A 72,089-nucleotide genomic window follows, 5' to 3' on the forward strand; every position below is an offset into this window, starting at 1 on the left:
ATCCGCGCCGCGCTTTGACACAAACATTTCTAACATATTTGTTTCATGGCGGGACCTTTAACGAGGAGGAGGAAGCGGGGTGTCATTTTTTTGCCAGACGCGCCCTTTAATAAGGTTTGGTGTGTGTGTGTGTGTGAGTGGGGAGGGAGGGGGGAGAACTTGTCAAATTAATTTAAATGGCGCTGAGCTGTGATTAAGATAAAATGCCTCCGTCGGGTTGTTGCCCCCTCCCTCCTTCCTATCTCAGTCCAGCGACAGCTATAATTACTGGGTCCTCCGGGATCCGGCGCGTTATAAATCCCGCCTGCCGGCCACCCATGCCTTCAGATCAGCTCCAGCTGACAACCCGGGCTCCTCCTGAAACATTTATTCCTAGAATCCCCCCCGTTTAAGAGTTTGCGCTTTCCTTCGTTTTGATGCTTATTAGCTTTGCTTTAAATCAAGACTCCTATCAAACCTCCACGATGGATTTTTTTTTTTGTCTCACTCAGCACTTTTTCTGAGTTGTCGTGGGTAATTTAGCAATAAGATAGTTGCTGACACTGAGGTCAATTGTAGGATTCGCTTGTGTGGTGCTGTTAAATATGCACACACTTAAAACGATCTTGTCCTTATTGTCGGTATGAATTTTAGACTGTTTTGACCTGGCCGCGTTTGAGCACAACTGTAAAGCAACTTATGCTGCTTGTCCATGCTCAGAGTCAGCTGTGTCGTGAGTTATATTCTCATAGTCTCATTGCTACAACACAATGGCTTGCACAGTGCTCATATCCATCCAAGTCATTACCAGCTGCGTATCCAGACACTGTAATATTTGCTCATTCTTCTTTGCAAAATAGGTTAAGCTCAGTCTGAGTGGAGGAAAAGCATTTGAAAAAGGTCAAATAAGAAGGATGCATTCTCAACGCCTTCAGATTGAAATAAGAACATGAATGAGCAGCCTCCAATTATTATGGCAGTCTCATTTTAAAGCTAGGAGGCAAAATAAAATATTGGACTGCGAAAAAGTTTGCAGCTTAATAATTTGTGTCATTCTGTTGCGTAATTTCTAAGCAGATATGTCATAGCAAAACTGCTCTTTTATTCTTTTTTTTCCCTTCTTTTTTGGGGTTTATATTCAAAATTACAGCTCAGCCATGTATCATTTTTGGCCAAAGTTACAAAGAGCCAGAGGGGCTGGAAGAAAGAGCCACATATAGCTCTTTAGCCGCAGGTTGCCAACCCCATAGCCTTAGCATATTCAGCATTTCTCCTCCACCAAATATGGTCAGTCAAGTTGATGCCAGCAAGCTCAGTTTGTGTCTCAACTGACCACCATACTCTCTCTCTCTCTCTCTCCCTCTTAAAATCTCTAAATCATTTACTTGTTCACTTAAAAAAACACAAGATGAGTTTATATGTGTTGCTCCTATTGAAAAATAGGAGCAACACAACAATAGCCCGTGTGACAACGGGTTTTTATCAGTGATGCACTTAATAACTGTGAACCCAACCACCTTCAGACTGTTGACACCTTCATCTTAATGATCTTAACCCCACATTGCTCAGACTGAGGGTGAAAAATCATCAGCAGCTCTCACTTTCTCACAAAGCTTCATGCTGATGTACTTCCAGCCTGTTTCGTGGTCGCTCAAGGACAGTTGTACATAAGTTACCCAAAAGCAATAAACAAAGGAGAGTTTTAAAAGTCTTATTATGCACAAATTAATAGAGAGAAGGAATAATGTCACTTGGACGTTCCACAGGTTGAGAAGACCTCAGTAGGGACTTGAAGTAGAGTAGCAGGGTGAGTTTTGCCAGGATCTTGTTTCTCTGCTTTCCCAAGTTCAGACAGTGAATAGTGGAAAGTGGTGATTCTGATGATATAAAGGTAGAAGCTGCAGAAGCAAGTTTGTAGGCAGCAGCTTTGTTTGTCACACGATGAGAGTGGCACAGATCCAGGTAAGTATATCCAATAATTAGAAGAGCATCTGCTTTCGTAAAGGTGAACGGATTCAGTGAGTTCAGAAACTTGAGAGTGAACCAGGAATTGAGCAGACTGCTGAGCCGTTGTCAGGGAAAACGCCAAATGGAGATCAGAGTTACTTGATTAGTCAGAAAACGCTGGGAATTAGTTACAAATTTTGATGTGTATGTGTATACTCATATATATGAGTAGGCTATGTGTGGTGCCTACCCATGCACTGTATGTTACCATGTTGGATAAAGTTGGCTAAAGGTCTGTCTTGATTTATAGATCGCTGACCCTGCAGCAGACCCTTCCTCTATTTATCCATCAAGCTCAAGAGCAAAGATTTCTTTGTTGACATCTTCAAACCACTTCCTCGATCAGAGTCCAGCCATTCCTCTGTGCTTTGTGTAAACAGCAACATGATAAAACATGTGAAATTTCTATTAGGAAAGCTGAATACTCACTCAATTGATAATTCCAGCTTTCCATTAGAAGTCACTTAAAGTGACAGCACGTCACAAAGGAATAAACAGTCCCTGCACTGCGTCTTCCCTGAGACGGGCTTTGTGTGGGTAAACAAACTGACAGCTATACTGACACATTTCTAAGTCGTACAGCCCTTCTAGGTACGCTGTGTGACACAGGCCTATAGGCTGCTAACGGCTACACTTTGATGAATGTATTTAGAGCTGCCGATAGGTAGAAAGGCGAGGAAACAAAGACCTCAACTATAAATTGTGGTTGAATCGTAAGAAGGAATCGTAAGGGCGGGGTGAGAGTTTGGTTGGGAACATTGCACACCACTGGGACAATTTTTCAAATTCAAAATCAAAAAGTAAGTACAGCGTTTTGTTATTTGTTTATTTTTTTTTAGATCATTTTATATGAATAAATAAGACACATTAAAAATACCACCGGTGAGAATTTAAAAATACACAGTAAAATGTTTGAAACGAGTCTGCCATCTTGAAAGACTGTATTGCTGCAGGTTTTGATGAATTATATTGTTTTTCTTTTTTGTTTTTTTTACTGGCCAGGCAAGTTAGTGGTAGTAGATTTAGAACTGTTATAAAATGAGTAGTATACATTTTATTTGTTTCTATAACTAAGAATTAAATAATACAAGACTTAATACTATTCTTCATGCCACGCTTTAAACAAAGTTGTTGATATCATTAGTGTGATGATAAGCTTTCCCTCAAAGGTTTGTCTTTATTCTTTAAATAAAGAGAAGCAACATGTTCTCCTTATTTATCTTCAGTGCTTCACAAAAGTATTCAAACTTTTTCACATTTTGCTACATTACAGCCACAAACTTCATTGCATTGTGTTTGGATGTTTTGTGATAAATCATGTTAAGGTTGTCGTCCTCCAGGAATTTCCAACTGAGCACGGTGTTTCAAACTCTGTAACATATTTTTCATCCAAACCTACCCTGTATTAAAACCAAGTGAAATAAACAAAAGTTTGTGGTTGTAATATGACAAAGTATAACAAGAAGGTAAATGTGTATGAGTACTTTTGAACAACACAGCACTGAAGCATTTAGCAACAATCTCTTGGGTGGGAGGGGGCGGGAGGTAAAAAAAAAAAAAATCATTTTTTTTTAGCAGTGAGACCATGATGGACAGCTACATTTAAAAAAACCAGCAACCCTTGAAAGGTGAGTTTCTCCAATGTTCTCAGTAGCAGACATTCCATATCCGTGTAAAAAAAAAAATCCCTCTTTGCGAAAATTATTTTATCCTCCATGCGATAATAGCCCCGCAGGGAAACCCGCCAAGGTGCTCCTCACCTCTACCTGCAAAGCTGGTGTGGGTCACCCTTAGTGGGAGCCGTGAAGCTTTGCGGCTGGTCTTTGTTCATGTCTGCATTTCCCCGCATCACCGCCTGTGCACCTATTTCCTCCCATGTCTCCCCAGGCTTAAAAGTGAGCTCTGAGGAGTAATTAATAACCATGAGTCACCAGACGTAGCCTGCGTTTTCTCAATGAGAGCTGAAATCACAGGGGAGGGATGTCGTGACGCATGCATGTCTAACGACTAATGGTGTAAATCCATCGCTTCAGCTGTCTCAAATTGATATGAGCAGTGTGTTCAACATCTGTGTGTGCAGCAACATGGAATATCCACCATCCCAATGTCAAATATTGGTGGCAATCCAGATGAAGAATTTTTATATCGTCAAGCATGTTCAAATGTTAAGGGACTGTCCAAAGACTAATAATCAGAAAGAGAAGATGCAGAGAAAAATTAGGCTAAAGAAAAGGAGAGACTGCTTGAGAAAATAAGTGCTGTGTGATTATTTTTTTGGTGGGGGGCGGGGGAGTTTGGCAGTGATGCACCACTTTTCGAGGCAGCCTCTGAAGCATTTCTTTGAGAAACGGCCTCATTTCCTCTCGCTGCCTGTAATCTATGACGCCCTCACCTTGCGTGCATTAGCCTTTCGCTGTGATTTGATTTGTATCAGCCCGTACAACGCCGGTTGCTTCGGATGTGCTGAGTGATCCCTCCCTCCGCCTCCCCATCCTTCTGCGTTGCCTGCTAATTGGAGTGTAGAGAGTACCCTTAATTATCCTGTTAGTAGCTCTGCTAAAAGAGAGCCAACTCCTGGCACAGTCTGTTGCAGATGACAGCATCTACATGCAGCCGCTTTCCACGGAAATCCATCACTAACCTGTAAGACGGGAAATTATTGATGCCGGCAACGTGAGGAAAAGCTGGAAGTCAAGAGTGTAGGAGTTTCTGCTTTAAAATATTCTTTCCATATCTGGCACAGTATGTTACTTTGAACATTTCTAGATTTCCTTTCAGTTTGCAGCTGTAAGGATTTATTTTTTGCTCCCTCCTTCTATTAATGCATCCCTCTACAGATGCATCATAAATGCATGTTTTAGAGTTTTCATGTCCATACTGCAATGCTGTAGAAAAATAATCATATAGCTCCTGATCAGTTTTCCATCTTACAACTGCAAACATCTGTGTTTTGGGGTTTTATGTGATAAAGCAACAAAAAGTAGTAATCGGAGGTGCAGCCAGAAGACATTCACAGCTTAGGGTTAGTCACTTGACGGGACAAATATCAGTCCTGCATTCAGACAACCCTGGCCTTTATGTAAGAGAGGCAAAAAGACCTTAGATGAGACCATGTTTAAAATTATCACCATAAACAGACCGTAAGCATCTTGAAACATGGTGTTGCCAGAGTCGTGCGGTGGGGAGTCCTAACTTTTCTTTTTTTGATTCAGCTGTGATTGTTTATAGTTGTTTATGTATAGATCGGAGTTAAATCCACAGAAATCCCAGAAAGAAAAAAAAACCTGATTATAAGCTTTTTGATTTAGACCAAATATTTAACCCTGTAGATGTGCAAAGCTCTTGTTCTACGAAGCATTGAGTGAATTTGAATAAATGTGCCATATCTTTTTTTTTTTTTTTTTTCAAATTTGATATTTGGAAAGAAAAAAGTTTTTAAGGCTTTCCTTCACCTTTACAGTTATTTGCTAAAGTTGGTGTAATACATAAACTCTTATTGAAATACATTTTAGTTAGTTATCAAAATGTGATAAACTTCAAGGGTTATGGATACTTTAACAAAGTAATACCTGTGCTATTCATGGTTCACTTAAATTACATTGCCTCCATTTATCTAAATCTATGGCACTTCTGAAGACGTCTACAGGGTCTTCAGACCCTGTAGACGTCTTCATCCATGGATAGAGACTCATCCATGGATCTCATCTATCCATGGATAGAGACTCATCCATGGATAGTCTCTATCCATGGATAGAGACTCATGGATAGTCTCTATCCATGAGCCATGGATAGAGACTATGTTAATCCTCCTCCCGGGATGATATTCAGAAACTATTTTTGCAACAAATTCATTTCACAAAACACAAACATTATTTGGTCTTTCATCAGTGCTTCAAAACTATCGTCTTATTATCCTAAATTCTAGAAATTCAAAACAGCATTTACCCGGTGAGTCTTAGACCCCACACATCCTGGACGCAAACTGTTTAAACTTTTACCTTTCGGTTGGTGTTACAGACCATTATTTGCAAAAAAAAAAAAAAAAACCCAGCTGCCGCAGAGGCAGGTTTAAAACCCCACCTGTCTCTCTGATGAACACAACAAACACCTTGCAGACAGAGCCATGCTATTGTGAAACAAAATAATATTTGCATTGTTGTCACAGCAAGCCTTTTTTTTTCTTTCTTTTTTTCTATAGACAGAAATAAATTTGGTTGTAAATACATGTACATACATTTCCTATTATCCTTTATCTTATTTCCTTTAAAGTTTGTATATTTATACTTTGTGTATGTATGCTTTCAGTGCTCAATACCAAAGTCAAATTTCTTTCTTGTGCACAAATTTTTGGCTCATAAATTCCGATTCTGATTTCATTCTAGATTGTTTCCCCACAAATGATGGGAGTTATTTCCCACAAAAGTCTGCAGGAGAATATTCAGCCATCAGTTTATGGCCTTAGACTCAGATACACTCGGGTAAAGCAGGACAGTGATTTAGCCTAAAAATGGATTTGGAGGGGCCTAGACAAAGTCCAGCTTTAAATTTGTAGGAGATTTGGATCTAAATGAATTATTCTGGTTTTAAAAGTCAACAGTGTAGTTGAAATTAAACAAAACTGCAAAGAATATAGGCTAAAGTTCCTTCGGAGTGATGTTTAAGTCTCACTGCCACATACTGGAAACACTTTATGGCGGTTGTTGCCACGTCAGAGTGGTGCAACCCATTATTTGGTTTACGGGACAATTACTTTTGGAGTCAGGGCCATACAGGGTTTGGTGTACATTTTGTTCCCCTTAATGACTAAAATTGCCATTTGAAAAAACGCTTTTTGTATTTTCTCAGGTGATCTTTTTCAGATTTTGAAGTTAATTTCAAGGTAGTAAGCACTTTTAGGCGTGACAAAAAATAAATAAATAATAAAAAATTGTAAGTAATCAGTAAGAGTACATCTTTGCACCAGTTTAAATATCCGAAGCTGGACTAAAAACATGCACATATTTTGATCTAGGATACCAGTAAAGGTTGTTCTGAGGTGCAGTTGGTCTGTTTTCTCCCAAAGAATATGCAGGCTGCCCCACTCTGTGAATCAGACCATGGTATAGTGAAACTGTGACATATCCCAGTGGTCAAATTCCGAGTTGAAAACCAGGTCAGACTCTGCTCCACTTGGCTGTAAAATCTCAGCCGTTCTCAGTGTCACCAGTCATTGAAAATGTCACTGCCTGTTTCTGGCTTTATTGCAATGTGACACACAGCATTGGACACGTCTACGAAATGCAAGATCCTGATGGCAATCCGACGAACTATGAATATAACCTGTAGAAAAAACCAGATCTCCACGTTATGCATGCGTGAGGTGAATTTATGTTTCCCGAAAACCCTGATGGATATAAAAATAAATAAATAAATAAATAAAACACCAGACCAGGCGCGCTTTTACACCCTGTGTCAGTCACTCTGCGAGGCAGGAAGCATAGAAGGAAGCATCCATAATACAAATACATCAGCAGCGGTTGCAATGCAGAAGTGGCAGGATGGGAACTGCTGCCAGACACATTACAAGGGGCTCTAATGAGGGAGCTCACACTCTCACCCCCTCCCCCTCCTCCTCCTCCTCCTCCTGCTCTTCCTCCCCTTCCCGCCACCGAGGAGGAACGCGAGGCGGGAATTAATTGTGAGGGCGATGGTGGCGAGCGAGCTGAGGAGCAGGTCATTACCACACGCCTCCTCCTAGAGCGCCGCGGGCAGAGCATGGAGCGCCACGCTGCTCGCACAATTCCCATGATCCCACAGGAGGAGGAGGAGGAGGAGGAGGAGGCGGCAGATATCGTGGGGGGGACGCAGAGAAAGGGTGGCAGGGGTGGGAAGGGGGGAAGGAAAAACATCCTGGATGGATGGGGAGGGAGGCAGCTTCTTCTTTGTTGGAAACCAAACCAGCATTTGAAAAATGATTTACCCTTAAACGTCATCATCTGGTAAAAATTCAAACTATTGCTTTGCATCTGGTTCTAATTATTGTTTCGTTCAGTTGTTTTTTTTTTTTTTTTTTTAATTCATGCAACAACTCATAATAAAAATGACACATACACAAGAAATAATACGAATAATAAAAGTTGTAAATTAATTTTGTATGCTCCGTGGTTCCGATTTAGGGAAGATGTGGGGGGAAAAAATTACAGTTTTGTGTGTCTTGTCTTTGCCAGCAAGGTAATCATCAGATTTAGCGGTACGGGCAGCACATGGTGTAACGACTGGCTCTTTGTGGGGGATTGTCGCCAAAGCTGTGGCATTAAATTGAACACATTGGGTACATTGCCCTCTAGTGGATGTTTTGATGTCTGTGGCACAGCATCAGATACAAGTTTTCCTTCCCATTAACCAAAATCTAAATTGCAATTCCGACTGCGAATATTTAAGAGGCGAGATTAATGGATTTATTGTGTCCCTAAATTGTATGATGGTGTACCTGTTTTATATTTTCAAATATGGGCTTTTGGAGAAAGAGAGCTTGAAAGTCAGTTGGTGCAACATTGAAGTTAAAGAAAAGTAGTACAAGGAGTTCAAAAACATTTTAAATTAAAATCTGGAAAGTGTCATAAGAATTTGTAGTCAGCCTCTTTTCTTCTGGTACCCAGAATCCATTCAACAATTGTCCATACCTTCTTGTATAGTCAAGGAAGGGCTGATTCCTATCTCAAGCAGTCAATGAGCGAAAGGTGGAGTGCATTCTGGACAAGTCACCAGTCGATCGTAGGGCAATACAGAGACAACGATGCACACACAGACACAGACACACACTTGGGCTATTTAGAGAAACCCATTAACCTAACAGTCATATTTTTAGTCTGTGAGAAGAAGCCGGAGTACCCTGGGAGAACCCTGGCAAGAGGAGAACATGCAAACTCCCTAACGAACGACCCCATTTTGGGATATGTGCCGCTGTTCATCTTGAATTAAATCCAGTACAACTTTGTCTCCAAAATTCACCTAACAATTACCTTCTGTATAAATACAGCTGTATCCATCAGAGGTCCATTGGAAGACCCAGATAGGTCACAGATAATTTTCTGGTCGTAGCTTAAAGCAAGATTAGGTTTTAAAAAAACATCTCATGGAGAACTCATCAGCCCAACATCCATAAATGGAAAGAGGCAGCTATTCAGTAGTGACCCAGCAGGTTGTGAGTAGGAACCTGGCTTCCAAGTGAATGTGTAGTTGGGAAGCCTAGATGTATGAACACTGTGAGCGCTGGGTGAATGAGACTCATGGAATAAAAACCCCTTGACTGGTCAGGATGAGTAAAAAAGTCACACACATGAAACGTCACGATGAACCTGCCGTGGCTGTCCGCCTGGGTAAGAAAAACATAAATCAGAGAAGCAGACAAGAGGCTAATGGTATCTCTGGAGCAGTTGCAGAAACTCACAGCTCATGTGGGAGTCTAATCTATCCGCAAAGCAAGCAAGTTCATATATATATATATTGTACCGTTCAAGCAAAGGTGCATTACAGAAACTCAAATCACACATTTTAGATTAGCAAAAATATTTTTACACCTTGAAAAGCACTGCATAAAATACTAAAAAGCAAATTTAATCCTAATTTTCATGCTTTAGTCACTCCTCAGTTATCGGGAGAAATGTTAATTGGTGAGATATTGTGATCTAGAAGTACAGCAAGATGATTTCAGTCCAGATTTAATCATTTCTGAAGGTTTTCAAAGATTTTGCTCTGGTGCTAAGGAGCAACGAAACTGAATGCTGCGTCCTCTTGTTTGGTTCTGGTACTGGGATCTTTTGGGTCTACATGCAAAATGGTTAAACTAACATTGCACTTCACCCTGAACACACCGTTTACAAATTGAAACATGGTATGTGGGAGGGGGTCTTTTCTTTAGCACAGATAAGAAAGTGTTGACTTGTGCATTTAAATGCACACCACACTTTAGAGATTTGTATTTGTAAAACAAATTTTAAAACAAACTTACCTGTTTTTTTATATTCCACTTCATAATTATTTTCATAATTATTCATATTTTGTGGTGATATAGTTTGTGGGTCTGACACAGCAGAACATGAAAAAGGCTGACGGGGTGTGAATATTTTTGGTGGTCACCACAAGCACAATAAATCTAAAACAATTCTCATAGATCAGACAGAAATACAGGGCAACAGATGAATTAAAATAGGATGGATCTATATCATATTTAGCAGTCTTTAAAACTGTTATTTCTACTATTTATTACAGATGAAAAACACAGAAACCAAGAAACATCAATAAATAAAGAATAAAAGCAACGCAAATATAAAATTAATAAAAGATTTTTCAACCTTTTTAAAGGTTAGTTTTTCATGTATGTGACGTGAAAGCCTCTTAAAGAGTGAAAGTTTTGTATGTTGTTTTGTATGGGCATAACATTTTTGAAAAGAAAGAACATCCTCACCAAAACCTCCACTTGATATGCTACAGCAATCATGAGGATTTGTAAGTCTGACATTGGTGATGCCAGCAAGTTATACCAAATGCAGTTTAAAAAGTAACCAGTAGATGGCACTATACATGCTCAAAGATGTACATGTGGACAGTAAGAACTATTCAGCGACTCAGTGGATATGAAGCATTAATACGCAACACTAAGTCTGCTTTGAGCATCTTGTATGAATCCGTTATAGTCAAACCAAATATATAAAAGACATTTTACTTCTCTTCTGAACTCTGGAACTGAATGTAGATAAGAGCAAGAACAAAATGCAGAAAGACAGACTTTCTACTCCTTGAGAGACCAGTATTGTCATAGAACTTCCTTCTTTATTGTTTATTGTTGTCTGTATTTTTTGTGTTTCTTCTTGTGCTTAAATTGCAGAATTGTGATTGTGAAAGTAACCGTAAGGTAGTCTTTACATCCCCCCACAACAACCGCCGGCAAGTTAGAAGATGATTTCGTGTCTGTGCTATCAGACCATCTCAGCTGCCAGCACTCAGATAAAGCTAAAGGAAAGGGATGTGTTGTTGCTGTCAGGCAGTTGGCCAACAAGATCATTTCCTCACAAACAGACATGTTTTGCAAAAGATTTGAGCAAATGCTTTTTTTTGTCTTAACCGCAAGTTTCAATGTATGTTAGTGGATTTTCTATGAGATTGATCAACACAAAGTTGTGCTTATTGTGGAGAAAAATAAAAATAAGACATGGTTTTCATTTGTCTTTTCAAGATTGGTAAGCATTAGAATTAATCCCTCTTAGGTAGAACGTCATTTTGCTGCAAACCAATCGGGGGTATTTCACTATTGGCTTTGCATATTTAAAGAATGAAACTCCAGCACATTTCCTATTTACAAAATTAACATGCAACAATATAAACCAGGGTGTCCACAGTGCTGCATAGCCAAGAACCATTTGTTGCCCTTTGACTAATTTTATGTGGCTTTCCATGGAATCCAAAAATGATACATATTTGGCCTGCCAGGTGAATGATGCAGAAGAAAAATGTTTAGTTTCAATTAGGGCAAAATTAGTACCAACAAATTTTAATCTCCTTGCGATCTTTATTCGGTATAAAACGTAATTCTCTTTTAAAACTATGTTGGTAGCAAATGGACCATATCTACTTGACTTTTACTTGAAAGCAAATAGATTTGTGTTGTCACAAAAGACAATTTAGTAAATTGAAGGCTTTTTCTCAAAGTGTCTTACGCACTTTCCTCAAACACCTGTGTTCTCTTGGTGTTGCATAGCTCGAAATTTAACTTGATAAGTCAATTTTCCTTAAGTTCTTAAACGCAACATTGAAATTTTATCCCTCCCTTTTGCAGCTGCGCTACTGCAAATTAAAAGAAACATGTTCGTGGAGTATATATATGTCCACCTATACACTGTACAACGTTTTGGAAAGACGCCAACAGCAAGTCGTTTACAGAGGAAAATGACACCCTGTGACAAAGAACGGGCGCCATTACAGATGGACGTCTGAGCAACAGGGGACAAAAAGGTATAGAGATTTAGTCACAGAATGATTTCGTACAACATTTTCTCTTGAACTGTGTCGACATTTGAATATTTACACCAATATGAGCTTCACTGCTGTTAATTTAAACTGATTAGTGAGCTCAAACCCAAAGTAATTCTTCAATAACAGCATGCTAGTCTAGGTGAGTATTTTCAATGGGACATACTATGACCAAATTCATTTGTAAACTATACTGTATCAGACTTAACCGCGTAACGTTATGGCGACTACTACCTAATAAGTAGCTAAAGCAAGATTAGCTATTAAAGCTTTTCCTGGTGTCTGTAATCTCAGACAAATAAATTAATATGTGGAGTAATTAAAAAAAATAAATATATACAGTTGAAATGCAGATTGTTGCACTTTATTAAGAGACATGTTTTATCCCACTTTCCTAGATTGAACAAAGCCTTTGTCTTTTTTAGGTCAACTACCAAAATTATTTATTTTTACTGAATCCCAGAATTGCAACAAGGAGAATTGTTCATTATTTTAAATCACTAAGATTACTATGCCATTAAATAATTAGGAAAACCCTTCATGATGATATCACAGCTTTGTACGCTTCTATTTTTTCAGGGAAAATTTGGACAAATGGAGGGACAACACTAGAAAACATTAAGGCAACAACTCAAACACACTGCAAAAACTGCAAAATAGACTTATGTTTCAGAATTGACTACATATATGCAATTGGAAAATATATTTACTGATACATGTTTGGGAAATAAAATTGTCATTTGACTTACATCCCGAATGTGCTAATAAGCTTTATATTTAAGCTTTCTTAACTCAACTCCTGAGAATAAGAGAAAACTTTCAAAACCATGAAGACTCTTTGAAGCTGCTGTCTCAGTAGCTGTGTCATATTGAGAGATACAGTTGTGTGGTGTATCCTAGCTGCTGCAACAGTACTGCAATACTGGGACAGTTGGCAGGCAGATGGGGTGGGAGGGTGGGGGTCCAGAAGCCACCTGTGTAACGATGGTGAATCGGGATGTTGTTTCAACCAACCAAGGCTTCTGTTGTGTTGTTTAAGATGAACAGTCACAAATGCTGCATACCAGATGTCTGCACATGGAGGAACTTTGTCTCATGTTTGTTCATTCACAGAGACACACGTCACATCTGTGGTGGCAGAGCTGTTTGCTGCAGCCGTCGCCACTGCTGCAAAATGATACACCAACATTGATTTCCAGACTCAACGAGTAAGTCTCGAAGCTATCTGTGTCAAAGTGAATAATGTCAAAGTGTTGGTTATTAAAATACATAATAAAAAAAATAATTTAAAATCTCCTTTATCCAATACAAAAAGAACAATACACAACAGTGTGTTTTATTTTCTGTTTCAGTGGTGGACTCACAAAGCCAGAATACATATTAATAAAGTACTTCAAGCAAAGGAAGAGCAAATACTATCAACTATCTGAGGTCATACAAGACAAAAAAACTATGTGCAAAACTAAACCAATATGTGGTAGGTTACAAAAATATTCACAGCCCTTAATTTTTCACATTTTAACTGAAATGTTGTGGTATTTTATTTATTTTGTGTGACAGAATAAATAGAAAATACTTGTGAAATGAAATAAAACTGACACATGGTTTTCTAAATCTTTCACACATAAAAATCTGAAAAGTGTCACTTATATCTGTGTTCAGTCCCATTTACCCTTGAATAAAATCCAGGGCAATGAATACCGAGAAAGTCTCAGGAGTTTCGTAGAGAACATTAGTGAGCAAACAGCATCATGAAGACTCGGGCACACAGCAGACAGGTCAGAGATAAAGTTGTGGACAAGCTGAAAACAGGGTTATGTTAAAACAAAACAAAAAACAAAAAAAAACAAAACAAGTTTTGGTCAATTCAGGGAGAGTCCGTCATCTGAAAATTTTAAGAGTACGGCACAACTACAAGCCTACTAAAACATGGCTCCAGCTAAAGTGACAGGTCAGACATGGTGATTCATCAGAGTAATGGCTAATTAAATAAAAATGTATTCCTCCAGAGACCTGAGACTGAGGCAGAGGTTCACCTTCAACAGAACAATGACCCTAAACATACAGCCAGAGCTACAATAGAAAGAAAACTGCATCAAGTCTGGTTTAAAAACAGAGTTTTCTTCAGAAAGAGATTGATTGGTTACTTAGCCAGCAGGGGGCGTTTTTTTCCTCCAGCTCCAATTTATGACTGTGCATGTTGTAGTGAGTGTCAATGTTAGCAGAATTGAAATTGTGACTTTTTTTAAAAATCTGTTTTTATTCTGTTAATTTAGTGTTGATCATTACAAGACTGTGATCAGTACAGATGCAGAGCACTTCCAGGTATCATATGTTTAATCTTTTTCATCTACGTAGTGAAACTTTGCAATAGTCCTAGAGTAATCATTTGAATGTGCACACTCTTAATATAAAATGTGTGTAAGAGTTGAATGACGACACAGAGACTTCAGCTTGGAGCGTTGCTGGAGGAGGACTGAACCGCTCCAAGCGTCTTATGAAGCATCTTCACATCTTATGAAGTGGTTTCCTTTTTTTGAGGCTCACCAGTTGGACGTGATCAGTTCCCAACCCTGCTGTGCGAAAGGGAGTTAATTACTGAAATTGCTCTCAGACGTCCTCACAAAAAGAGATTGTAAAACGGCACAAATATTGAACAAAGAAATTACACAGAGGGCATGACAACACCTATAATTTCAAATTGTTAGGCTTTTACCACAGGAATGCTGGACATTAGTTGATTTGTATTCACTCTGCTTGTGTGTGTATTGCATCTCTCCCTCCCCCATCCTCCCCCCCATCTACCCTGTCACCAGAACCCCCGCTGAGGTCTAAACAACTGGGCTATGTGAGACCCACACTAACAACTCTCCCTTGTCTTTGTAGATAACTACAGGAGGAGGAGCAGCATCTAGTTGGTGAGGTAGGGGGTGGGCTTGGGGCCACTAATTTTGTGTATTGGCTCAAGCAGATTATACCTAGTTATTACCCCCCACATAAACCGCTGTATGTGTAGATTGCCCCAGGTGAGATGTGTGCTGAGCCATGAGTGATTGTAAGAGGTGACACTTTTCTCGGCTTCATGATTAGCTCCGCTAGCTTTCAGTCAGACCTCAAAAAGTCCTCCTACTCAGAGGCCGAGGTGGAGGCAGTTGTAAATCAATGGATTCATCACAAATCTGTCGTTAGTGAAAGTCCCCCACCTCATTAGGGCCAAATGATTAGCATCAAATAAGGAACAACTACATAATGGTATCTCACATCCAGGTCATAAAGGTGTAGTTTGAAACTTCTCATGTACTTTTCATAATACGAAATTTTTATTTTATGGTTGGAAAATGTTTTGTCTCGCTTAGATGCAAATACCATGTACCATGTTTATGTTGCACTAAAAAGTAAATGTAGCACAATACAAATCAATTTTTGTCAATAGTCTAACATCTGTTGTTATGTGAAAAGAAAAAAAGAAGCTTATTCAGTAGTTACGGAATACTATTACAATTACAAATATTTTTTTAACACACAGATTCCTAATCAAAAGCCCAAATCTTAATCTGTAAAAGAAAGTGAAAACAGCTGACACTTTTTGAGCATTTTAGGTGAGAAAGCAGTCAAGTGACAAGTGTGCCTAAATTTTGATTGCCCTGGGTCAGACTGAGGTCAGGGCTCTGTGTTTACACATGAGGTGACGGCACACGCCTGCATTCCTTTGAAATGCGACAGGCGGAGAGCAATGGCAAGATTTACAAATTACAGTAGCTGTTGGAGGAGAAAGCCTAACAAGAAGCCCAGCTAGAAGCTTTTCTGCCTCAATGCTTCTGCCAACGCAAACAGTGATGAAGAGAAAACTGCAGTTTCTAGTGTTGTACCTTCATTCAGTGGCCTGCAGGATTTTCTTTTCTTTTGTAAAAGAGCAAAAAGAGGAAAATACAAGATTAAAGATTCAAATTTCTTTAATTACTTTAAGTTGAACATTTACACACACCGACACAAATCAAAAAAGAAGGCTGTCGGGACACAAGTTTACTGCTGTACACAGAGTGGAGAGATGGTATCATTCTCCACTGTCTGTCCTACATCAGAAATATCTTTGATTAGCAGAAGCTAATGCAGAAAATATGATGTTGAGGGTGACATGCAACAACTTTTCTATATATGAGGATTGTGTCACAGATAAAACCCTGGTGTGTTAAACAGCTGAGCGTTATGAGTTGTAGGCCACACCGCTTTGTCCTTCAACCCCCGCTGCATGAACTGTTAGCATAACAACTTGGCAGATCAAGTTGTATGATGTGAAATGACAAAGAAATCTATAAAAGGGGCTCCACTGGGAACAGAAACCTGAAAAGGAGTCGAGTTTACCATCTCATTTAGCAATATGAGAAAGTCCAGATAATGGTCTCAGTTCTTTGTAAGCTACTGATTGGTTAATTTAAAGCATTTGAGAAAATGAAGGCACGCCATTTGATGTATTTGTAAGGGAACACCCCAATTAACAAGTTTTGGTGTGAAAGAGAGTGTCTCTCTCCCTCTATTAATCCCACTAACGCCAACACTGTTAGAGTCGCGTACTGACATGGGCTGAAAGAATAGAACGTTTTGGAAGTGATTTAAGACCAATATTTCCCCAGATTGTTCAGAGGAATGGGACAAAATTTTAACAAAACTTTTGCGAGAAGCTTGTGGAACGGTAACCAAGACATTTGAGTCAAGTCATACAGTTTAAAAGGTAATTTTACATAGTTTAATTTCTAGTACTTAGCTTATCAAACTAATGTTTATTTTTTTTGAAAGCAGAAAAAGCTTAGTCTGATAGTGAGAAATGCATGCAATGAGAAAATATGGTTTTGTGTCTTTCTACACAGCAGATGAAAATGTGTAAATATTTATATTTATAGTTTAAACTACACAGAAAATATACAAAAGTAATGTGCAGCTGTTCATTTTCTGTATGAAGTGCATGCTGACAAAATGGGCATGCAAACTGGCCCAGAGACGAAATGACCCGGAGCCCTCGCTGTCTAACTAGTATTCCAATCTGTATTTATTTTAGCTAAGATATATATTATAAATACTTAAAAGCTTTGTCTCTTTTTTTCCCCCCAGTCCACAATCATTTTGGAATCAAGAATAAAACAGAGTTATCTAATTCATTTTAGGCAAAGGATAGCAGCAAGGTTAGTAAATTTTACGAAGCTAAAATCATTGGATCCATCATCAGCTGTGGTCCAGTCTAATCAGCTTTCTAGCATTAATTCTCTCCACCATCGTTAATAACAACAGGTCTGTGAGTGTGCTGTGGGCGGGGCTTGCGCAAGAGACTGAACAGTCTGTACACAACAGCAGTGTGTTTGGAGCAGATGTCACAGCAGCTGCGTCACTAAACACGAGAGACGTGTTTTGCTTCTTATAATTTTTAAGCATCTGAAGCTCTGAACCAGCTCTCCTTTTCCACCACCTGTGGTGCTCACATACAGGTAACTTCGTGAAATGCCCATGCCAGTGTGTATAAAAGAAACTGTGCGTAGCTCCTCTGTCTGGCTCTGTGTCATCTCATTCATTCATGGAAAAACAACTATGTAGCAATGAATCTACCTGGCATGCAACCAATTGAGACTATTTATGTTCTATGCAGAACACAAGAAACCTTAAGTGAAACATGACCAAGCACACTGATTTTCTGTCATAAAAACTCAGTTATTAATGCCAAAACTTTGCAGAATGACAATTTATCTTTGATACTTGATGTGCCTTGAAAGCTTTTGCTAACTACAGTACTGCTAACTAACTTAAGACTGTGCTAATTGGTCTGGCTGGAGCTGATAAACCAGAGGCCATGCTGTGGCAACACTACAGCTCTATGCTGCGCAAAGAAATTACTGTTTAAAAATTTCCATAGTGTGCAAAATCAAGTGAGATTGCTGGTACTTAACTCAGCTGGCCAATAAAAGTGGTAATATGAGCAGAGATTAATTGCCTGTGAAATAGAGGTACTTAAACTATTTTATCTCAGTTTACCTTTTTGATTATTGACAAAAACAACTTTTTTTGCACAACTTACTGTCAAAAGAAGCCCCTAGGCCACAGTCTGAAAGGTCCTGTGTGATTTTTATGCAAGTCACTGATTGTCTTTTGCATTTTTTAAAGAGGAATTGGGTCTAAAATTTGAGTGTATAAGATGACAGTAAATGTGAGGCGTGCAGCTGATGAGCTAATACAAAAGCCAAAGTTTTAGTGGTTTTTTTCTTAAGCTGCTAAATGCTCTCTATCAAGTCAGGCTCAGACACAGACTGTCTTGCATTTTCCTCTGAATAGATGTGAGGAAACTTTTAGCAAATAATCTTAGGCAACTTCTGATGGGATAATGCATTATGTGCTTGCCCTGATGTGCAGACTTCATACAGTTGGAGATCATTTTTCTCCTGTCTATTCAAGAACATTAAACTTCAGAAGATGTATATCTCAATGAATTAACCTTTAAACTAGAAAAACTGAGATGCAGTACAAGGAATGGGCAAAAAGTCATTATTGTGGAAAAAAATGTGCTCCTGTAAATAAACCAGTGATGAGTTTGGATAACTTCAAAAACCAACACAATGGTTCTGTTGGTTTGGACTGGTTTAGTGCTCAAATAATTTTTTCTGCTGTTGCTCTGGATCAATGAAAGCATCAATAAATGTTCCATTTATGTTTCCAAACTCCCTGCACTTTATTTGTTCAGCAGTGTTTGTTCAATACCAACAACATTGTGATGAGTTTTAAATAGTTTTTATCAAAATCGCATTAACACAAAAAGACAGAATGGAATTTTAAGTGCCTTCCACTTGTCATTTTGATACATTGCAGTTAATAGATACAATTTATACATACATATATGTTACATAGAAATGTAACAGTAAGCAATATAAAACTTTAATAGATAAACTATTAGATTGTTTCCATTTTTTTGCCGTTGTGCTTATGACTGAAGTGAGGAATTTGACATCCACAATATATTGAACATTAGGTGTATTGTTTTAAATGCATAAGTCAAAAATACGTACATTAATTCATTTGCTGGCATTTTTGTAGGGCATTTTTATAGCCACGCTTGTCTGGTTGATAAGAAAGACTTATGTGGTTTATGAAAAAAATTAGTTGACACATTAATGTGTGTGACTTCCTTTATTGCAAGATGCGTAGAACTACTCTGTTTGATTTTAATATGGATTACTATTCTTCATATATGCTGACTGAACTGACTGTTTTTCAGCGGGAACCTGAGGAAAAGAAGATGGAAGGAAATTTACCCGTCCAAACAACCACTGACCGACCTGCAGCGCTAATTAGAGGTACACTCACATAGCAGATATAGTTTTGGCAGGGAAGGGACTGCTCTTCATTTATTTGCTATTAACATATTTGCAAGTAATCTTAAATTTGGTGTCAGTGGTCTTATCTAATAGAAGCCGTAGGTCATACATGACATAAGAACATCCCAAAGTCCAAGACACATTTATTATAGAGTTGAAACCAGATGTTTACATATCCTGTCTGAAAAGACAGAACCTTTTCTCTCTCTGTCTGATTCTAAATCCAGTGAAACGTTCTGCTGTTTCTCTGCCTACAAAATGTCTATATGACTAAGATCAGAGCTTTTAATTGCCAAGTTGAATTTGTTATCCCGATATCACTTTCCAATTAATTTGGCTTTATGCTTTGAGTCGTTGTTTGAAAGCATAGCTCTTAAACAGTAAACTTAATGTTGCATAACTTAGTACAAAGTGCTATTTTAACCATATTCTGATAAGTTTTCTCTGCCTCGCCAACTTATATCAAGCAGTTACCTCAAGTTTTTTTTTCTAACTCTAAACACTTAATTTTATTTAAAAACAAAACAAAAAATTCTATCTTGCTGTCTAATCCAAATGTGACAGCATGGAAATCATGACTATTTTATGCAAATGCATCACAGTTATCAGTTTATAGATTGTGGCAGTGGTAGTTTGAATATATTCTGTCATTTCATCACACTTTCCAACACACAAGGATTTTACTATTCCTAACTTACACACAAAAAAAAGGAAATGTTTAGTCTGATTTAATGTCAGACAGTGAGAAAAAAAGGTTTTTGAAATGCTTGTAAATGTTTAGTTTCAGTTGTACCTCCAATTTCCTTGGCATTTACTTTCTGCTTAGACATTTCTGTCCCGTTTTAAAGTTGTGATTATTTAGTGAACTATTCTCACTATAGCATAAAGCAGATATCTGGTCATCTGCACAACCACATTGCCTTTTTAGAAGTAATAAGTAGCTCTCCAAAGAGGAAGGGTTTATTCCATCTGTGCAGGATCTGTGCTGGAGTCCAGATTTGACTCCTCCTTCCTCTCTGCCTCTCCCCCTCCCCCATTCTGTGTAAAAACAAATCTACTTTTCTGCTCTGAAAGTATTGAGTCAACAAATGTCACTACAGCCTGGCAGGGGCTTCTGGGAAGGAGGTTGGGTCTCCGTTTTAAGCCTGAAGCTCAGCAAAAAGCAGATTATTTTCAGAGAAGGGACACCTGTTAGTTGAAAAGGAATTTAATGGTAAAATGAAAGTGTTATCCAACTCTTTTTGGGTGTTTGATCTACTACATGAAACCCTTGAGCTCTGTGTGAAACATGACACATCTCTCTCTCTCTATATATAAAAATATAGTTAAAGTTCATGCATGCTTGCATGAGATAGAGATCTCTCTTAAGCCCACGTGGCCACTGTCAACAGGGGGAGGAAGATTTTTGGCAGAGGTATGAGGCAAACTGTGCTTCCTGTGCACAAGCTGCAGAGTTTGTCTAAATATGAGCCAGCAGTGTTCCAAAATAAGACACAGCCGCCTGAAATAAGTCCAAACCGGCTGTTTTTGAACGTAACTGTGAAGCCGTTCTTTTATACAAAATGGAAAGTCCTTTAACCTCTAACTGAAAAAAAACACAAAAAAAACAAAACCTCAAGATAGGCAATGAGAAAGGGAGGGAAAAAACCCTGAGTCACTTGGCTTCCTGTATGAGAAAAGGAAGGGGTGGAGGCAGCTTCTGCTCTGCCACAGTCAGACAGTTGGACCCATGCATATTGAACAAAAAGTGCACTGGTTGTGGGGGTGGAGTCTTGTAATCCAGAAATCCACTCCAGTGCTTCAGGGCAGCCATCAAAGTGTTCACTATTGTGTACGGCTGAGGAAGGAAGAAAAAAAAAGAGGGAGCTGAGGGGAGGAAAGAAAACCTGTATCTTTGTGTGAGAAGGACTCAGCAGGAAAGTGTTTTTGTGAATTATTATTTTTTTTCTCTTTTCAGAGGTTGTTGCCACAGCCGGGCTTTTCTCCCAGAGCTACAGGAAGATCTTGTCCGCTTTTATATTTACCATAACTGCCTTACACTCGACTGACACACAAGTGTGCTCCTCCAGCCGGCAAAACAGCGACACCCGGGCTTCTCCTGATGATGAGAGCCAACGTCAGACTGGTTTCCATGAATATTGATGTGGAGCATAGACTGTTTCATAGAACAGAAGGAGGCAAGATGGCTGCCCTTTAGGATTTGTTAAAGAGGCGATCCAGACAATTTGCTGGAATTTCTACAAAGTGGAGGGACATAAACAGAAGGTAAGAACGTGCTCAGTTTGTTACTCCTCTTTTGACCCCGCTGTCTCTGTAACCTTCGGAGTATTTTTCTTTCATTTTGTGGTCAGGTGAGACAGAGCAGATGTCCCTCACCGTGAAAAAAAAAAAAATAGCAAGAGCCAACATAATAAGGAGGGGATATTAGATAAAGCTACTTCAACATGGCTGACAATTTTCTTTGTGGTTTTGCCAGCTGAATGTGAAGGCTGCTATCTTGTTTCCTTGCCGTGCTTATTTTAAATGGATCATAGACAATGCTGTACAGTTTGTTCAGGAGTTTTTCTTCAGGCATAATTTAAATACCACTGTGCCTCTTCCTTTTCGTCATAAAACCACTCTCTGGTCTAACTCGTTTGAAATAGATGCATGTTCATCTATATGAGTTTTTAGTATAGATCTGCTATTCAATGAGTATGTTTTGAAAATTAAAAAAATAATAATATTTATGTGTAATTAATGGCTATTACAGACAAACAATATTTTATTATTTAGTCTATCTAAAATCTTTTTGTGTCAAATCTGCTGCTTTGCATCTCCTGTGGGATTGTAAATGGTAGAGTAAAAGTCCAACCTGGACTCGTCCAGCACAGGGGGGGATAGCGCCTGCACAGCAGCAGAGCAGAAATAGCTCCTGGCTTTGTGTGTATCTCTGTGAATCAGCTTTCGTTGCTTTCACCACTGAATGACACGCACACACACATACACACACAGAGACACAAAGGCAAATCCCAAGGAGAGGCAAAAACAGAGAACTGTGGTGGTGGTGGAAGGCAGTAAGAGAAGGTCAGACAGCGCTGAATCAAATGAAACCCAATCTTACAACACCATTAACTGAAGCAGAACACAAATGTTAATTTTGAAGCAGAGGTTTTACTTAAAAAACACTTGTCTCAGGAGAACAATAACCAGTAACAACACTAGAAATAACATTTTCGGACTGCTCATGAAAGCATACTCTTATGCATTAAAAGCAGGTAAATGTTACAACAGGGCTACTGTTCTCAGGACATTTTCCCCTAAGGGCCATTAAAAGAGGAACTGCTTTCATTGTATAAAAATATGTTTGAAATAGGAATCAGCGAACCAATTATCTACATTTTCTGATCAGTTCAAATGTGTGGAAGCATAGCGATGCTAACCCAGAAAGAAGATATTGCTCTATCTCAGCATAATGGAAAAAGTTTGAATAATATTACTATCATTCTTTTCATCTTAGAACAATTAATATCTTGTTATTGCACTGCTGAAGGAATATATTTTGAAAACCTTAAAATATATAATGTGGTAGCAATACCATGTCCACAATTTGCTACATTATGTTATTGTAAGTGTCATTGTTTAAGCCCTGAAGAGTGGGACAGCCCTTACTTTTTTTTTTTTTTTTACGTATGAGGTTTTGTCAATATAAATATTACACTACAACAACACAATTATTTGTATTATTTCATTTGTTTATGGGTACAAATGTAAGTTGAAAGAAGTGCTTGGGTACAAAATGAGGGTCTGAATTTCCTGAAGGGACAAACTGACCCAGAGAACCAGTTCTTCATGCTGAGAAAAATCTAGCCATTTAGCCCTTTGTCATTTTTATAAATCATCTCACTATTTCTGATCAAAGTTAAAACTGACTGCTGTGGCATGTTTCATGCTGGCCATTGGTCAGTTGTTCCCTGTCAGGGAAACATTTCATATCCTCTTTTTTTTTTTTTTAAGGTTTCATTGGCTCTAGTGGCCTTTATTTGATAGTTAGTTGACAGGAAAGTGGGTCATGAGAGAAGGGGGAAGACATGTGGCAAAGGCCACCAGGCCGGGAATCAAACCTGTGACAGCCATGTCGAGGACTGAGGCCTCCATATGTGGACTGTGCTTAACCCCTGCGCCACCACGGCACACCCAACATTTCACATCCTCTTTGACAAAGGATGAGTCAAAATAATTTTCTGTCACCTCCTATTTACGGGGGTGACAGAAGGAAAAGGCTATTTCCTTCTTAAAACTTCTTAAAATAATAGTTATTTTAGTTTGACTAGAGATAACAGTCTGCAGCATTTTATGAGTGATAACTGACTGTAATGGAAATAGGGTGTAATGCATGTTCCGAAAATATACAATTTAAATTAAAATATGCATTCAATTTTACTATTCTTGTTACTATATATCTGTATAAATAATAAATGAAATCTTTTGTAAATCTAACCATATTTTTTGTTTTGTAATATAAAGAATCCATGCCAGTCAGTCTACAAATGGAAGAAATCATTGGGTACAAAATTAGAGTCTGAAACTTCATAATAGATTCTACAATATAAAAAGTAGGCCTGAAGTAAAATTTATTTCCAGTTGAAAAATGAGGACTCAAATGCGTATTAATCCTACACCTATTTCACTCATCCGGGATATACCTCATGAATAAACAGATAAACTATGTATAATTATGCAATGGTGTCACTAGACTGCACAAGATGGTTTGTTTAAAACTATGGTAATGTTTTAACCATTGTCAGCAAATATCTAATTGGTTGTTAGTTTTTCCTCGAATTCACTAACAGCTTCTTGAAGATTAACATCTAAATGGTACATTTGAATAAAACTGATCTCCTACAGGGTTTGTGTATCGGGCTTGTGTATTCTACTGCTTGCAGTTGTAATACAGCTGCAGTTCAGCCTCAGGTCACAACAATATAAAAACCTGTCTGTAAGGTGGTTGACCTTCATTGTAACCCAACAGTGTGCTGCCAACGGGAGCAGCAAAGTGCTTGACATAGAAGATCTCTGTGACACACTTGGAGGTGGATGGATACAGAGGGCACTGAAGAAGAAAGAAGGGCATTGAGTTCAAAACAAAGTCAGCTGCTTTTTGTTTCCAAGCTTTTATGAGAGCAGCTGATGGCGGTTTATTACCACTATCCTCCTAATGTTCCCTCAACCTCATAAATCTTTTTTCACCCTGTGGTTATCAAAGCAAACAATGTATCTTTTACCACAAAAATCATTTTGTGAGCAAGTACCTGTCTCTAATCACTACAAAGATGTAGTGCAACAAATTTCCTTGTGGTGAAATCACCGAATCCACTTAGCAAACACGGTCACTGAGCATGCAGTGTCAACACATGTGCCTAAGTTTGTTATATATGGTAGTATTTAACTGTGTTGTGACTACATAACTTCAGGTGATGGATCTGTGCATGTACATACTTGCATAAATAACAGTACTCCCCTTCCCCCTTTAACAATATTGGCAATGACGTCCATTAAAAGTGTCCAGCAGTGGATTTTATAAGTCACATTGTTGGAATTAAACTGCTCTCAGACATTAGCAAGTGTTAATTTTCTCGTCTTCGGTGGCACTGAATGAACAGCTTGCAAATGCCAATTATGACCTAAAGAACATTACAACAGGGATTTTTACAAGAGGAATTTTCATTGGTCTCTGCATGCCTGCTTTGACATAAATAGCTGAAAGGGCAGCAGCATTAATAGGGTTACAGGGGGCTGAGTGGGGATGGGCCACATAGATCAATCACATGCGCAGAGCTCATCTCATCTATCTGCACCTACAGATAAAGCTGCGCAGTTGGATAGTTTCTTCGTCATGGCAGTAAGCCCCTTTAAGTCACTCCTAGGGCAAAGACAATATCACCTTTGGGGAGAATGTCCAGTTGCCATAGTGCAGTACAACAATGCTGTTTGGCTACAATACCCAAGCCGTTGCCCATGCCCTCACCTTTGACCCTGTTCCGTCCAGCCCAAGTATCATTTTTCCAACCTAGGGGGTGGCTGCAGCAGAAGCGACACAGAAGCATGCTCAGTGTTGTTGGGTTAGACATTTTAGAATGCACTGTTTATAGATGGCAAGACAAAATGGCGAGTACAAAGAGTTGTATTGATTGCTGCAATATTGATTTCTGTTGTCTGCCAATGGAGGGTTTGTTTTCTATGGACTTCAAGAGAATAAAAGGAAAACTCAGTCTCGTGCAAGTGCAAAAGAATCACTCTCAGACACATTATTTAGACATTTTGCACATAATTTAAAATAAACATTGCACAGGACTTAAACTTTCCAAGCTTCTGCTAAGGAAAAGAAAAGGCCATTTCCTTTTTAAAACTGACCACCTTATGCATCAAACACGGCTGAAGAGTTCATGTAAAAATTTGCCTTAGTTTTACCAACTTACCTAATCTACTAGAGGTTACTTTAAGATGTCCAGCTGTTGTTTTTTTGTTAATTTACTGTAGGCTCTTGAATATTTCAAAATATCAGATAAACCTTGTGATCCTAGCCTGTCGCAGGCTTGTTAGTCAGTCTTTCATAAGAGATACAAAAGTGTGGCCGGTAATTGCTACACCACATGCAATCGTAAATGTGCACCACGGTCTTCCTCTTCCATGATGTCCTGCGCCGCTATCTGAGCCAAAGCGTAATTATGGGCCGAGCATGATAAGGCCTTGTTTGAGGAGTTCTTGGGCTGCAGGGAGCGTTGCTGGCTCTGTGAACATGTATTGATGTCAGGGTTTACCTCAAGGGTGAGACAGCGTGGGCAGCGACTCAAAACCTTCTGCCACGTGAGAATACGCACATGGCTTTTCTGTTTACAAACAGTATCCTTGGCATTCTGCTGAGAGGAAAGCAAGCGAGGTGTTACGTAATCGCCATAAAGCAAATAGCATCCCTTCCTGCTTCTCGCCAAGCCGATCCTCCTACGCTTGGACAATCAGCTTCGGTTGTTGCTTTCGCCGGTTTAAGCTGCGAGAAGCTAAGACCCACAGTAAAAGCCCAGTTATGTTATAAAGCTGTAAGCAGGTATTTTCTCACGTTCCTTATTGGTGCTGTCCAAGGCCTAATTAACAGCAGCAGGTTAGAAGCTTAACAAGCCATTTCCCATGTTGCTCTAAATTTGAAGGATTGTGTTTTCGTTAAAAGGAACAAGGAATTGTAATACTGACAGATTTATTTATTTTTTTCAGATTAGAAACAAAGCTAGTACTAACTCCCCACCAACAAGACCAAAAAATAAAAAACAAACAAAACAAAAATCGCCCCAGTAGTTTTTTCTTTCAAAGATTCCCTTTGGTACATCAATTCTTAGTTTATATAGAAAACTTGCATATATCAATTTATTTATTTTTTTGACATTTGAGAATTTTACAAGAAAAAAAAGCTGCATGAGTGACAGAAAAAAAACGTAATAATCTCCTAACACTTCCCTTTTTAACAAGTTTGCTACAAAGTCTAATTAATAATGTAAACTATATTACATTATCCTATATTTTGCAACACTTAATTGTATGAGATATCTAACCTTATATCAGGGATGGAAAATTAAAACCTGTATCTACCACTCAAATGCTCAAGTCTGAGAAGACACTGTTTATTTCAGATGCGATTATACCGCGTACCCCGCCTCTCTGAGTATCTCCAGATGTACTACGCATAAGTGTGTAAGCTAATAGATAGATAGATTAAAAACATATATATTATTATTATATATTTGTAAAACAAAGTGTACTCTAAAAATAATAGTTGTTCTTTTGCCACTTCATACCCCCATTTCTTTTTTATGCATTGCCATTTTGTCTCTTTTCACTTCCATTTTGTACCCATGCATTTAAATGTAACAATTTTGTTTTCTATTTTGACTGATTGGATTCTGATCTCCATTTTGGCCATCCAATAAAGTTCCTTATACCGTATAAACAATACATTACATCACATAGTTCAAGATTTTCCAGTTCCCATTAAAAATTAGGGGTGTGCCTTTAAGTTCATGCTTGAGGAGGTTTATGGTTTCTATCACCCACTTTACACCAGGAACATTATGTCCCCTTTTAGTTGAACTGAATTTGCAGCAGTTTAGTAGCAGTTTAGACACAATGCTGCCCCCAACAGATCAGTTGTAGAAACTGAACACTTCTGGACTGTTCAAATGTCAAGTTCACTCCTGCCATTGGTTGGTTGATGAGATTTACCCATTACCTGCATGATTTAAGTACTAGGGGCTAATTTCCACACCTGGTTAAACATTGATTAGACAAAAACTGTTCCTTCATCAATTCCTTCCTTGCTAAAATTTGCCAAGAGGAAATGTCAGCTTAATATGGGAAATACTCCTTTTCAGAGTCAATGCACAATGCAGTAATGAGAGCCTGGTTCTTACATTTTGTTTTGTTTTTTAATGAATGGTCCTGATTGGTGTACTTTATCTGAAAATGACTCTCCAATATGAATTGTTTTGTTGGTAGACAGTCTTAGGTCAGGGCCCCTTTAAACCCCTGCTTTCTACTCGGGGAGTCCAGACAGCTGGTCTGGATTGTCCTTTAAAAGTATAACTTACCAGACGCCTTGCATGACATCACTAACCACCCCTCTGGACTTGGGCTTAATATAAGGTTTCATTAACAGAATGTACAAGTGGGGCAGCTGGTGCCTTTATTTACACTTGCAGGTGGAACCAATCCAGTGGATGCAGTATCAGTTTTCTCAGTATTATATGATTGCCAGTGCCCTTTTATTTTATTATGTTTTATGTAGGGTTGAAATAGTTGTTGTCTGACAGCCCTTACATCCTGAATGACAACACCCGTCACTCAGAGGATTTGTGATTTCTATTCATTGTGAGTCACGTGCGTCTCGCTCAGAGGAGGGAAAGAGGGAGCTTAGCAACAGCAGCTTAGGTCAGGTTGTTTGGAAACCAATGAGAGAAACACTGCAATGTTCTTATTACTTATAAACACTTGATCAAGTACTTTTTTTAAAATGGTAATTCCTGTTCATTTTACAACTCCACACTCTCTTTTGGTGCAATTTTAAATGCGAGAGGATTAGTGCAAAAATTAGCTTTATGGGTTTGCAGCAGTTATGGTAGGACCAGAAAGCACATGTGCACACAACCTATTCCTGCTGCTAACCTTTCTGGGGTAATGGTTGATCCTGGTAAATGCTCAGAAGGTTGCTGCAGCCACTGTGCATTCAGAAAGAAAGTTACTTACCTCAGTGCATAGCTCATCAAGTTGGTCAGATATATTGACTTTTGCGTAGACAAAGGCAGCTTCAGGAGGAGGGAGAAGGCAGTTTGGAGGGAAAGCACTGTGAGCGACAGGGGTCAGGTCAGTGGGTTTGTACGCTCAGGAGCTCATTTCTTAAGTCTCCATGTGATGCAGTTTGAAAGCACAAAAAAGGTTTAGTCTCTTGTGTGAGACCGGACAGGTTGTGTTTTCAGGTTGCGGTAACTATACAGAACAATAATCAGTCTAGAAGGTTTAGGTTAGAGGTGAGCTAATGTTCAACCAAGAGTTAAACATTTTACATTTTCAATAAACAAAATCGAATGAATAAAAACACTGTTCTGCTCAGATTCATTACAGTGAATTCATACGACCAAAATAAACACTCGGAAGAAAAATCATAACTCTGTTAAGATAACCACAGAACTACAGTAATATAGTAATAAATATATCTTGGCTGGTGCTGTGTGTGTGTAATCTGGATTTAAATACCTTGTAATGCTGAGCAGATCAGAGCGGTTGTAGCAGACAAAAGGAGCACATACCACCGTGACGTTTACACACAAGCCGTTATAGTTTTCTTGGGAAACTGGTTAAACACGCTTTGTCAGAAATGTACAGAGGTGGGGTTTATCCCCAGCAAAGGCAGAAGAATAGTTGACTTACTCATGGCCCAGAACAGAGGTTCAAGTTTTGTCTTCTCTAAGCATTAACCTTGACATGTTACTCAAGAGTCTGTGAGTCATCAGGCAAAATGCTGACATTTAACCCAATTCTTAAAAGGGTATATGTCAAAAAGTTGGCATTAATACTCTTATACTTTGCAATATGTGTAGGAATTTGACAGTTCTCAGGAAGTGATATTAATTTTGATTAGGTGCCAAGAGAAAGAAACTCGTTAGTCATTTCCATCTTGCACATCAAAAAGTAGAAAATTTGTTCAAAGCTAGCCGCATGTCCCTCCTGTGTTATCTGGTAGATTTCTGTGGTTTTTATGAGTAAATCTCAAATGCTGCGTGTTGTATTTTTTTTTTTTACCATGGCTCTTTGAACGTTACACGAAATGGTACTCTGAGCATTTGCACTGAAATATAGTATACCATTTAAAAAATCCTGCTTTTAAAATCATATTTATTGTTTCTCTCCACTTAAATTTTGTCAAAGTTTGTATTTGCCCTAGTGGCCTTTATTTGATAGTGAATTGACAGGAAAGTGGGAAATGAGAGAAGGGAGAAGACATGCAGCAAAGATTGCCAGGCTGGGAATTGAACTTGCGACATCTGTGTTGAGTACTAGGGCCTCCATATGTGGATTGTGCTTAACCCCTGCACCACCACAGCACCCCTCTCCACTTAAATTTTACCTTAAAAGGCATTCCAACCGCTGACCAACAAACTAGCCCTTCTAACTATTGATCTGAACCCAGTGTTCTGTCCCATGTTTGTTTCTATGCTGTGCCACATGTATTGGAGTTTGTTGTTATAATGGATTCTTTTGATAGCAGCGAGTGCAATCTATAAACTCAAATTCTTTAGATTCCTTCTTGAGCTCCAGCAGTCACATATTGATTGAAGTGATGGTCAAATGTCTTTCTCTCCCTTTTTTCTAAACATCTGCTTTTAAAATTGACCCTTTAAGGCAGTGAGCGGACTTGCACAACATATTTTCAGTTTTTACAAACATTTACAAATGTCATTGCACAGTGAATCAACGGTAAGTTCCTAAAAAGTCTTTAAAGGTTCAACCATTTAATGATCTCCATCTTAGACCTTTAAATATCCCAAATAGTCAGATTTTTTTTTTAAAAAACTAGGTCTTTGGTCTGCTTGTAAAACAGCAGTTTACAAGCTAGGAGCAGTATGTCTATTAAACAGCAGAATAACTGAACTGATACCCTAACGGAATAACTAGGTAATACCAGCTTATTATTAGGGATGTATTACTGTTATTTTACTGTTTACTGTTGTTGGGGGGCAATTATTACTATAAGAGGTAGTTTAAGGTGTACTTAAGAAGTGGTAATGGGTATGTTTTTATGTTAGAGCAGTATTTATGTATGTACATATGTATTGCCAAATAGATTATGGCACATTTTAAATAGGTTTTTATCATTATTGGAAGAAATGTTACAAAAAAGTGTAATATTTATTTGCTCTAAATAGCAGAGCTGTGTTGAGGTGTAATATTCTGTGCATGTACTTACATGAAAAGCACTAAAGTGTGTAGCTATTCTATGTTTTTTGTTTATGCGTCAAAATCAAAACAATGACTAAATTTTGCAGATGACTTTTTAGATGTAATAATCTGAAGGTTGTATATTATATTGGATTTTAGCAGCAATAGGAATTAATTGTTAATCTCCAGTATAATAAAAGGCTTTAGAAAATGTTATGCCTTTTGCATGTATAACATAGTGACACATCAAATTTTACTTGAATTGGACGGGCTGTACTGACGTGACATTTTGCAAGAAAGGCATTCTTCTTATTATTCTGAATTTCAATTTTACTTAAGGTTAGCTTACTAGTTGAACTTGATGTTTATTTGTGATCTATTTATGGAAAATGCTGTATTCAGCTATTTTTTTTAGTATTTGGTGGTTGGATAGTGTGCGTCTAGAGAGTTTATTGTTTAAAAAGTGACCAAACTACAACTACAGAAGCATATGGGACAAAAAGCTGCGTGAGTTTAAAGAGTACATAGGGAACCTCCACATTTTAGCCACATCTGTCTTGCATTACACATAAAGAACAATATCAATTGTACGGAAACCTTTCCTCATATGGAGGGGGAGGAGGCTCTCCAGGGAAGGAATTACAAACAGAAGTTTATGTCCTCTTTGTCTCTGCCAGAGTCTATTATCATTGTCGTCTGACTCAAAAGAAAATACAAAGTTACACTTAGCATTTATGAAACTGTTCTTTAGTCTGAACAGGGCTTTCATGGCAAGCGCAGTCTTTTTAGGGCTTTTCATTTCACTTTAAAAATGTGCTATTCGCCCACCAGTTTAGTTTCTGGGGAAGTTAAATCTAACTGCAGAGTTGCCCTAGTTTTGGTCAGCGAATTAGTTGGGGGAGGACAGAACAGGAAGGACAAACAGGTCCGTTGCTTCTGGCTGCCAAGTGATGCAACTGTCATTACGTCACAAGCCAAAGTTTACGCCAGAGCAGATAACTGAGGTGCGCTAAAGAGAACTGCCATGTTGTTGTGCAATCCAAAGACAATCCCCTCCCCCACACAGAAAGCTGCGCAACAACTTCTGTTCTTATTAATGGAAGTCACATGTATAACTGAACATCCAGCTTCAGATGTTCAGGTAATAACCTTCATATGCATCTGCTTATGAGTGGAAACAAACACACAAAAAAGATGTTTATAGTGGAATGCAAAAAGAAAAACATGCACCAAAAACCTTTCAGCAATCAAACTTTTCACATGGATAGTCTAAAAGGTATAGCATCTGATGATTTTTTATTTCGCTAAACATTAGCTGCACATTTTAGTATAAAAATATACAGTAAATTAATTCCAAGGGGTACATCAAGGTGGTTTAGAGATTTCACATTCTAGTTAGCAAATGTTAACTAGAATGTGTTAACATTTGATCTGTGCAATATTTAAAATAGAAAATAATCAATATGTAGGGTAAAGGTTTGTTCTTTGTGGAATTCCAAAGAAAAAAAAATGTTTCACTTTGATCCCGAGCGCCTCGCAGAGGAGTTCATGCCCCTTGAACTCTTTCAGATCTTTAGATCTTGTTGGGATTTTATATGATATAGACCAACACCAAGCAGTGTGAAATTGTGTGTGGTCTTTAACATTTTTTTAAAACAATACTGTGGATGCTCTTATTTGAATTTTTTATTTATTTTTGTCCTCTTAGCATTGTATGTTGGATAATTAGTTTGGTTTCATCTGACCAAAGCACTTTCTTCCTCATATTTGCTGTGTGCCCTATGTGAATTGTGGTGGACTGTTGTTGGGGATTTCTGTAGCTGGTTGATGCTTTCTTTGCCTGGCCTCTCAGTTAGGGTGAACTGCCATGTCTTTATACATCTTCAGATGCTCTTTACTTTTACATATTTTGGATTTACCATTCATATGAGCTTAGGGATTTTGATTTACAATCCAAACCTACTTTAAACTTCTGAACAGATTTCTTTCTGGCCTGTCTGCTATGTTCTTTGGTGTTCATGAGGTTGTTTATTGTCTAATCTTCTCCAACAAACCTCTGATGCCTTCATGGAACAGCTGCATTTATACAAAGATAAATACAGGACACATGTGTCAACTCTTCTCTAAATAGTTAAGTCCTGAAGACGGTTGGTTGCAGTGAATTCTATTTAGGAGTATCAGATATAATGCAAATGCATGACACACTTCTTAGATTTTCATTTGGAAAATTGCTGTACGGCTTTTATTCTTTTCAGTTATGAGTTATTTTATTGTGAGTCAATCACATGAAATCCCCACTAAAACACATTGTCAGAATGCAACTGAACACAGGTCAGAATGAAGTGTTCCATTTAGTTGTTTTTTTTTTTTGTCCTAGATTCATTCAGTTTTATGCAGTACAACTGAACTTTACCCAGATCTAGCAAAAATTGACTTAGCCTTTGATTTGGTTTGACTTGAAGCAACATCCAAGGAGAAAGGAGATATGCAGACAGAGGAATCTTTTGTGTCTTCATCAGGCTTGTCATATGTTGAGAAGAAAATAGAGATAGCAGATGTAAAACCAAGCATGTGAGAGACACAGCATGAGTGTGCCATGTGACAAAAATCACAAGCGTAAGTTGCCTGAACAAAAGACCCTGTACTATGCAAACCATAAATGGGCATGGGTACAACTGAGCCTGTTAAGCATTTGAGCATCACTGACAACTCACTCAGCTAGCATATTGGTAACAACACACTCAGCTAGCATATTGGTAACAACACACTCAGCTAGCATATTGGTAACAACACACTCAGCTAGCATATTGGTAACGACACACTCAGCTAGCATATTGGTTCTGAATTATGTTATGAATTCTGAATTTATTTTTACCGTATCAGCTATTTCTAAATACTCTTTCCAGTGCAGTCAGTCCCTCTCTCTGAACAAGCAAGCTATACATCATGAACTGTCATCATGCGATCTGCCTACAATGCAATAATCAAGCGGTGCATTAAAGCAAGCAGTGAAAGAGTTCTCCTTTCTTTGGCAAAACTTCAGATGCAATTCATGTACAGTTCTCTGTAAATAAATCTTTGCAAAAACAGAACTTATTATACTGCTCTTGATCTTTAAAAGAGGAATAATTGGAAATTGATCATATGCCTTTTTTTTTTAATCATTTGTTTTCATACAGTCAACTAGCTTGTAGGATGGTGACGATTCTGCCACAGGTCATTAGGTTTGTGGAGCAGCAGCTCGAGCTGATTGTTTACCATGGGGACACTAAAACAGTGCTATCCAAGTACTCTGACCTAATTACGCAAGCAAAGGACTGCTAAGGATAAGGTATCACTGTTAGCTCTTCTCCATGCTGTCAGAATATCCAAGCTACAGTGACTTTTGGTGTAATATGCTAATTAGCAAGCCTCATGTTGAAAATATTCAGTCCGTTTTCTTGTTTTTTGTTTGTTATTGTGTTATGGTAAAATTCTTTTAATAACACTTCAACAGTGTTCAAATTATATGATTGTGTCAGTTAAATACAGGATGTTGATGAACTGATAATAGTGGCATAAAAGTTATAATAGTGTTTAAAAAAGCACTTTTATGTAAGTAATTTGGCAAGGCGTCGGACTTCTACTTGTGCTGAACCCTTCAAAAATTTATAGTCTTTAGACTTTGCCCATGTTTCATTTTCTTATCTTTTAAACAGGAAAATACAGCCATGCCCTCTCACCAAAGGAAATTTGTACTTGACATTATGGCCTATTCTGAACAAAACACTAGTGTGACTTGGCAAGTGTGTATTTGATTTACAACTCTGCCCAAGATCTACATTTCTCTTAGCTTCGGCAGCAGATTTTATTTCTCTTTTAGCATAGCGGCGAACTTTCAATCTATCCATGTGAGTATAATGTCATTAAAATCAATATTATTTTTGTTTTATTTCACAATATCAGTGAGTAGATAAGTTGACAGGACAAAGCTTGAAATTCCAGGTAAAAAAAAAAAAATCCTTGGTTTGTTCCTGACATTACAACCTAAATAGCTACAGGCTCCTAAACATACATTTAAAATTTATTTTTAAAATATTCAGTATTTCTATGCATTTTCTATATTTTTCTTCTATTTTTGTAAACTCAATATGATTGAAGAAACATTTTTTTTTTCTTCTTCTTTTTTGCCGTAAGATTTTTTTAAACATAGTTGCCTTAAGGTCTGAACTTGAAAGTGCAGGGACCTGAGCCTCCAAGCAGCTGTTGGAATGATGAATGTCACACAGGGCTGCCAAGTAACAGCAAACAGGCTACAAACGCCGAGGCAGGCCTCAAATTTCACAAGCTCTTTCTTTGGGAGGACAAAACAGTTTGAATATGAGTTCAGTCCAAGGCAAATCACACAGCAGAAAGGGAACAGATGTTCCATTTAAAATATTTATTGCACACATTGTGTCGTGTAGTAAATAAAAACAAGGTAAACAGAATGATTTTAAAATTTTTAAACTACTGTTTTTTATCATAACATTCTTACTGATCACAGCTTATTTCAGTGAGATGCCAAAGAAAGTTCTCAAGTGATGGAGGTTTTCTGTGGCTGCACCGTTATAAAATAATGCAGTGTTGCCCCATCCCACATGGTGCTGCACACTGGCTTTTAGCTGGATGAAAGAAAACTGCAAGAAAGACAAACTCGTCTGTTTGCAAACATTTGAATAAAAGGAATTAGATAGTAATATGCACTTTATTTGTATAAACACCGTGATTAAAAAAAAAATGTTTACTTGTATGAATGGAGCAAACAATATGCTTCTAACTAAAAATATGGATGTCTATCTTCAGTGCATTGGTATATAAAAAGACTATTAAGCTTTCAACAAAAAAGTCATGGGCAGTTAAAGCTATTTCTTACTAGTTTAACATACAACTTTTTCTAGTTTCAAGAGGTGTAAACCAAGTAGTTTGCATGTAATGATTTGCTATCAAATTATCAGAGAAAGACAATCTCGATAAACAGCTATCATCTCACTATGAATTGATTCAATTCTAAATTTCTGACAGCTGACTGACATGACACAGCTGTTATGACCGCAGTTTAAATTTAGCATAATCACGTCAAAAGACAAAACATTTCACTCCATCTGACCGCAGAGTATGTCTACTGAATATTCAAGAGGTGATGCCTTACTGACCGTTTCAAATTTATATTACTAAAAATCCTGATGCAAATAAAAGAAGTCCACATTTTAGATTGTGGACAACCTAAAGTGTGTTGCTGTTCACACTTTACGTTAGCAGGTGTCACTTTAAAATGTTTCGGTATATATTATTGTGTTACTGGATGCACAATCTGTAAAATTGTGGCACAGCTTTACAGAGGCAGGCTACTGAGGTCAGTCTTCATTTTTCATTTTTCTCTGAATAACCCTTCTGACTTTGTTTTTTTTCTTTAACTTTTTAATGAATAAGCTCATTTCCTACTCTGGACTTTGTACAATGCAATGTGACTGACTAGTTATAGCTAAAAAAAACTATGTGCAAGACTGTGTAGAAAGGTTGATAATTGTCTAGGTTAGATATTAGACTTGAACAGGAAGAAAAAGATAAATGGCAGCATAAGTAGAGAAGAATCTGACATGTAATTATAGGGTAGAGGTGAAGGCGGTCAGAGAGGGAGAGAAACAATTGCACAGAAACAAAGAAGCAGACTTTTGGTGCTGGAACAAAATCTTACTGGAGAGTTCAGTTTGTGAGCAGTAATTCAAGCTGCAGTTCAGTGTTTATTTCTATCAGAAAACCTAAATAGATTAAAGCACATATAACCTATAGGAAAGAGCCAATGTTGTCATTTCATCAGCATATCTTTGGCTTAGTTTACTGTGTTACTTTTAGAGCAAAAATACATCACACTGTCAATTATGCAAGTATTAAGCACTGCTGTAAATTTGGGTTTAAATCACTGTATGGTAGCTGTGTGTGTTTGTGTATCTGTATAAAGCCCCAGATAGACGCACACACAGCTGGGATTTCTTGGCTTTGTTCTGGGTTTGCAAAGATTTTTTCTTCTTGGTCTACATGGGCGTCTCTAACTGTGACGAGCTGCTTGGATTCTTTGGTGCTTTGCAAAACACGGAGCGTGCCATCGGAACGGAGCTGCCCCTAGAGCAGCTTGACACTGGCGTTCACGTCCTGACAGAGTTACTGATTAACATACAAAACAAAGGGAGATTTACATGGGGTAGGGAAGTAGAATTTACTCACTTTGCTGTGCTGCTGCAACAATATTTTCCTAAATTCTCAAATAAATGATCAATTTCAGCAATTATTTGTAGAAAATGATTATAAATAACAGAAATGCAGTATTTCATACCTTAAAAAAATCTAATTCATTTTTTAAATAAGATAAACTTTGTTGTCCCAATTGAAATTTGTCTTGGGTACAGACACTGACTGCTGCATAGCCCAAAAATCCATAACCATCACATTATATTCAACCTTAACACATGAATAATGTTTTAAATTGGGTCAAGTTCATAAATTAATGTTAGGATAATAAACCTTTACTTTCAATCCCAGATTTCATGTATTTTCTGTTGGATTCAGGTGATTATCTGATCAGTTCCCCATGACGTATGTTAATGCTAGAATTCAACACTGGAGACGCTGGAATGGACTGGCTGTCGTATTTTCAGATACATTTTCCAGTGGTCTATTGATATTTTCAGGAGGTATACAACTCAAGCAGCATAATATGCTAGATTGCAGTCATCATCACATATCAATATGTGAAACATCACAAATGCGCAGAGCTGCTGGATGGAATATTTCATAAAGTTTTGTATTTCAAGTGTCACACACTCTGTGTGCCAATAATATGTTTTGCCGGTGTAACTAATATTGTACAGACTGTCAATGCCAAAAGACATATTCCCTCCAGCGTGTTTGGGTGGTCTCCTGGAACCTCCTTCCAAAAGGACGTGCCCAAAACACTGGAAATGATGCCCAAGCCAACTCATCTGACTCTAAGTTATATTCCATCCGCCCTCTGCTGTAGGGTGAGAAGCTGACTGGTCGAGCTTCTCACCCTACCTCTAAATCCCTGAAAATGATGTGTAAATGATGTGTTTAACATTGACTGAAAAATAACATCTGAAAAATATTCAAAGTAACCTTTTCGTGCTGTCTTTCTACTCTGCAGGTGGGACAAAGGGCAGCCTGACGTATGGGCTCTGAGCAGGACAGATGGAAACAGAAGAGGCCAAGCATGAGGCGGAAGAAAGTTTAATGTTGGGACAGTTTGGAGCATCTCACCATCATTCTCACAAATTCCAGAATGGGGCTCGGTGTTCACAGGAGGATTCTGTGCAGATCAGCGACAGTGAAAGCTGGATTACTGGTGTGGTGCATTATGAACCCAGCAAAGCTGCTGGCTCCATGAAGAGGTACAGAGAGAACTGCAACATTCCCACTTCAGAACAAGCATTGTTCCAGCCGGGATTCTTCAAGATGAACGGAGACTTAATGAACGGAGAGTTGAAGCATGGATTCGCAGAGCAGTCCTTAGCAGTCCACCAAAGTAAGAAAATAAAAGTAGATGGTGAAATGAAAGAAAACGGTGACTCAAGCCGTAGTTTTGTGAAAAACTTCTCTGAGTTGACAAAGAAAACTGAAATGGAACAGACTTCTGTTCAGACTGATATTAATTTTGATATAAGAAACTGTCACATACCTAACAGGGATATTTTCAGCCGACCACGAAATAAGTCTGTTCCAAACGGTGCTGTATCATCTTCCTCAACCATAGAAAGTACTCCCGGTGATCTGTTGGAAAAAACCTTGTCTCAGTATTATCCTGAGCAAGTCTCCATTGCACCACAAGCATCTGGATCACAGCTGGATACTGTCAATGTCTCACTCGCCACACGCTCAGTTGGTGAAGGTGCTCAACCCCCTGCTGTAACCTCAGGGCTGCCGGAGTCACAGCAGCAGCCGCCTGCAGCATCCGCAGAAGGCGTCAACAGCTACAACTCTGTCAACTATTTAGTGAATGGATATTCTAGTAACTTTGGAGTAAATCAACAGCAACAGCCTTCATCTTGCTCTGGTCAAGAGATAGTTCTGGGGGCACAACAGCATCCCAGTGGGGCACAATGTTTTCCAGACAACACAAACCCTCAAGGTACATATACAAAAACCCAGCAGGAATACAACCCAAGGTCTTTTCTGAACCACAATAATCCCTCGCTGGCTGCAGAGGCGGGTGGATATGGATCTCTTCTTAATTCCGGTGCAAATGAGAACAGCCAAAATGACAATGGAGCTGGTCTGTATCATGACACCAACATGGGAATCCAGTACGGGACTCAAGCTCAGAATTTCCAGGATAACTCTGGACGACAACATCAACCTGATGGTCAAATAGGAAACAGCCTCCAGCAGCAAAATCACTCTGTGTCAGTAAACGGTGTGGAGGATGCGCATCAACAAAGAGTCAACATTTCATGTTCCACTCCCAGCCAAACTAATTGGATAGAAAGGAATCTGTCACATTCCCAGCAGCAGCCGACCCAGTGCACAGCATCCCAGGCAAAAGAGCAAGACATGTGGAGAGCTAAGCCTCAGTCAGAACAGCAGACCACCAGCCCCCAAGTTCAAAACCAGATACTAGAGCCAAACCAAGCGCAAAGGTTCAGGGAAACGCAGACACAAGGACTTTTCACAGACGCCGGCCGAGGGTCTAACGGCTCGCTTCAAAAACAGCCGGACTGTCTACCTGCTCACATGCAATGTGCTCCAGTTCAGCACAACACTGCCCCAGAGTGGCAGCAGTCCAACTCTAAGGCACCCCAGATGCAGCAACATTTACTCCAGAAAATGCCTGAGACAAAAAACTTCCCTCAGAATCAGCAATCTAACTGCTACCTCTCCCCAATGCAATCAGAGCACTTACACAAGGACAAAGACTTGCAGGAGATATTGTCAGTAGAGTTTTTAACAACACAACAGCAGCACTGTCACCTTCAACGCCCGCTGTCCCACCCACCGCAGTTTGAAGCCCAGCAGCTCAAATCTCCCACCTACAGACCTCGCAGCCAGCCTCCACCAGGCCAACACCAGCCTCAACCAGACCAGCCTTTCAGTAACAACCATCAACACACTGACCAATCAGCATTCACCTACAATAACACAGAGATGCAACAGCCACAACATCAAAGACAGTGTCTTGAAAACTCAGGCAGCCAAAACCTCAAACAGTTTCAACCACAGCAGCCTAAGAACCACTGCCATGAGCCCAACCAGGTGAACTTAGCCCAGACTTCTTCACAGTCACAACCTCACCTACCGCAGGGTCTGTTCAGCCAACAGTCAGGAACACGGATGTATCCCAAAGCCGAGGAGCAGGCGAGGGCTTCTTGCGCCCAGTTCCAAACAGGACCTCGACTACCTCTGGGACCAGCAAGTCCCCATGCTGACTTTCAGAGGCATGCGGCTCTTCGCATGCGTCTTTTACAAAGGCAGGAACGTCACGGCCCTTCTCAACTCCCTCAAAGCCCAGTTGACTCCAAACAAAACCTCAGAGCTGTAAAAATGGAAAACGGCCCCAGATTCGAGCTACCCACCTCACGGCAGCAGGAACAGCCGTTTATGACCCGTGATGCAGGGATGGGTGGGGTCAAGATCAAGACTGAAAATCAACAGTCACTATGTGTTCAGGACAGGAAGCCAGGGAACATCATTGCCTCTATGGAACAAAGCTTGAGGCAGTACGAGCTCTCGAATCTATTCGAGAAGAAACCTCTCGTTGTTAATTCATCAAATAAAGTCAAAGTGGAATCCTCAGGCCCTGTCACCATACTATCAACCAACATGGATATGAGTGGGGCAGACTCAACGGCCACAGCAGCTTCTGTTTTGAAAAATACCCTCGACTCCACTCCCAAGAAGGAACAGCTCCTTAAAAATTTCATAGATTCCCCCATGAAATTGTTAGATACCCCTGTAAAGAATCTTCTGGATACCCCCATGAAAACTCAATATGAGATCGCATCGTGCCACTGTGTTGGTAAGTCTCACCCTGTGGGTGATGAAATGCGATCAATGGTTTAGGTTGTAATTCTTAACATTTTATGCCTTATTTAATTTAGATCAAATCATTGAGAAGGATGAAGGTCCATATTACACTCATTTGGGCTCAGCACCTACTGTCGCTGGCATTCGAGAGCTGATGGAGAAAAGGTAATCCACAAATTAATAGAGCATTAGAGGAAAGCTGACAATGTTTTGCAACTTCTGTTTGCTTTTTCTTAACGTTTTATGTTTTGAAGGTCTGGCATCACTGGGCGAGCCATCAGGATTGAGAAAGTAATTTACACCGGCAAGGAGGGGAAAAGTACACAAGGATGCCCCATAGCCAAATGGGTATGAAGATTTTATTTATTTTTTTTGTATTTTATTTGTAATCTGATAAATTGGCTGCCCTTAAATATTTCTCTGATACCTGTGTGTGCTCTGTTTCAGGTGATTCGGCGATCCAGTGTAGAGGAAAAGCTACTGGTTTTGGTGCGTGAACGTACCGGTCACAGATGTGACACTGCCTGCATCATAATTGTAATTCTGGTCTGGGAAGGCATCCAGCCCAGCTTGGCTGACCGCCTTTATCTCGAGCTCAGTGAAACTCTAACAAAACACGGAGCTGATACGCAGAGACGCTGCGCTTTCAATGAGGAGTAAGTTACAGCATTGCAGTACTCAGAAGTGTCTTATAATTAAATACCTACATCTTAGTAGTTTACAGGTGCATTTAAAATATATTGTGGAAATGGTAAATTGTTATTCTGTTCAAAAAGGGAAATTCATAATATATGGATTCACAATAAAACAGATTTCAAACATTTAATTTCTGTTAAGGTATGATGTATTTTCCCGGGACAAAGTGCTACTTATAGCACAAACAAGCAACTATGTTACCTTCAGTTGTTATAAAAATGCTGTTTATATGTATTAAAAAAAGTATTTAAAAAATGTGACTTTGCACCATAGCCACATCCTCCATGAACACCTCAACAGAGCCGCAGTAAGATTACCATCCATGTCATGCTGCACTGATGCAATAATTGATGCAAAATGAACCTCAATGTTTTGAGTACATATACAGTTCAGTACATGAACATACTGTACTGCTGATCCTTTGTGCTAGAAACCTTTTTTAATGATTTTGTGTTACATTAAAATGTTCTGACAAACTAAATCTTGGGTTTTTATTGGCTGCAAGTCATCAAAATTAAAGAAATAAACGCTTTAATACATCACCGTTTAATTAGTCCATATATATTTTTCTAACTGGATTATTTAAATAAAATAACTTCTTGATATTTAGTTGTTTTGAATACACCTGTCAGACTTAAATATTAGAAATGCATTATGTTCAAGATATACTCCCACAGTGTAAATCTGTTCTGTTATTCAAAGTGTTTTAGCTAAGTTTGTTTTGTCAATGTTACCTGTACACTTTCAGGAGGACCTGTGCATGCCAGGGCTTTAATCCTGAAGCCAAGGGCGCGTCTTTCTCTTTTGGCTGCTCTTGGAGCATGTACTATAACGGCTGCAAGTTTGCCCGAAGCAAAATCCCGAGGAAGTTTAAGCTACTAGGAGATGATGTCAGAGAGGTATTTAATAGGAATGATGTTGAGGATCATGGCTGTAGCCAAATTCAAAACACTTATATTTAACTTAATGTTAAACGTTCTGTTTTTTAGGAAGAGAAACTTGAGAAAAGTTTTCAGAATTTGGCAACATTACTGGCTCCTTTGTATAAAATTATGGCCCCTGAAGCCTATGGAAACCAGGTGAGTATATCTTGGTATTTATAAAACCTCAGTACATTAAATAATTTCCTATTTATCTACTAAAATAATGTACATACACATTAATAAAAGACATAGCTGATCCTCAGATCAAATAAGCAAAAGCAAGCAGGCTTTTAAATTATTATTAGACCATCATTTCTCAGTAATGTGAATTTTTTTACTTTCTGACTTTAGTGAGGGCACTTAGTTAAATAAGCAGGTGCAAAAAATATTAATATGACCATAAAAAGAGTGCACTATAGTTGATTTGTCTGTGGGAAAGACTGTGAATAGTTATCGTGTACAAGATTTGTTTTCTGCTCCATGTGTCTTGAAAAGGATCAGATTTGATAATAGCGTGACGGAATCTACACGTCTGAAGGATTGTGTGTGAATATGATCTGCAAAAAGAAAACACCATTAAACATAGATTAGACACATTAGACATTTTTTTACATTTCTGACAGGGTTTTTGTAATGTTTTGAGCTTTTGTATTTCCTCTTGTGTTTGTCCGTAGGTAGAACATGAGCACAGGGCCCCAGATTGTCGCCTGGGGATCAAGGAGGGACGGCCTTTTTCCGGAGTGACTGCATGTTTGGATTTTTGTGCCCATGCTCATAGAGACCTCCACAACATGCAGGGAGGAAGCACTGTGGTAAGTGTGGGGACCTAGGAAAAATGTTTTTACCCTCCCTTGTCAAAGTATTCATGCTCCCATAGGATTGTCGTATCTCCTCTTGTTGCAACTATAAATCTAAATATTTTTACTGGGATTTTTGCTAATAGGTCAACACATAGTTGGGGATAATTGTGAAATAGAAAGAAATTTTTTCTCAGTTTGCAGCTTTTTTTTTCAAATGAAAATCTGAGATACCAAATAAAAGATCCTGAATCATATCCATAGTATAAATAAAAGAAATGTAATCTATATAATATTTAAAGTGCACCTGTATGTAATCCGAATAAAGCTGCATTTACCTTACTCTGGCATCTACCTTTTTTTCCCAGGTGTGCACATTAACGAGGGAGGATAATCGAGAAATTGGAAAGATACCAGAAGATGAGCAGCTCCACGTCTTACCTCTTTACAAGGCTTCGAGCACCGACGAGTTCGGCAGTGAGGAGGGCCAACAGGAAAAAATAAAATCAGGGGCCATTCAAGTCCTCAGTGCCTTCCGTCGTCAGGTGCGCATGCTTGCAGAGCCTGCCAAGTCTTGCCGGCAGAAGAAACTGGATGCGAGAAAAGCGGCTGCCAACAAGAATGCCATGCTGGAAAGCTCAAATGACAAGGCAGAAAAGGCCCTTTTGGCCAAGGCAAAGGCTGGCAATTATGAGAACACTGTCCAGAGCACTCCATTTACAGGTAGAGTAACATTTTATGATGACTTTTTGTTTTTTTGGGGTTTTTTTTAGGAAACTCCGATTTTAAAATTTGGTTGGGTGATATGACCTGAAAATAATTTTTGATTAATGTGAGGTTTACTGCGATATGCAATTGATATTGTGATATTAAAATTGTGTTCCTAACCACTGTATTCATGCCCCATCCTGTGTTGTAGTGGTGTACCCAGACTCACCCTCATCTTTAAAGTCAACAGGATGAAAACAAACCTTACACCTGTCCCTGCATATAATCATTTAGTAGAAGTAACTTTCAATCAGTCCAACTCCAAAACAAGGGTTTGGCTCAAAGTGAAAACAGTAAATTAATTAAATAGTGCTTTTTCACAGCACTATTTAATTAATGAAAAGACTGACTGGTAAAACGTCACATGAAATCAGTTTGTTTTCATAAGTTTTTTTTGTTTTCTAGGTGCTGTGGGAGCCCCCCTTCAGTCAGGTCACCCATCATACCCCCTCGGGGTCATGCCGCAGCAAATTCAGCAACCACAGCACCAGGGCATGTACCCCCCTTATCCTTCCTCACCAAACGCTGCTCTCCCAAGGTTCTCTAACAGTCCTGGCTCTTTTCCAGGCTCTCCAAAGCCAGGAAGCATGTACACCGCTCAGCCATCAACACCAGCCAGCCATTTCCTCTCTTCACTTCCAAACTCATACATGAATGGGCCAAATCGTCCACAACCAGGTCACCAATGTAACGGAGGAATGGCAGTTGAAAGTTACCATCAGTTCTATGCACCAAACCAAAATCAGCTGGACGTGTACCGCCAACAGCGGCCAGCGTTTTTCCCCGAGCAGCAGTATGGCGTCCAACAACGCTTTGAGCTCAATTATCCATCTAGGTACAGTCAACCAGGCTTCCAAGTCAATGGTTACAGTGCCATGCGTCCACCTCAGCCCATGAGACACTATGGTCCTTTTGGCAACAACAGAACCTCAGATGCCCGGTTCATTGACACCCTAACAGGAGCACCCTCTGTTCATGGTGGCATGGATTATGCACTTGCTGTAAGTAAAGCCAATCAATTTGGAGAATACCCAAGTTCATACTTGCCTCAGAGTCCACACATCCCAGGCCGTGATTCCTTCCCTATGCAACTTAATACAGACGTGGCCATGCCTAATCCACAGATGCTCCCAGCTCAAATCAGCAGTGGCTGCTTAAACCCTGAAACACAGTCAGGGTTGGGTCTTCCCAATGGTGGACAGATAGCCTCCAATATTAAGTCGGAGCCTGGAGCGCCTCAGACACCCACAACCCCCAAAAAACCAGAAATGTGGTCAGACAACGAGCACAACTTCTTGGATCCTGAGATCGGTGGTGTGGCTGTAGCTCCAAGTCATGGCTCTGTACTCATTGAGTGTGCAAAACGAGAGCTGCATGCCACAACGCCCCTCAAAAACCCAGACCGCAACCACCCAACACGCATTTCCCTTGTCTTCTACCAGCACAAGAATCTGAATGAGGCAAAGCACGGGCTGGCCATGTGGGAAGCTAAGATGGCAGAAAAGGCTCGCGAGAAGGAGGAAGAGGCCGAGAGGAATGGCGGGGAAGGGACTCCGAGCAAGAGCAGCAAGAAGGGGGGGAAGCGGGAGCATTCGGAGTCTTCAGAGGCTACCGGAGAACCGCCATACAAGCGTTTTATAAGGGCACTAATGGAAGGATCGTCATCATCGTTCACAACTAATACTCACGTCATGACAACTCCATATGCATTCACCAAGGTCACAGGGCCTTACAGTCAGTTTGTGTAGAAAACAGCCTCTAAGGAACTTGAAGGTGCTGCAACCCAAACCACATGCATCAAATCGCTATCGGCAACCTTCCGATGGAAAAACAAATGTACTATGTTTCTCAACTCTCACACAGCCGAGCTTTACTAGTTGATCCTACTGAGGTAACTTGCAATACCAGAAAAACAGTGGTGCTTTCAGTCTAACACACAAGGAACTTTTTCAGCTGAAAACAAAGTTTCTTTTAATGGTGGCTTTATTTTTCTTACAAAATTTCTAATATTTGCATAAAACACTGACTTTCAAAAGTCTAAGACTCACGGTGCTGAAAAGTATGCTTATCACCACTTTCAAATGCCTTCACACTAAAACCAGACTACACTCTACAAGAGACTCACAGTTCATCTACTGGTCACTGTCTAAAATCAACCGACAGTGAAATCATGAGCATCTCCATCATTTTTAAGAAGTCAGTGTTTCTTAAGAGCACTTTTTTTTCTTTAATTTTTGAGTTTAATGTTTCAGACATTAAATGAAAAATTACAATCTCATCATGCTGTATAGCAAATATGTACAGGTGCATCTCAGTAAATTAGAATACCTTCAAAAATGTAATTTATTTTAGTAATTCAGAGCAAAGCAGTTAAACCCACTTAATAGGCCCATTACAGAGTGATGTATCTGAAGTGTTTATTTCTGTTGCTTTCAGTGATTATGGCTTACTGCAAATGAAAACTAATTTATTAGCTTCTTAGCTTTTCTTCATAAAAAAACAATCAAGAAATTTTTTTCATATTGAAATCTGGGTCTGTATTAAAGTATGTCTTTGTTGACGGTTTTTGCATAAATTTCTGCATCAGCACAGTGTTGCATTATGCTGACTTGATAAACCAACAGATGACTTGGGTCCTCAAATCATAACTGAATGGAACTTTTTTCCTTCCTCTCAACTTTACATCAATTAATATTGGAGCAGCTATATAAGTAATTGTAACAAGTATCATAATAAAAGATCTAATGATCATTTTAAGCTCTTACTATTGATTGTAGCAAACCTTAAAATCTAACAGCGTGTTTGCGATTGTTATTTTGCTCTTTCCTCTTACTTTTGGTTTCATTTTGAATAAATGTAATTATTGTGTTGTGCTTCTCGGTGCTACAGCTGCACTATTTAATGTATCCATGTAATGAAGTGGTATGTAAAAGTTTTATCTTGAGATATATATTTGTGCTTGTGAGGCTTTTCTTATGCACTCTTATAGACATATAGTCTTTTAAAACATTTTTAATACTTTTTGGGAACATCAGCGATATGTTTTATTATTATTTTTATTGCTATTGGAGCAGTTCCAACAAAATAAGAGAAGAAAAAAAAAATATTAGGTCAAATAACTCATTGCTATTTGATACCAAGTCAGCAGTACACACCATGATTGTGCAAACCATTTTATATACATATCTGTTTTAAAAACCTTTCTTTGTTGGCCTTATGTAGAAGAAGATAAATTTTATTTCGTTTCTCTATTTGCTGGCAGCCATAGCAACCTGAAGTAACAGAAAACTGTGATATATGTCAGACTGTCGAAATGAATTGATGAGTCTCATGTTTTGAATTGATACAATTCAAGTTCCCAGTAATATTGTAATTTATGGAGATGCATCTTTTGTACTTAGTTCAAGTACCTGGAAAGAAAATTAACGTGTCATCTTATTGGTGCTTTTATCACTATCTGGTGTTATTTATACTGTAAAATTGAGCCATTCATGTGGTGCATTCTAAACATTTTGGGGACAAAAGTATAAATATTTTCTCTTTAGTTTTTAGCAGGTTTACTTTGCTGTTCTTTGTGACTGTTTTTATAGCTCCTTACTGTAGATTCTCCAAATATCCTGGCTTGTGAATATTACATGTAGTTTTATGTCTGTGGTGCTCAGTAAATGTGCTTGTATACACTGAGGAACACAAAACAGGGTAAGCTCAGTGTCAGAGGGCAGCTGACTTGCTGTTGTGATTGAATTAAGTCAGACAGGTGATATTTGTACAGTAAGTTAATTTACCCATATTGGACTTTTGGGATTTATGTTGTAAATTATGCCGGGTGTCATTGTGTTTCTTTAGGTTTCAACTGATTAATTTCAACAAGGTGCTACTCAGCCTAGTAGAAATGTACAATGTGAAACTTTTGACGAGATGAAAAGGCTTATAAATAATGTACAGCATAAACCTGTCGTATACCTCAAAACTAGCTCGGCAATAGGATTATTACATATCGGTCATTGTCTGTGTGCTACTTTCACAATATTAGGCCACCAAAAGGCGAAAAGGAAGCTCTTGTTTTTACTTTCAGTGTGCTTTGAAAATATTAGTTGAAGTTTTAACATTACTGTAAAATCAGGGACATTTTTAACTAATTATGTGTGCATCTTTCGCAAATCTGTGTTCAAACTTTTTTTTTTTTCCTTTAAACAGTCGGGGACTCGTTCTGAATCCTGACTGTGTTCTTGTTTAATAGATTACACATAAGTTCAAATAAAAAAACAGATGCTATCCTGCAAAATTTCTATTTTAGCTAGTGAGAGGGTATTTTCTTCAAAATTAATCAACATATATGCACTCAGTTGTCAAAAGGGAAAGATAATGACTAAGTTAAAGCAATCTGTTTGCCTTTGGCACGCAAGACCACAGCAGTGATTGATGCGACTGCACGTTTTGCGCCTGCATGTTAGTACATTTCATTTATAACCACTGAGCAACTTAATTATTTCTTCCACTTAATTATGGCAATTTAACTGAATATCAGTCGTACTTTAATGAAAACTCTCCCCAGTTCTTTCACGTATTGATTTCTTTGAAAGCACTTCATTTATTTTTTATTAAAAGAAGTATGTAGTAAAAAAAAAAAGTAATGTTTTATTTAAACAAATTGTACATGTGTTTAAAAAAAGAAATAAATTATGTTACATTGTACATAGCAAGAATTTGTATTGCAGGAGTACAACTCACTGACATTCATGTTAGGCTCTTTTTATTCTGTCAAATAGACCCTTGGCTCCACATATATGACCTTTAGAATAAATTTTAAAAAAATTAATAACTGGAGCTTTTCAAGGTGAATGAAATGAAATGAAATAATGGATTATCCAGGAAGTTTTATTTTTTATTTTTTTGTAAATACTACACTCACTTTCACAGCAATGTTTACAGTTATAGAAGCTAGCTCAGTTCTTTAGAGGCTCTGGTTTATAATCGTTTTGTAAAACGAATCCTTCATAATATTAAAGAAAAAAAAAAGGTTGGATTATCATTGTACAGGACCCAGCTACAGTAGCAGGTTGTCGAGAAAGCCGAGGCACCAGAAGCGGGTTTTAAAGCATAGCCATACTTGAAGATGCTTCAGAGTGTTTCTGAGTGAGTCAACTTTACTTGAATGACTTTCCTGACTTAACCTGTACATTTTATGTGCTGAACTGAGCGAGGTTAAGCCAGCACTTTGTACACACTTGGTCTTTTTGCAGTTAGACACTAAAAAAGAAAAAAAAAAAAAATGTTTTCAGCCCAAGTTCTCTCGAAGTTCGGTATGCTAAAACAATAAAATGAGGTTGGCTGTTCATACTGTAAGTATTGTAATGTACTGAATGCAGTTTATTCGAAAGCTGTTAATTGTATCATTCCTGATGTTGCCGACATGTGGGTGTTCCTTTTTTTTTTTTTTTTTTAATAAAACTTATATTTATTTAAAGCAAATAGCTTCATTTTTTCCCCCCACTCTATTAAGGTGAATAAAGTTTTTTAACTGGACAATGAAAAACGCTGCACAGAAGCCAAGTTCAGAACCTTTTTTTAATTATTTATCCAATATTAGAAACATATTCTTGCTGTATACAAAATGTCGGTCGCTGAAAAAACAATCCAATTTCTGGTCACTGCTCTCAGGGGAGTACGTACTTTTCTCCAAGTATTGCCAACAAATATACCCCAGTGCACAACCAACTTAGTGTATCGCTTAAAAGGAAAGCATCACCCAAAAACACAAGTGTTGCATGTCTTCGTTGGCCCATACAGTTTATATATGACATGCCACTGCAAGTGCGTATAAAAAATAAATCTGCCTGCATACAAGAAAAAGCAGCAGGATACATGATACTTCAATTCATGTTAAAGACGATCTGATGTTTCCAAGGGAACTTTAGAACTTCATACGAAATGCCATTTGTCCACTGCAGGAGACAAGAAGATAATTTAGGATGCAATCAGAAATGTAAAGCACTGAACATGAGATTGACAGATAAAATTATTTTCTGCTTACCTTCTGCAGACACAGGATGTGCACTACCAAAAGCAGGAGCCTGAAAGTGAAATCATTGAGATGCGGATTACTAAATTAGATTCCAAGTTGGATTTACTGTTCCCCCCACCCCACCCCAGATGTTCACATACTCTCAAGAGTATTGATGTCATTCATTTGGAGGATTAACTATTTTCTTAATCATCTATTCCAGTTCGCAAAGATTATTAAAAACATGACTTGCATATAAAAGTTTGAATTTGTTGATTTTGTTTAATCCATTCCTAGTTAAAATTACACACACAGGCTTAAATATCAACATATGTCACCACTAATGTCAAGTTAGATGTCTGCAGAGAAACTGCTTGCTTTTTGCAGCCATCAACTACTTTCTCTCTGGATGTTTGGACATTTTGATAGAATTGGTTGGTTTGCGGTCACTAACCTGGTTTCTTGCAGGGTTCTTAAAGATTAAGGAGTTCCCAGAGACCTAAGGTTAGTGTGTTCTTGCCATTCTAAAAACAGTATGGAAGTATGTTTGGGATTGTCGAAACAAAACTAATCAAATCATTGGATCCAAACTGCCGTCCTCCATGAAAAAATTGAAAAAAAGGCACATACAGGAAACAGAAAGGCTGAAACCTTTCAAACTGAAGAACTGCTTTAACACCAGTCATTTGCCACAGTGAAGTTTTAACATAAACACTGTAAAGGTTTCTACTGTGAGACACCTGCTGGCTGAAATGTGCATCACATGGAGAAGCTGGAAGCCTTTGGGTGAAAGGTGCATGATCAGAGAAGCCCAGGATTTAATGGCTTTGAGAGCAAGTGTGGCGGGAAGGAATCAAGGAGAGGCAACAACAAAACTCTGCTCCAACTATGAAGAAATGACAGCGGCAGCATTAAGCTGAGGGCCTCTACAAAGGGACTAGAAAAGCACAGATTGGGTAGAGTGCCAGAGTTCATATATGTTCAAAATTCAATATTTTTCCAGACTCAAATATTTTTTTAATGTAGTTTTTAAAAAATTCAGAAGAATATGTTACAAAATTACTCCTTGTTAGTTTGCTTTTATTAGCTACAGGTTCTATAACATTTTAAATACAATATCCACATTGGTGTCTGAGTTTCAGACAGTGGCATAGTGCCATTTTAAAGATTTTTCGTAGCGTCTAGCATTGCTCAGATCTGCTCCACTTCAAAAACTCTTTAGCTTCTCAAAGGACTCGGCATCATGGACTGAGTGATGTTTTCCTTGCAGAGTCAGAGATTTGTTTTCTTTACTTTGTTTGACTTTTCTCTGCAGCTTAGACCCGGTTTAAGATCACAGGTCCAGCTCAACCTGAATTTGATGTGGTCCTGAAACCAAACAGGTGATGAAATGACTTATTTTTGAACAGGGTGTGTAGAATTTTGTACAAAGAGGTTAATTTAATACAATTTGGAATAAGGCTTTAACGTAACAGACTGTGTATATTTGAACCTGTGTGTATACTTTTGACCCTGTATGAATTAATTAAACTAGTGCACTTAATTATAGTTCATCAAGCATCTACTCTGGAAAAGAGTAGGTACTTTCTTTAGCTACAATTCATTTTTGTAGCAAAAGTACTAAATTAATTTGACATTTATGACAAAGATGATTCCATGTTACTTTTAGAATCAGATCTATCTACCACTGCTGCTGCCGTAAACGGTTTTTTGAAGCTCTCACCGACTGAACGACGGCTCTGGCCTCGTCGGCGCTGAACTGGAAAGGACTGTTACAGCAGGACATGTTTTTGCTGAGGGGGGGGGGAAAAAAAATGATGCAAGTTCAACTTTCCCTTATCCATTTCACATGCACATACACATCTGCTTTGCTTTACCACTCAATCCCTCCAGCATTTGTTTGCTTCTGCACAAGTGCCCTCCAGTGCTCATGGGTGGACTTAATGATCTCAACTGCAAAATCCTGTCGGCAGAGAGAAATCCATTTCAGCACATTTGGTCTGAGCTGCCGCCGCGCTGGTCCACCAGCTGCTGCGCTCTGTTTATTCTCAAAACCTGACCTTGTCTTTGAATTCCCCGTTGAATCCAAACTGGTTCTCTGGCTTTCCATCGGGCACCTTGTATTTCCTGAACCACTCGACAGTAGCCTCCAAATGACCTGGTCGGCTCTTCCGAACATCTTCTATACCTGAGGGGAGGAGAGAAAAACAGAGTCGGAGATTACTCGGGTTTCCATGAAACAGATAAAGTGGATTTTATCTGTTTACACATGAAATGTAACCTGCAAAGGGAAGTTTCTCGGGATTCTAAGAATTGGCCTTAGTGGGGGAAAAAAACAAAGCCTTGACAATACACACAATATGTTTAAAGAGCACCGAATGTCAATAAATCCATGTTGACAATGAAAACTCAATGGTTATAAACTATTAAAGTACAGAGAGCTAATGTGGTGTTACCGTCTGTGCTGCTTGCTATTGCATTACCATTCAGTATTAAACATGCTTATAAATATATTCGAATATGAACAAAAAGTTGATTCAATTCAGCTTTTCAATTCAAACCATGAAATATGTGATAAATAGATTCAGAACTGTGAAATAAAACAAGTTCATTTAGATTATTATGGCTTTCTGCTGTTAAATACCCCAAATTACGGTTACTACGATAATGAACGTATTACATTAGACGATTACAAAGGATAACTAATACACAATTATGCAGATGGTCACTGAGACCCTTCACAAGACACAAAAGGTTATTGTTAGAGAAGTTGACTGCTCAGAGAGCTGCATCCGAAAATTTGGATGGAAAAATAAAATGTGGTAGAAAAATGCGCAGCTTTGAGAGGATTTGTGAAGCCTATTAAAGAGTTCGGGGGACACTGACAAGAAATTAACCGTGCTGGAGACAAAGCTTCAGGAGCCGCCGTCACACAGCTGGGAGGCAATGTCAAAAGTATCTTATGTGGGATAAAGGGAAAAAAATGTACTGAAACTGTTGCTCACTGGGCCAACCAAAGTCCTCTTTGAGATAACCATGGTCAGTATTTAAGTTAAGGAGCTTTTCCACTAAACCACCTCTAACCAGTACGGTCCGTTCCGCCCCGGCCAGATTCATTTTCCATTAGCAAATCCGGCGCGGCTCTGCCTGGCTGTTCTCAGATCTTCGTGCCTACTTCAGGGGTTCTCAACCTTTATCAACCCCACAGAAACCACGGGGCATCATCAAGAGGAAGAGGAGAGAACCAGAACCTAACACGGCTGCTGTTACAGTCTCTGACCTCTCGGGGCTCTCCTCACGACAGAGCTCGTTCTCCCGTGTTTCAGGTCTGACCGACTGGAGATGTGATGCAGCCACTGCATAAAGAATGCCATCTCAACATGTCACGCCCATTTTTCCCTTGGCCTTCATCTGCAGTCATCTTGTCAGAGTTTGTTGTGGACTTGAGCAGCTTGGTGTGATTTGTTCTGTGTGTCTGCATCTAAAAGGCCAGTGCACAGCTGAAATGTCGGTCTTTAAGTGACAAATTTACATATGAATTTCACATCTTAAACTGAATCATCTTAGCCTAAATCCCACCAGACTCCATGTTTTCCTTTGGCATAATAATAAACACTCATTCATTTATTATATAGAAGGTGAACTTCCACAATAGAGAATCTTCTCATGCTCTCCAGATCAGCAAAGCACAGATTTATTCCAGAATCGTCCTCATGGCTGTTGTGAACTTTTGCCTACGACACTCACAGTTGAGCTTTTCTGCGTCTTCGTCATTTGCATTGATGGCGATGACCTTCCAGTCCATCTCTCCCTCATCAATCATTGCCAGGATGCCCAGAACCTTGACTTGGATCACCTGACCCGGGGAGCAAACCTGAGGTTGAACAGTTTAACAGGTAAAGATCAGATACAGAATCCAAAAGTGCACATTTCTTTTCATAGGCATGGAGATGAGTAGCAGCGTATAGACGTCTGCTTACCTGGGTGCCGATGTCACAAACATCAATGGGGTCATTGTCACCACAGCAGTCAGTTTCTTTGTCTTTGTGGTTGGGATCCTCCCAGGTCTTTATAGAGGTAAAGTCCACAAGCAAGTAAAGAACACGAAAAAGTCAAAATCTTCTCAGAAATATTCAACAGCTAACAAAATATACAACAAAATGTCTGGATTTAAAACTATTCCCTCCCTCCCCACATGCTTCAAAGTTGAGATGGCGTATTAAGGATTGTACTCCTCTTCTTTAAACAGGAGGAGCAGAGGGGATTTTGTAACAAATAAGTTCTTCTCTGTTCTTTTAAAGTGGGAAAACTTAAAAATTTTGCAATGTACCAAATACTTGCTGCAACAGATGGGGGAAAAAAAAGTACTTGACCCACAAAATAATAAAACCTGACAAAGTGAAGCACCTAAAATCGGTGCACTTTAAAGCATATCTGTCTTGGAGAAACGCTGCAGATTTCTCCTGACCTGTGGAAGTGCCCCATAGTTCCAGATGTATCCTTTATGAGGAAAAATGTTGGCCACGTATCTGAGTTTTCCCTTCTTCACGTCTTGTTTGATGGGATTCAGGGGCTCCTTTGTTGCAATCTGGGAAAAAGAAGCGATAAATACCGTCATCTATAAAACGTGCATTTACAACAGAGATGCACACTGAGAGTGCGACTCAGACCGCGAGCCTAGGTCCAGATGAATTAATCATGAAATGAAGATGAAAACGACCGTACACCTGCTTTATTGTCAGACATCATTTGATTCATGAGGGCCGCGGTGGAAAAGGACGAGCAACAAAAATGCCCAACAAATTATAGTTGCAATTTTCAACAATAATATCGTAATTCCTAACATCCTGCTGAATATTTGTACAAATTAAGATTCGATATCTTGCTAAGGAATACAGCTAAACACTTTTAACTGTAATATAAAATCAAAGAGTGAAAGCATATAAACTAGTTTATGCACAGCTCTGTTGTATGTTTGAGAAAACTGTGATGTCCTCAAACTAGTCGTCATTTTCATTTTATTCCATCTTTAAAAAAAAAAAAAAAAAAAAAAAAACATGCGATGAAATGTATATAACCTGCATATATGAGGATACAGGGAAGCTTTTCGCTTACTTCCATTTTAGCGTTTGACCACCGAGGGACCTCAACCACCATGTTGTACAGCACCTGGAAGTGAATAAGACGGTCAATAACTGCTCAAACGCGAGTCATTGAAGGTCCACTTGCATAAAATAGTCCGATAATGAATTTAAACAGGATAATAATACCTTATTTTCACTCTTAGGTTTTTTTGCTGGTACATCATCATTCTATAGGGAAAGAAAAATCACAGTCATTTCTTGTTTACATGTCACACTCAACAAAAACTACAAACAGCTGTTAGCTAGTTACCTGCTCTGACTCAGCTATAAGTGGAATATCATGGAATGGTGAAATGTATTTGCCATCAGAGGTTTCTAGGAGATAAACAGATTTGTTAATAAGCAACAACAAAAAAAGGAAAATAAGGTAAAAAAAAATAAAATAAAAAAAGCTGCATGCATAAAGATCACCCCATAATGAGTAAATTTAGCTCAAAAAGAATGAAAAATTGTTTTCCCAATTTACTTTTTTGTTGCGAGAATGTGTTTTGTCAATAAGTCAGTGTTGTCGTGTTGGAAAGTCTTTATATTCCAAAGCAAACATTAAATCTTTTACCAAACCAATAACGTCCTATTCAGCTATTGACTCTTTGTTTTGAGTCTAGAAACAAGACGTGCTGACGATTTTTTTATTCAACAAACAGTCGCCTCCGTAGCTTAAGGAAGAATTGTTGACGGCCACAAAAGCCTGCCACCGTCTGCTATTGCTGATCACCAGCTTGGTTAGACAATGTTCTAAGTACAAGCCATAATCAGTATTCAATTCCTCATCAAACATTTCAATGGGGTTGCAGTCTGCAGGCAGGTTATTCCACCTTTCCACTCCCAAATGTTGGTGCTAGTCTCTGGTTAATCTCACTCTCTTGGGGCCCTGAGAGTAGACATATTGGACTGACGCTGACTGACATTCACTGAATGTTATGGAGGAGCCATCTCTCCATACCAAAGGCAGATTGGCTTTGGCAGAGACAATTTGGGCATTTTTTCCCCCCATGGGCAACACAGAAATGCATTTACCTGACAGATAAGTTAAAATCATAAGCAGAATGCTTTATTTGTTTCACTGTAGTAGGATAATCTCCAATTAAGTGAAAAAACATGTATTAGATGTAGTATTTTGTATTAGTGATCCCCTGGTTCTCATAGGCCATTGTACCGCATCTCTTAATGCGACACAGATGTTTTTAATTGCATTAAATCCTCAGCACGACACTGCAGAAGCCTGCCATCTCGTTCATTTAAATCAGCCTCGGGGAAGCATAAAATGCATACAGGATAATGAATAATGCTCTACATGTGCACACTACTTTGTCTTTTTACTAGTAAATCGTTTGAATCCACATGTTCTTGTGGACATGTTTTCTAATTTTACACGTTTGGCTCTAATGGTAAAAGAAACGCGGCTGCAGCTGGAAGGTCAAACATTTACCCCGACCGGAAGCCACGGCTATTTAAGACCCGGGCCAGTTTTCTTTACAGAAAGCAAACTACACATGGGGTCCATTCATCATGGCGGAGATGAACTTACTAAAATAAATGCGGTAGTCTGGAGAATTCGGGTGTCCTCTCTGCTCCGTTTGATAGTGCATCGTTTTTCTGGGATAATACGAATGTGGCACAGCTGCTGCAGTTTGTCTGACTGCTTTATTAATGCAGGAAGCGGGAAACGGGCCGAAAACAGTCAGCAAGCAGCCGAACGAGGAGCGGAGCAGCTGCGATCTCATTGTAATATATACACTTCCCCCCGATCAGTCAGTTCCTGCTTCCCGTCCTGCCCGCGTGCGTCCGAGAAATGTAACAGGGAAGCTTCCTGTTGCATTTTCAAAGTAAAAGGGATCTTGTAAAATCAATCAATCAATCAATCAATCAATCAATAAAGAGCCTTTCTCCAACACGATCAGCTTTAGACTACGACGATGACAGCGAGCGATAAAGAGCTTGCAAAATTAAAATAAATTCACACATCACTTTATACATTTTAATGGCTTGCTACAGCAACTCAGCCAGTCACATGGCAGCAACTCAGCGCATTTTAGTGGAAAGTGCTAGGATACAGGAACAGAACAGTCGCCAAGTAATCTATAAGTGTTTGCTCAGTGTTAACAATAATATAATACCGCTTTACATTACCGTTGTGGGCTTCTGCCACAACTACACCTTAAAAATCCTACAAGGCTACTCTTGCCTTGGAGGATTTTACACCTGCAAAGGTGTAGTTGTGGCAGAGAGAATGCCACATTAGCAGCATCTATGCCAATGTGGCAACCCATTAGCATAGAGAATTTAAAAGCTGAGTTCAGTATTCTCAGTGAGTGTAAGATTTTACACTTAAAAGTAAGACATGTAGCTGTTTGTATCATAATCCACATCAAGATATTCAATAACTACCTGAGCTAAGATTTATCCCATTAAAGAGCTTCACCAATGTTCTTTTGCCTTAATCTCCCCTCAACCTACCCTTTTGTTCTCTTTTCTTTGGAGGTTTAATCGCCACAGTGCATCATGATCAAAGTCCACACGTGTACATATACCTTGGGCAAACACCCCACCCACTCACCTTGATGTGCCTCTTTTATAGTTGGTCCCTCTTCAAACAAATGACGAACACAGCTTCCAACATAGCTGCCATAAAAGCTGGTTTATCAAAATCTTTCAAATGCATTTCATAAATGTCACCAATGGAGCTTTGAGAAAAAAGTGTAGAAGTAGGTTCCAACCTAAAACTTGGTTTTAATTACATTGAACTACGAGCTTAATTGTGGGATACTTTTTTGGTAAATCTATGGGGACAGTCAAATAAGTAAATCAATTTTATGTTTTGGGGTCAAAGCTAATGGGTCTTTTAAATCTAAGTGTCCTGGGTTTAGAAGAGTACACCTCTGTCTTTCAGCAGGTGTAGCAAACTGCAATATATATTAAACAAGACGCTCATGTAACTCCGTCGGCACAGAGCAATTACTCTATACAAACAGATTATGCTGTTTTCTCTCTTGTATGTTTCTTCACAGTGTTTGATTCTGTATGGCCCACCTATACAAGTACTCCCTGGTGACTGAGTACTATGCTTTTCTATTGTATGTAATTTATATGTGCTTTCCAGAGGTAGAAAGCTGGAAAATAATGCCTAACAGCTTAGCCTAACATCAACAGACTACATGGACTCACAGTATTGACCGTTTCCGAGAATGACCTCAGAATCTGGCAATCTTTCATAAACCTGTGACACAACTGCATGCATGTGTGCTTCGTGCTTCAGCAACACGCGAAGAAAGGCTGCCTGAGGTAAATACGTCTCCAGCTTCCTTCCCGCATGTCTTGTACTGTTGCTTAAGTCAGTGTTTCCCAACCCTGGTCCTAGAGGCACACTGCCCTGCATGTTTTAGAAATTCCCCTGCTTTAATGCACCTCATTCAGTTGATTGCAGTTCAGCAAAGACCTGCTAGTTGAAATCACCTGTGCTGAAGCAAGGAAACACCTAACACATGCAGGGCAGTGTGCTTTGAGGACCAGGGTTGGGAAACACTGGCATAAGTAATATAATTTTTTATTTATTTTTTATTTTTTGTGCATTTTATGAAATTTTATATAAGACAGCATATACAGCACTCTAATATGTAATAAATTTTCTGGGGAACAATGCTGTTTGGAGAGTAATAATTTGGCATTGTCAAGGAGCGTCAAGGAGAAATCCTTGCCTTCACTTGAATCATTAATGAGTTATATGTCGAAGGGATAGCCCAGTCAGTTTCAAGATGAGTTTACCTTGTATGAGGATGACTTCCTGCCAGGCACTGCCGGGTCAACCCTGAAGAGATGGGACAAGAAGATGCTAAATAAATGGCTAACATCCAGTTGCTTAATTAAATCTGCTGTTAAAATGCTAACTCAGGTTCGATTACATTACAGCTTTATTCACCGAAGGCATCTAAATGTAGAAGGCTTCAAGAGTCACCAGAAATGTCATACCTGGCCTAAGGAGAAACTTGAGTGTTGATCAGTGATGTAAAATCTCTTTTTCAGACGAAAGCAATTTGTGCATTTAATCTGAAAATCAAAGTTCCAGAGCTTGAAGGTAGAGTGGAGACAGAAGTCAAGTTGTTTGAGGTTCAGCGTTTCCCCTGCCAGATATGATTTGGGGTGCCGTGTGTCACCTGCTGGTTGTTCGTCAACTGTCCAACGTCAGCAAAACTGTCTGCTAGAAAATCTTAGCGTACTCCACAATCTCTTCTGGTGACTTTAAGAAGTTTGTCATTTCTAGCAGTACTCTGCCAAACGAAGTAATATCTGATTTGATAACCATGGTATGGATGTGCTTAACAGGCCATCACAAGGATATCTTGTTGGGGTTTCTTTTTTGTTATAGTCAAATTTTCTGGGGAACTGAATTTTGGGTTCCAATTTATCTACAAGTCATATTAAACAAAATTAATAGGAATAAACACTCATATGTAACTCTTTGTACTGAGTTTATGAAACATAAATTTCACTGTTTGGATTTAATCAGTGTAAATTAACTTTTAAATAAAATTTTAATATGGAAAGATGCACCTGTAAACTTGTTTATGGCTAAACGCATAGGACTTCTAAAAATGATCTCATTCAGTATTGTGTAAATAAGAAGCTGAATTTCCCAGTGTGTTTTACAGCCAGGCCATTTGCATGACTACCTTATTTAACTTCCTCATGAGCAGTTGGCACCTTGTCGGTAAGTGAGAGGCAGTTTTTCTTCCCATCTTGTTAAAGTGCATGAGCAAGGAGATGACCTCAATAGTATTTTCTTCACGTAAACCCTCTAAATAAAGGCAAGGCACAAAATGTCCTTTTGGTGGGTAGATGTGATGGTCTAAAGGGAGGAAAGCCTAGGCACTAAGTGCAGAGGTGTGGCCCTCGTGACAGGTACATGGGAGGAGCTACCTGTGCAGAGCAGGCAGTCAGGACACATTGAACACAGTACACCTGTTGAACTTCCCAGGCAGTCTCTCTCTGTCAACCCTCCTGTTCTCTCTCACTGACCTGAGGAAAGGGGGACCTGACAGGCTCACCATGGATCCCAAGGAGGCCGGTGGGGGTGAGAAGGACAAGGAAAGACCGATAAAAAGAAGAAACCGGCCTGTGTTCCTGCGGTACCTGGAGAGGAGAAAGACGGACACTATAGTGGCCAATGACATAGCCAACGGTGACATCAACCTGGGGACGCTGGTGAGGAGGAGTCAGTCTGACAAGACGGAGTACAGCGCTAAACTTAAAGGTACAGCAGCTAAAGATGTTCCCAAGTGACAAAACTATAGCAACTAAAGTGTCTCAGTGCAAACTTATACCTGGAGATGTAATAGATGCATAACAGACAGGCTGTTAAAAACAGCATCCGTGGCTTAAGGGGGTGGGGGAATTTTAACACTGCACCTGCCAGTAAGTGTGCTCTGCTCTTTATTGGGCACCTGTTGTGTTACTATGTGCTAAGAAAGATACTCCCTGAGGGATGAAGCCACATATGCAAACTGTGCCCCATACCCGGGCACGGAGGAGTGGCCTTTCAGGTATTCCGGACTGACACATAAACAAGACATTAGCCAGGAAGACTGGAAAAAAGGAACATAATGTTATTTTTATAAATTCAAGACGTTGGAACAATGAGTCCCTTGAGCTGTTTCCATTTTATACAAATGAAAAAGATTCAACTTAAGAATGAAATTAACTTTAAAAAGCGTGGACAGACATGAGTTACAAAAGTAATAATAGCAACAATGGGGTCACAACTACAGATGAGCATGATTACTTTTAACACATATCCACTCTTGAGAAAAAAAAAAACAAAAAAAAAAACTGGCTCTGCCTGACCTAGAGTGCAGACAGTCAGCATTCCCATTTGCAGTCAGCAAGTGGGAATGCTGCACTTCAAGCAAAATGACATCAGCTGTCAGCAGGGGGGTTACAATCACTGAGTCAACTGAGGTATGTTGGCTTTCCTGCACCACTTGTTCCTCAGTTTCCTTTCCTGTGAACAATGTAAATCACATGACACACTGACCGCTGATGGTTTATAAAGCAAACGAAAAGTAAATCTCAATGCCTGTTTCACAGGTAACTTTCACACACACTTATACACACACACACACACTTATTTATGCTTGCCTTATCGGCAGCAGTTTTGTTTACCTGAAATAGGACCACTCTACTGCTCCTTTGTGCTATTTTCTAGCCCAGCCTGTATCGTGGTGGGCAGAGTTGTCAAAAACACACGCAGAGGTGTTTTCAGTAAACCATTAACCCCGCCCTGTTTTAGATTCAGCTGATGAGCAGCATTACATATTTACAGGGGTATTACCAATGCAAATATTGACAGAACGATGACTTCACTGAAAGAGGAAACATTTGAGCTGCTGCTCTTCAAGTCTGCTCTCATCTGCCTGTCAGGCAGGTTTGTGCAAAGGAGCCATGGAGACATGACATCAGTATGTCTAATCAGCTGTGGTCTTTGACATTTGTGATATGGCTCACCACCCAGGGCAACACAACTGTCTGGGAGTGGCATAAGCATCCAAACAAAGAAAGGAGAAAAGATGACCTGTCAACTTTTGGTCAAACACTAGGTTTTCCAGTCTTTCATACACACATTTAATCAAGAAAATATGGTTTTATACTGGGTTAGAGTCACTTATGATGTTTAGTACATCTTAAAGTAACATTTTATTAATCATTCCTGTGCTAAGTTGGAAGACAAATAAAAAAAAATAATAAAAAAAAACGGGTTGCTTTTAAAATTTGGATCCTGTTTGAACATCTGTTGCCCAAATTCTAAAATACTAAGAATGGGCGGTCATGTAACAACCACCAGGATATCTTACCATTCCCAAAATCATCTCATCCACATCCAATGGCATCCAAATAAAGTAAGAAGTTCTACAATGCCCACAGACATTTGTAAGTTTTAAGCATTTTCAAATATGTGCTCATTCACTTGTTTTTCGAAAATTTCAATATGATTTTGTGGTTCCATCGGGTGCAAATGTGAATTGTTAAAGAAGCTTCCCTTCAAGATGGGAAAGAGAAATGAACGTACCATTCAACTGAGGCAGATCTGTGTTGATCCTCACACATGAAGAAATATATTCAAGAAAAAAACAATTTGCCCATATATACTTTCAGAGTATGGATTAAATGGTTCACAACAAATGGAACTGTTAACAATAAGGCTGGATGAGGAACAAACCTTTTAGGTTAAAAACAAATCTCCAAATAACTACAGCTAACTTTTCCTTATGAGATTATTGTGTTGTAAAAACAACACAAAAACAAAAGAGAATTGATTTTGTAAACCTTTTAACACAAATTTACTTAGGGTGCCGTTAAATGTGCAGGCAGTTTTAAATTTTAAGGTTTACATAAGGATTCATCAGCTTACATTATTTCCTGTAGGCCTTTGCAACAATTGGCATTTATTGATATTTTATGGTAACTTTAACTTTGTATAACTTAATAAAATAAACTAAAATTTAACGATGAAAAAAGTTCTTTGCTGTTACCATGTTGCCAATTCATGAGAATAAGAACCATAACCCACTTATTGCAACCAGCTTTTCTCCAATTTCTGTATGCTTTGTTTTCAAATTACATTTATTTGGCTTGATAACTTTCCTGTTGGTGTGTGGCACAATCCAAAGTATTATTTTTCCAAAAAGTGCAACACAATCCGTCAGGTTTTTTTTGTGCTCTTTCCGGACTAGCGTATTGGGATCCCTTTCACTGGGCTGAACAGAGAAAACCCTTGTCTAAGCTTTCATGGGAAATCCCGCACCTGAAACCAAACCAAACAGGATTCTGTCAAACTTAAAATGTCCCACCAGTTTTACAGTTTTTCAGTTTGGTAGCAAAAAGAAGTGAAGCTTTCATGACACAAGCTTTTTGTGTCAATTTTATAAAATTCAATAGTCACATTTCAGCTGGTTTGAAGTGACCAAACTCAAACTCTCCTTGGGCCTATTTTCTCACAGGTGCTGGTTTTCAGGTATGGGATCTTTCTTACAGACTGACAGCTAAAGCTGACATATGACACTGAACTAGTTGCTTATTATGTGTTTGAGACTTATTACTTAGATAATATAATGTATTGTGATACAGGGTAAAACAAAAACAAAAAATTGTAACAATTGCAAAAGTCGGTTTGGTTTAATTGCAAATTGTGTAGCTGTAAAATGGAAGAAAGCAATCATTTAAAGAAAAAATCAAGAGAGGGAGCTGTATAGTTTTTATTTATCTGATCTGGTCTGAAGTCTGATAACCTTTAACTGGTTTTCTTTGAGGGTGACTCTATAGCTGTTTAGCTTCATTCCTCTTCACAACAACTCTGACCAGTTTCATTGTCACTGCTGAAATAAAGCATCTCATTGTATCATAGTTCACAGTGTGGATGCTGTGAACTTAATCTTTCAAATTCATGGTATTAATGTCAAAAAAATTCAATTTTGGTCTCAGTTGAGTTGAGCACACTCATCCACATTTGCTGCGTCCTCTACCTGGCTATATTCAAAGAGATCAAACTTTAAAAAATAAATAAATAAATAAAAAAGTTAAAATAAATAATAAAATTCTTCTCTGGCTTGAACTAAAGTTATTGCAACAACCCACTAATGTTAGCAGTATTATACAGCACATTCCAGCAACTGTGTGTCACAGTTTTGATTCAATAATTCTTTAAACCTACCCAACTTCTGCCCCACGCGTATAAACGCAGCATTTATGTAAACTGAAAATGATCATTGTGTGTGACTTGTTTGGCTGTAAAATAAATAAATAAATAAATATATAAATAAAAAAAAAATCTAATCTGGATGTGGAATTGTAACACTGTCCAATTCCACATCCACAAATGTCATGTGCATGAAAATAAGAAAGTTTTTTTCAGAAATCAGTAACGGATGTCTACAAAAACACACCACAACCATAATGGTGTATTTTACGATCAAATTAAAAGCAGCAGCAATTAAAAATAATTTGTTTTAAAATGTGACAGCGGTGAGCAAATGTGTGTTTGTAGAACATCTCTCTGGCTGATAAGGATGTGGGTGGATTGTTTACATTGTTAAACTTGTGACACGGGAAAAATTTCACTTGTAGAGGTAGGATTAAAAACGTTAGAATATTTGCATAACTTGGAAGAAAATGATTTATATAAGCGCCAAAGATTATAAGAGGATTGGTTTCTACAAGAGGATCCTGAAATAGACCTCAAAATCAACATTGGACGAACTCAATAGGTACAAGTTCAAAGTTTAGCTCTGCTCCTGACCACCAATGTTTAAAATAATCACAGCATGCAGAAAACCTTAAACCAGACGTTTCTCAGAAATTATTCATTGAAGAAAGGACATTCATTAGATCATTATAAGTGAAATATTAATAATATTAGATAAACTGAGAAACAGCTACATGCTTAAAACATAGGATGATTTCTACCTTGGGCTCCGACTTTTTTTTTTTTTTTTACTTTTCTTCAAACAATAAGTAATTTGCCATTTTTCTATATGTTTTAACCTGTTTCTTTAAATTTGGAAGTAAATTTAAAGTAAAAAAATGAAGAAATCTCATTCTGTAGCTGAGTAGTATGGCAAGAACAACAATCAAACGTGAAATATTATCGTTTTATAATACATATTAAAATATGAATGTGCAGACTATAATAAATGTCTTGCTTTCCAACTTTTTGTGGCTTTAAGTGTGAGTTGGCACAGCAACACGCAGTGTTGTCGGTAGAGTGAGGTCAGAGCTTTGTTTCTGCCATGTTAGTATTTTCCTTGTGCTTGAATTCACCATAAGGCTCTGCTGGGCACAGTCACATGATCCGTCCTACTGGGCTTCACCCAACAGGTCAAATATTGTTATGTCACTTTTATCAAGTTACATTCTCCTACTTCTGTGCTTTCTGTTGTCTTTTAAATAGCAAAATATGGGGCAAGTATTGCACCTGCGACACATCTGCACACTTTTTTTTGTAGAGTATGTACTAGTTTTACGCAATAATTGAGAAGACCTTTGTAAACAATATAAATTCAAAATGGAATCGCTGAACAAATATTGCCAGATAGTTCTAGAACAATTTTCCAAATGGTACTTTTGGCCTCTGCCTGAACAAGATGTAAAGCAGTCCTTGGTAAAAAAAACAACAAAACAAACAAAAAAAACTTAAACCCTTATGTGTTGCTTGAAGCAGATGATATTGTCATGTGCAGTCATGACAGTCCGTGTGCACCTACTCACTCATTCAGTGTCACTTAGTGGGTTTCATTATTCCTTTTTGAGTGTGAGTTTGGTGTGCCCCACAAACACTTTGAAAGATCTGAGCAGATGAGATGCCTGAGATCCTCACAGCAGGATTGCATCAGCAGCCTGATTAGTTTCGTAACCTGACACGATGCTTGGAGCCTTCTGCCCCCCCACCACCACCACCTTATTGCTCTCTGCATACAGAGGAGGAAGCAGCGCTTGGCATCGATTAGGCAGCGAGGAAGCATCGCTCTTCCTTAAACAGGCGTCCCTCAGCCTGCCACAGAACAGCCTCAGACTGTGTAGGCAGCAGAGCGTTTAAAAATAAAAAATAAAAAAATAAACGTGAAGCAAGTGAGCCTGACTGGCATGCTGAAGTGAGGCTCTCTGACTTTCATTTGAAGAAGATGAGATCACAGTGACATAGTTTCACTCAGGTGTCAAGATGATGGTAGAAAACTTACAGAAAAAAAAAATTAATTTAAAAAATCAATAATTTTTTAAAATTTAAATAGCAACAAAAGCACAACGTTGCATTTCAATAATCTCTTGAGCTGTGTTTTTTTTTTTTTTTTTTGTTTAGCCCATTGCCAGTTTTTCACCCCGTGATGATATCAAGTCAAATTGACATTAAATCAATTAACTTGGACTCATTTTTACGTGATCCTTGTCCCCATAGAGAAACTGATGCCTCATGACCTGTCAGCTCTCCCCTCTCCGGTGCTGGACGTGGAGGAGATTCGGTCCAGGAAGATGAGCCGCAGGGCGAAAGTGATAAAAGAACTTGTGCAAACCGAAAAGGACTACCTCACCGACTTGGAACTGTGCATCAGAGAAGTCGTCCAGCCTCTACGAGTGTTGCAGGTAGAGGAGTCTTAGCTTCGATGTGTCTACAAATTTAACAGTTAACCGATTTACATTCACCTCCAGTTAATCAAAGTTTAAATCCCTTCCAGTGTTACTGAAAGCAGATATTTGCTCAGTTGAAAAAGAAAGTGATTTTGTTCATATAAATCATCTAAAAATACTTAATTAGGTCATCTTTAATTTATTACAAATACAGTCACATATCTTATTTGCATTGTCAAAACTTGAATTATTTTGGTTTTTAACATTTAAATTGGCAAAGGTATTCTTGAAGAAAGTGCTTTTTAAATGACAAATTCATTACATCAAGAAAATTAATTTACATGGTTTGAAATACAGATGGCCAAGCTGTGCACATGCAAATAGGCTGACTGTTATGCATAACGCCGCAGTTCTTAATCAGAACAATGTCCTCCCATATTTTTTGTCAGGTTGTTGACGTAGACCGACTTTTCACCAACATGGAGACGGTGTGTGAGGTGTCTGCAGCTCTCCTTCACAGAATGCACACGGCCTTGTCTGACCCGGATCCAGAAGCAGTCGTCATGGGTACGTCTTTCACAGTTCCTGACTCTTTCTTTTTTCTTCCATTTATTGTTGGCTGCTAGCGACTAAAACAAAGGTCTTTTTTTTTTTTTCTTTCTCGTTTGCTTTAGGGGATGTGTTTATCCAGGCAAAGGCAGCTTTAGAAGATGTATATAAGATTTATTGTTACCACCATGACGACGCCAACATGTCATTGAAGGCGTATGAGAAGGAGGAGCAGATAAAGCAGCATTTTACTACATGTATCTTAGCACTGAAGTAAGTTTTACTAGATTCACTAAATAACTTTATTATGATCTACAACCTTAAAATTAAACTTCAGTCTGTAACTGTTTTTTTTTCTGTTGCAGAAAAATCTATGAGCAAGAGTAAGTAGAGTTTTTTTTTTTTTAACAAAGATTTTCTCACCATTTGCTTTTTTTTTTTTTTTTCTCTGATCCTTTACTGAGTCAAATTTGTGTTTCCACAGAGGAAAACCCAATTTGTTGGACATGGGCTCCCTGCTGATCAAACCAGTCCAGAGGATCATGAAGTACCCGTTGCTTCTGGGGGAACTTTGGCAGGCCACCCCTGAAGACCACTTTGACTATCTGCCCCTGCAGGAGGCGCTCACCGCTGCCAAGATCATAAACGTTAATATCAATGAGTTCAGGAGACGGAAAGACATAGGTATGAATTTATTCACATCCAAAAAAAAAAAATGTTTATTTAATCAGTCTATTCAATAAATGTGTAAACTTGTTTTTTTATTCCCTGCCTGCCTTTTTTGTTGTTTTGTTTTGTTTCCATACCTACAAACATTAGTTATGAAGTACAAGAGGTTAGAAAATGATGAAGGCACGCTGAGGGGCAAGCTAAACAAGATTAACATCCACTCCCTCCGGAAGAAAGGAGACAGGTTTGCGGGATATCTAAAGATTCTCACTGGAGTCGAACCACAGGTACCAACACGCTGTTCCTCCTTCGCTCCCTGCAGACGTAGAAACAGATCAGTGGTTGGGCTCACGAGCCGAACATACCAGAGCATTCCCTTAACTGTGACTGTGTCTGCAGGTGAGAGATGAAGTGTTTGACAAGGAAGAGAAACTGTTCAGGAGTCTGGAGAAAGCTGTGAGGCAACTGGCCAAGAATGTTAACTGTTATGTGCAATATACTCAGGTGAGAACTGAGAGGCTGAAGATTCAGCCATGCTTACTGTACTGGCACCGTTAGTGAAGATGTCTAAAAGGCTTTAAGCTACTAAAACGACTCTTTTACTGAAGCTGCAGCAACATAGTCTGAAAACTCCACCTTTAAATCTGAGTCCATTTATGCTACGGGAAAGTAATCCAATGTTAGGAATGGATTGTTATTACAAAATCCCTTGTGGCACAGCCTCCATCATCTATCTGAACATACATTTGAAATAAACACAAAGTTTAGTAATGTCTCATTTGTACTCAATAATTTTTTTTTGTTTAGCTGGGGTTCAAAAAGAACGCCTGTTTCTTTTTCTCACTAGCCTGGATTCACATAACTGTGATATTGGTAATTTTGTTAAAAATTAATTCTTAAGATGGGCATTTTCTCCAAACTTAAAAATAACATATATAAAACATATATATGACCGCTTGTACAGTTCTCATAATAAACCTAAAAAATGGGATAGACTTGAGGAGAAATAAATAATCTTCAATATCCTGTCAGTTTCCTGAAAGCCTCCACATTTCTCTGCAGGAGATGGTGCCTGTTGCCGCTCAGAACGTGAAGGACATGGAAAACATGATTACGGATCCAAGCAAAGCAGACACAAATGGCTCGTCACACAAGAATGGCAAAGATCCTTATAAGTACTTTGTAAGTACAACTTTTGCTGCACTTTTGCAACAGGAATTTCTTTGTTTCAATTGGAAACTTCTCATCAGAGAGGTCAAAGGTCACATGTGGGGTACCCCAAGGCTCAATCCTAGGACCCCTTCTTTTCAATATTTATATGCTCCCGCTGGCTCAGGTTATAGCAGGAAATAGGATTAGCTACCATAACTATGCGGATGATACACAGCTCTACATCACGATGTCACCAGGTGACTCTGAACTCATCCAATCACTGAACAGATGCTTAGAACAGATAAATGTGTGGATGAGCCAAAACTTTCTCCAGCTGAACAGAAACAAAACTGAAGTTATTATCTTTGGACCTAAAGAGGAGCGAACTAGAGTCAATGCGCAGCTTCAGTTATTACAACTGAAAACCAGCGATCAGCCCGAAACCTGGGAGTAGTGATGGACTCTGACCTGAACCTTCAGAGCCACATAAAGACAGTCACAAAGTCGGCCTTCTATCACCTGAAGAACATCTCCAGGATTAGAGGACTAATGTCTCAGCAGGATCTAGAGAAACTCATCCGTGCGTTTATCTTTAGCCGTATTGATTACTGCAACAGCATCTTCACAGGTCTGACTAATAAATCAATCAAACAGCTGCAGCTGATCCAGAACGCTGCTGCTCGCGTTCTCACTAGAACCAGGAAGATAGAGCACATAACACCAGTTTTAAAGCCCCTACACTGGCTCCTTGTAGCTCAAAGAATAGACTTTAAAATACTGTTGTTAGTTTATAAATCACTGAACGGTTTAGCACCAGAATACATTAAAGATCTGTTATTGCTGTACCAACCGTCTAGACCCCTCAGATCTTCTGGTTCTGGTCTGCTCTGCATCCCCAGAACCAGAACCAAACGAGGAGAAGCAGCATTCAGTTTCTATGCGCCACGGATTTGGAACAAACTTCCAGAAAACTGTAAAACAGCTGAAACACTGAGTGCCTTTAAATCTCAACTTAAAACCCACCTGTTTACAGTTGCTTATGGCAATTGATGCCTTCAATGTATTTGCGAGTGACTGGGAGTCATTGCGCGTATATAAAACCCTGTAAATTCTAGACTCTAACAGGTAACCAATTAATGCACAAAATCCGCGTAGGACAGCGAAAGTCCTAGCGCAAAATTTTCGCGAAACAGGCGGACGGAGCCTGGTGCTGCAAGGCTGGAGGCCTTGTCCTGTTAGGCTGCGATTTTATTTTTTATTTTTATCTTTTTATTACTTTCTTTTTATTTTTCTTTCTCACTGTTTAAAATTATGTAAAGCACTTTGAAATGCCTTGCTGCTGAAATGTGCTATACAAATAAAATTTGATTGATTGATTGATTTGATGAACATATATTCATCGTGGGCATGAAAGTCACATCAACGTTGAGCTTTTCAATGTTTTATTTGAACCATTCTTTTTTCCATGGTGGAATAAAAGTTAGTGAGACACTGAAAACCTTGTCTGACTTTTAAGGAATAAAACATTGAAATTTGTTGTGGATTTTATTAAAGCCACACAGGGTAAAAAAAAAAAAAAAATCCAACCCCACTTACATTTCAACTAATCTGGAAAAATTCTGGGTAGATATTTGGACCAGTGTTCTTAAAATAATGTGTCACGCTCATTTAAAGTTATTTGGTCCCTGCCTGATTTATTCAAGCCAAAACCAGGTTTGATTTTACTTTGTTGACATCATTGTCATGTTTGAACATCACTAGTCCAACCGTCCATCTGATGTTCTCTAAATGAGGTCAATCATTTGGTTCGTCTGTGTGGGCAGCTGTAGTTTTCAGTTGAGAGTGAATGTGTTGATTTTGAAGCAGGAGCTTTTCTCATTCAAAGTTGATCTTAAATTTGCTTCAGAAAATGAAAAAAAAAAAAAAAAAGTGCTTCACCGTGGGCGGTGACTCTGGTCTGCTGTTGCTTTCGATGTCTGAACTTTGTTGTTTCTTGTGTTGTTCTTGAACATCGTAACCAGCTTTCTTCCATGTTAGGTGACAGTTTGAGGCTTTTTTTTTCAGACCTTAGCTAAGTTTAAGCACATTTAACTAACTTAAATATCTGCTTACTGGTGGCCTGTCCTGGGTGTACCCCGCCTCTCTCCTGTTGAGTGCTGGAGATAGGCACCAGCCCCCACCCCCACCTCGCAATCCCACAAAGATTGTGGATGGGTGGAAATATCTGCTTAGCATCGAGCTCTTCACAAACTGCACCGAGTGAGCTTTCAAACTTGTGTGCATCTACGATTCTCCCTTCCCTTCTCCTTCAGAAAGAGCGAATGGAGGAGTTGGTTCTGCTGCCCCTCACCTCTCTGCAGGGCATGTTCACCGCCCCGCAGAAGCTCATCCAGAAGCGTTACGACAAGCTGCTGGACTACTGCTGCCGCCTGGAGCGCTCCTCCTCTTTGTCATCCTCCTCCTCCACCTCCACCTTGTCCCCCACCTCCTCACCAGCGTCAGACGCGCCTCCTGGTCCTGCCAAGAGAGACTATGAAGCCATCAATGCTTTGCTAGTGGACGAGTTGCAGAGGTTCAACATGGCGGCTTATGCTATCCTGACAAACTGCGTGCTGTGTCTGGTGGCCCTGCTCAGAGGACTGATGGGTTGTGCTTTGGTTGGAGCTCCGGCTGTTCACCAGCTGCCTGTGAGAATCACACACACACACACACACACACACACACACACACACACACACACACACACACACACACACACACACACACACACACACACACACACACACACACACACACACAGCTTATATGCATATGTAGTTTTGTTCATTTGAAATTGATCTAACTTTTGTTTTTCTGTACTTTCAAGCCTCCTCTGTCAAACATGGCTGAAGTGCAGAACAGCATCATGGATGAGCTGAACAATCTGACATTTGTGAAGGATAATGCTCAGAAGTTAATGGAGAGAAAAGTCAGCTTTGAGAGGCAACGAGACAAAAAGACAGTGGTAAGACCATAGAAATAATCATAACTTTTAGGTTTTTTTTTTTTTTTACTTGAAGGGTTGCACAATGTTGCTCACATCTGATTGGGTACTTGAGACAAATAAAGGTTTGCCCGTGAAGGGTTTTTTTCTACTTTCAAGCCGAAATCTCAGAACTTTACCTTTTCTTTTTTTTCTGTCGTCACACCAGAAAATTTACAAAATACACATTAATAAATAATCTCCCAATCTGAGTTACCTATGCAGTTTGATTTGCGCTTAGACGTGTGAAGCCATAATCTAAAACTCCTTCCTCTGGATGAATTCTCCCTCATTACTGACAACTCTGTTACGTAGCGCCACGCAGCAAATACCCACAGCAAATATTTACACCAACACTTCTCCGTACCGCTCTGTCTTCCAGGTGCAGGAGGTGCAG

General features: G+C 38.9%; 3 protein-coding genes across 4 annotated transcripts in view; 2 read left to right on the top strand and 1 right to left on the bottom strand.

Annotated features, from left to right (window-relative positions):
- The first annotated feature begins 21,131 nt into the window (after positions 1-21,131).
- On the top strand, positions 21,132-49,301 carry LOC103148482 (methylcytosine dioxygenase TET2-like). The gene is made up of 10 exons (XM_007567272.2): positions 21,132-21,611; positions 37,987-40,851; positions 40,934-41,024; positions 41,114-41,207; positions 41,307-41,515; positions 42,304-42,454; positions 42,545-42,634; positions 43,153-43,290; positions 43,644-43,998; positions 44,449-49,301. The coding sequence occupies exons 2-10, from the start codon at positions 38,031-38,033 to the stop codon at positions 45,789-45,791; spliced, it is 5,292 nt and encodes a 1,763-aa protein (XP_007567334.1). The 5' UTR covers positions 21,132-21,611; positions 37,987-38,030; the 3' UTR covers positions 45,792-49,301.
- Positions 49,302-49,592: 291 nt separating this feature from the next.
- LOC103148483 (inorganic pyrophosphatase-like) lies at positions 49,593-56,983 on the bottom strand. Of its 2 annotated transcripts, XM_007567273.2 has the most exons (12): positions 56,720-56,982; positions 55,442-55,506; positions 55,318-55,359; positions 55,163-55,216; positions 54,516-54,635; positions 54,028-54,114; positions 53,795-53,921; positions 52,108-52,235; positions 51,925-52,010; positions 51,771-51,840; positions 50,078-50,117; positions 49,593-49,988 (listed from the first exon to the last, which is right to left on the bottom strand). In XM_007567273.2, exons 1-12 carry the CDS (start codon positions 56,913-56,915, stop codon positions 49,966-49,968), a joined length of 1,038 nt encoding a protein of 345 aa, XP_007567335.1. In that variant the 5' UTR covers positions 56,916-56,982; the 3' UTR covers positions 49,593-49,965. The 2 variants fall into 2 exon arrangements, 1 of the variants encoding a protein (XP_007567335.1); XR_001664118.1 differs by lacking the exon at positions 51,771-51,840 and having other exon boundaries at positions 51,907-52,010; positions 56,720-56,983.
- A 2,033-nt stretch (positions 56,984-59,016) lies between these two features.
- Positions 59,017-72,089, top strand: part of LOC103148484 (rho guanine nucleotide exchange factor 38-like) — a 17,068-nt gene continuing 3,995 nt past the window's right edge. Inside the window, exons 1-12 of the mRNA XM_007567274.2 lie at positions 59,017-60,439; positions 66,131-66,315; positions 66,750-66,867; positions 66,975-67,122; positions 67,215-67,232; positions 67,334-67,533; positions 67,669-67,805; positions 67,918-68,022; positions 68,581-68,700; positions 70,983-71,357; positions 71,537-71,674; positions 72,075-72,089. The exon at positions 72,075-72,089 is cut by the window's right edge and continues 187 nt beyond it. Coding sequence (XP_007567336.1) covers positions 60,235-60,439; positions 66,131-66,315; positions 66,750-66,867; positions 66,975-67,122; positions 67,215-67,232; positions 67,334-67,533; positions 67,669-67,805; positions 67,918-68,022; positions 68,581-68,700; positions 70,983-71,357; positions 71,537-71,674; positions 72,075-72,089 — 1,764 coding nt within the window. The 5' untranslated portion in view covers positions 59,017-60,234. The remainder of the gene's footprint in view (positions 60,440-66,130; positions 66,316-66,749; positions 66,868-66,974; positions 67,123-67,214; positions 67,233-67,333; positions 67,534-67,668; positions 67,806-67,917; positions 68,023-68,580; positions 68,701-70,982; positions 71,358-71,536; positions 71,675-72,074) is intronic.

The sequence above is a fragment of the Poecilia formosa genome, unplaced genomic scaffold (assembly GCF_000485575.1).
Source record: "Poecilia formosa unplaced genomic scaffold, Poecilia_formosa-5.1.2 Scaffold206, whole genome shotgun sequence".
In the NCBI taxonomy this organism is placed as follows: domain Eukaryota; kingdom Metazoa; phylum Chordata; class Actinopteri; order Cyprinodontiformes; family Poeciliidae; genus Poecilia; species Poecilia formosa.

Bases quoted from the DNA above. Each gene is read 5' to 3' on its own strand.
- LOC103148483 (XM_007567273.2), bottom strand. From the start codon at position 56,915: ATGAGATCGCAGCTGCTCCGCTCCTCGTTCGGCTGCTTGCTGACTGTT. The intron at 55,507-56,719 runs GTAAGTTCATCT...TTTATCTCCTAG, and splicing joins AGACTACCGCATTTATTTTA to AAACCTCTGATGGCAAATAC. The intron at 54,115-54,515 runs GTCAGGAGAAAT...ACCTCTATAAAG, and splicing joins ACTATGGGGCACTTCCACAG to ACCTGGGAGGATCCCAACCA.
- LOC103148482 (XM_007567272.2), top strand. From the start codon at position 38,031: ATGGAAACAGAAGAGGCCAAGCATGAGGCGGAAGAAAGTTTAATGTTG. The intron at 42,635-43,152 runs GTGAGTATATCT...GTTTGTCCGTAG, and splicing joins CTGAAGCCTATGGAAACCAG to GTAGAACATGAGCACAGGGC. The intron at 43,291-43,643 runs GTAAGTGTGGGG...TTTTTTTCCCAG, and splicing joins TGCAGGGAGGAAGCACTGTG to GTGTGCACATTAACGAGGGA.